The sequence below is a fragment of the Haliotis rubra genome, unplaced genomic scaffold (genome assembly GCF_003918875.1).
Source record: "Haliotis rubra isolate DU_JTF1 unplaced genomic scaffold, ASM391887v1 Scf201, whole genome shotgun sequence".
Taxonomy (NCBI): Eukaryota; Metazoa; Mollusca; class Gastropoda; order Lepetellida; family Haliotidae; genus Haliotis; species Haliotis rubra.
The window spans coordinates 1,322,724-1,383,671 of NW_025766015.1; the positions used below are offsets into that span (position 1 = coordinate 1,322,724).

Here is a 60,948-nt window from a genome sequence, read left to right on the forward strand (position 1 = left end):
TGGGGGCAATTTCCCAGTCTATGTGGGAGAGGTGGGGGCAGTCTCCCATTCTATGTGGGGTGAAGTGGGGGCAGTCTCCCAGACTATGTGAGATGAGGCGGGGGCAGTCTCCCAGTCTGTGTGAGGTGAGGTGGGGGCAGTCTCCCAGTCTATGTGGGGTGAAGTGGGGGCAGTCTCCCAGACTATGTGAGATGAGGTGGGGGCAATCTCCCAGTCTATGTGAGGTGAGGTGGGGGCAGTCTCCCAGTCTATGTGAGGTGAGGTGGGTGGGGGCAATCTCCCAGTCTATGTGAGGTGAGGTGGGGGCAGTCTCCCAGTCTGTGTGGTGAGGTGAGGTGGGGGCAGTCTCCCAGTCTATGTGAGGTGAGGTGGGGGCAATCTCCCAGTCTATGTGAGGTGAGGTGGGGGCAATCTCCCAGTCTATGTGAGGTGAGGTGGGGGCAGTCTCCCAGTCTATGTGAGGTGAGGTGGGGGCAGTCTCCCAGTCTATGTGAGGTGAGGTGGGGGCAGTCTCCCAGTCTATGTGAGGTGAGGTGGGGGCAGTCTCCCAGTCTGTGTGAGGTGAGGTGGGGGCAGTCTCCCAGTCTATGTGAGGTGAGGTGGGGGCAATCTCCCAGTCTATGTGAGGTGAGGTGGGGGCAATCTCCCAGTCTATGTGAGGTGAGGTGGGGGCAGTCTCCCAGTCTATGTGAGGTGAGGTGGGGCAGTCTCCCAGTCTATGTGGGAGGTGAGGTGGGGGCAGTCTCCCAGTCTATGTGAGGTGAGGTGGGGGCAGTCTCCCAGTCTGTGTGAGGTGAGGTGGGGGCAGTCTCCCAGTCTGTGTGAGGTGAGGTGGGGGCAGTCTCCCAGTCTGTGTGAGGTGAGTCGGGGGCAGTCTCCCAGTCCCACATCAATTAAGTCACTCACATATTCAATCATTCCTAGCGTGTTCTCATATTAAACTTAAGTATAAGTACTTGTTAAAGGTCACATAAATGTATTATTTAATGGTGGGATAAAATATAACAGAATACCGCTTTAATTAAATCATCAGAATCGGAGAGATTTATCATTGTGCTGTTCTATAAACAAAGCCGTGTACTGGTTTCCGCGAAGTATAAACACGCCACTCTCCCGCTGTATACAAACACTTGGGGTGCCCTAACACACCTGATGGCGATGCACCTCGCCCGCCGCGCGATGCAGTTGAATCAGGGCGTGTCAGTTTGATGTAGAGCCTCTAGTGATCCAGGTGTTAAACATGTACAACTTTCGTGAACCCACAGTTACGGTGGTAGAGTGAGTGAGTGATTGAGTGGGTGATTGAGTGAGTGAGTGAGGTTTTAGCCCGATTTAGCAATATTCCAGCAATATCACGGCGGGGACACCAAAAATGGACTTTAAACATTGTACCCATGTGGGGAATTGAACCCGGGACTTCGGCGACCTATGAATAGTGCGTAAAACAGCGTAAAACTAAACTCACACACTCACTCTTGACAAAGTAAGTAATTTTGTCTCTATTTATCTATGTTAAGTCCTCTCGACAAGGCGGGACATATTTATCCATATATCCTGCTTTGTGAGTGAGTTTAGTTTTACGCCGCACTCAACAATATTCCAGCTATATGGCGGGAGTCTGTAAATAATCAAATCTGGACCAGACAATCCAGTGATCAACATCATGAGCATCGGTCTACGGAATGTGGATACGACAAATGTCAACCAAGTCAGCGATCCTGACCTCACGATTCCGTTAGTAGCCTCTTACGACTAGCATGGGTTACTGAAGATCAATTCTTGTAACAAGGATCTTCACGGGCTATCCTGCCTTGTAATTAGCATACCGATAAGACTGCATGAAAGGGGACTTCAGGACTAAATCGGTCCTAACTTATAACGACAATTCCCTTTCTCATGTTGAGCAAGTACATCGGAGTGTACACGTTGAACTGAGATTGTACATAGCACACCCGTAGACAAATGTGCGAGACTTGTGATCTGTCTGAAGCATTAACTGATATATTTACACATTGCACCCAAGAACTGAAGCATTGGTGACGAAGTGTTTTGATGAAGCTCACATAGTTTACAATACAATCAGTCGCACCATTGCGGAACATCAGTATGCGTTTTCGCTGCGCATTAAACACACAAATAAATACCTCCCGTGATTAAGTATTAGACTAAACTATATGAGTTAAACAACTAACGGCGAGCTCTTATCTTGTTTGGAATAACAGCTGGATGAGATTATGTGAGCGGGTCCGGGGAGGGGGTAACTCTGAGAGGAGTTTCGGACAAGGGGAGACAACTGCACCTAAGCTATTTGACGACAGTCTGAAAACAATCATGTGGATTTGGATACGCTGACTGACTGAGTTTAGTTTTACGCCGCTTTTAGCAATATTCCAGCAATATCACGGCGGGGGACACCAGAAATGGGCTTCACAAATTGTGTCCATGTGGGGAATCGAACCCGGGTCTTCGGCGTGAGGAGCCAACGCTTTAACCACTAGGCTACCCCGCCGCCCCGGATACGCTGAGAAGCTTGACTATCAGTTCCGTTTAGCACAGGGCCACCTCCGTGTTGTAGTGGCTGGAGCTTCCGGCCGGGTCGTACCACGGGTCGATTTTCTCGTACACCATACTACGGTTACAACGAATTCACCACTAATATCTGTTCGTTTTAATCGTACTTCGTTATAAGCGTGTTCTTTACAAAAGTAGTTTACTTTTTTAAATAAAATACACTGGCCCAAAAACGAAAGGCATAGCTGAATTCTTATCTTCAAAGTTGATTGTTTCGAAAAATATGGCATGGAATGACTGTCAATGTTAATATTAAGTGTGAATATAGCCCATACAATTATCCAACACACGCAAACACAACCTTTGGTGATTATTCGCCAAAACACAGCACCTAGAAAAAATCCCCGTATAATCTTCATGTAGAAAAATCTGAAAGCATGATGCACGTGCAAATACGGGATCTGAATCTTGATACTGATGGGTATAAAAAGCCAGCAGTCCTGTTGCGATTCATTCTCCGAAATTCTGTATATGTGACCCTCAAGATGCCACGACTAAACGAAGAAAGCAGAAACAGAGCCATTGGACACTTGGAAGCTTGAGAAAGCCAGTCATCAGTTGCCAGACATCTAAACGTGAGGCAGAGAACGATTTCCTGTCTCTGGCAGCGCTACACGCAGCACAACTCGACCAGAAATCGTCCTAGGAGTGGGAGACCAAGGGTGACAACTCCAGCGCAAGACCGCTTCATCCGGGTGTTTCATCTGCGAAATCGGACCGTCACTGCAGCGTACACCGCCGACAATGTTCCTGGGCTGCGTCGAGTCACTGCACAAACCATCAGGAATCGCCTAAGAGAGCATGGAATCCGACCGATGCGACCACATATAGGACCTGTTCTGCGACACCACCATCGTCGTGCACGTCTTCAATGGAGCAGGAACGTTCGGCCATGGACCCTCTTGAACTGGAGGAGGATCTGGTTCAGCAACGAGTAGCGGCTTCTGCTGTATCGACATGATGACAGGATGCGGATTTACAGACGTCGAAATGAAAGATATGCTCGACAGTGTGTTCGTGAGGTCGACAGACACGGCGGCGAAGGTGTAGTGATGTGGGCAGGCATATCTGTGAATGGCAGAACAGAGCTGGTGCATGTCCAAGGGAATTTGAATGCTGTGCGCTATCGTGATGAAATCCTGGTACGTCATGTTATTCCCGTAATTGACGCTAGAAGAGAAATTTTCCAGCATGACAACGCAAGACCGCATACAGCACGCATTACAACAGATTTCCTTGCCATCAACAACATTACAGTTCTTCCATGACCTTCAAAATCTCCGGATCTTAACCCAATTGAACATTTGTGGGACCAATTGGATCAACGTGTACGACGCCGACAGACGCAACCACAGACACGTCAACAGCTTGTCGATGCGTTGCAGGATGAGTGGAGAAGAATCCCACAACGGCGGATCCGACGTCTTATACAGTCTAAGCCCAGGCGATGCAGAGCAGTGATTGAGGCTCGTGGTGGTCACACCAGATACTGACTTTGTGACCGTGCCATCAAAAACAGAGACTCTCAATACCACTGTGAATGACTGTATGTTTTTGGATACACATGTCCCAATACCTGTGTGAATTTTTATTGCTCTATTATCATTACTTTTTGTATAATTTAAGTTATTAAAGCATCACTGATAACACTGGATTTTCACCTATGCGTTTCTTTTTTGGGCCAGTGTAGTTGCTGTAGGACAGTTTTTATAGACTCCAGCTCATATCCATGTAACCTTTTGTGTGACGAACATACTTTGTCCATAAGGTGGGGATAGGTGAGGTGAGGTGAAATTGGGTTTAACGTCGTACTTAAGAATATTTCTCTCATATGACGACGTGCATGCGTGTGTATGTGTGGCTGCTTGTACTAGCCCAGACTTAAGCTGGGTTTTATAGTGCTAGACCACTGAGATACCATGTCACAGTTAAGCATGAATACCCCACTCAAATACATTATACTGACTCCGAGCTGACCAGTCCTTGTTGTACCCATTCATGCCGAGCGCCAGGCAGGGAACAACAAGTACCGTATTTTAACGTCTTTTGGTATGACGTGGCCGGGGATCGAACCCGCGACCTTCCGCTCTCCGGGCGGACGCTCTAACCGCTACACTACGGAGGCGGTTTAAGGGAGAGGTGGAGCAGCCCTGTGAGTAAAGTGTTCAGTGGATTCCTGAGTTCGATCCACAGCATGGGCACAATGTATCAATCTGATTCTCATACCGACCGGTATCATATGTGAATATTGCTCAAGGCGGCAAAACAATACCTCCTAAGTAATTTTGCATACCGCTCGAAGAGCAATTTTCTGAAATTTCTTTTTTCATATCTCAGCTTGTTTTAAATGTCACGTGACAGCTTTTATAACTGAAACTAAAGCGTGAATCACAGGGATTGTAATGCAGTCTTTGCGCCCACATCTTAGGCCAAGCCCCTTCTCTCCTGCCATACCCTCACTCTCTCCAGCATCTTCTTGCAAAGCCCACCCCACAACTCATCGCGGCACCGCTCGTCACGCCCTCTAGCGTGACCCAGACAATGAGCTGCACGACCCTCACGTACGCGCATGTTTAGCTTGGGCTTGAAGGGATAGCCAACACGATTCACAGGTAAACAATCAACCCCGAGACCCCCCAAATACGACGGTAGCCCCAACCCAGACCCCAAGACAAATTAGTGTAACCATCCCACACTATCAATTCAAGCAAAGATACCACACCTCCAAAACAGGAAGAACGTGGATTTTTTTGTTTTGAAAAAAAGTTTAATAGCATCGGGTCGTAAAGGGATGACAGTCCCCCGTGACCCTCCGTTAACACAATGTAGCCACCAGGAGGGAATTTAAGTTAAATTGACATTCATGTTAAAGAGTTAAGAGATCTTTTTCTTTGGAGTGAGTGAGTGAGGTTTTACGCCGCTTTTTGCAATATCACGGCGGGGGACAACAGAAATGGGCTTCACACATTGTACCCAAGTGGGGAATCGAACCCGGGTCTTCGTCGTGACGAGCGAACGTTTTAACCACTAGGCTACCCCACCGCCCTGAAGAGATAAGAGATCTTTTTCTTTGCAGTGAGCGAGTGACAGCAATATTACAGCAATATCACGGCGTGTACATCAGAAATGGGCCTCACATAATGTACCCACGTGGGGAATCGAGCCCGGGTCTTCAGCATGTCGAACGGACGCTTTAACCATTAGGCTACCCCACCGCTGTTTCTTTGGAAAAAAACTAATCGCACCCATATGCAAATAGGGCACCTCCTACTATACACATCGTACAAATACATTATCAGCCTTCCCATGATACAGTTAGAACACGAATGCGCACAGATGTTGTAAATGTGTAAATAGTGTGTTGTGAATGTGAAGGACCAAATTCAAGGGACGCAACTCTTGTTGCCACCCATGCCTCTTCAAAATACAGAGTTATATACCTTTCACGAAGTTGGCAACGGACAACGATACATAAATAAAGTTGACATTGAATTGAGTTTGTGTGTTGTGAATGTGAAGGACCAAATTCAAGGGACGCAACTCTTGTTGCCACCCATGCCTCTTCAAAATACAGAGTTATATACCTTTCACGAAGTTGGCAACGGAAAACGATATATAAATAAAGTTGACATTGAATTTAGTTTTCTTATTCTTATTTCAGTAAGTATCGAAACACGAAAGTTAAAGTTCGTTAAAATATATCCATCACCAAGATTTTGTTCTCGTTTCAGTAAGCTTGCTGCTTACTGGTCTTCCAAGTGATTCAAGATGGACAACAGAAATTTCTACAGTATAAACTTGTATTTGTTTAAATTGATATATAATTAAAATATAATAAAAACTAACTTCTAATTATCACAGTTGTTCATTATTGCAGCCCTTTCAGCAAAGATCTCGATAACCAGGATACCACATGAGAAATATAATATAGAATTTCAAAAATAAAATGTAACAGTTTGATATTTTTTATACAAAAATACAAAACAATTCAATGACATGTACTCACATATTTATGAATAAAATTGTTTTCATTATGTGATAACAGAAAACTATGACATATTGCCCACTTGGTTTTAAACTCGTTAATGATCATTTTTACTGGTCACAGAAAATATCTGTATGGAAGAAATCGTGATTTTTAAACAATAAAAGTTCAAACAACTTTCTTCAAAGGAAATCAATTATTGTCTGTGATTATTTGTAATAGGAACGCAACAGGTTCAAATATTTTCTCACCACTAAGATTAACACATTCAAACATTACAATGCTTCCTTAGATAACCTTTGAAACCTTATGAACCGAATCTTTAAATTTGGAATAATTTAAGCCTGAAACATACATAATGTATTGAGCAGAGGTTGAGTCTAACGCACGCGTGAAATAAGTGAGTGAGTGTGAGTGAGTGAGTTGAGTTTTACCGCTTTTAGCAATATTCCAGCAATATCACAGTGGGGGACACCAGAAATGGGCTTCACACATTGTACCCATGTGGGGAATCGAACCCCGGTCTTCGGAGTGACGGAGCGGTTGGATACCCTAGTGGTTAAGGCGTTCGCTCGTCACGCCGAAAACCCGGGTTCTGGTGTCCCCCGCCGTGATATTGCTGGAATATTGATAAAAGTGGCGTAAAATTAAACTCACTCTCTCACTTCGGCGTGACGAGCGAACGCTTTAACCACTAGGCTACCCCACCGCCCCGAGTAAGTGAGTGGCTACGGCTGCCTGTCCAGACCGTGTTTGTTTGAACACATCTCATCATTTTCCAGACATTTGCACAGTAAACTGTCACACGAAGCAGGTTTCGCGAGCCACAGGAATGCTGATCATACTTTTCCTTTCTTTCTGAAACGTATGATAATGTATGGAGATACGATCTGTTAGCCGCGGCGCATAACATAAACATCTCCTATCTACTGTATAATACACTGGGTATAGAGTGTTTTTGTCCTTACCTGAATGCACCGAGAAATGTTGTTTTTTAACCAAGCTATACATCGATGCAGGGATACCGTTAACGTGGAGTGACGTCAGAAGCGTTCGGAGATCGTGTATACAGGGATCGAGTGACGCTACATCGTGTATACAGAGATCGAGTGACGCTACACCGTGTATACAGAGATCGAGTGACGCTACACCGTGTAAACAGGGATCAAGTGCCACTACACCGTGTGTACAGATAGCGAGCGACGCTACACCGTGTATACAGAGATCGAGTGACGCTACAACGTGTATACAAAGATCAAGTGACGCTACACCGTGTATACAGAGATCGAGTGAAGCAACATCGAGTATACAGAGATCGAGTGACACAACATCGTGTATACAGAGATCGAGTGACGCTACAACGTGTATACAAAGATCAAGTGACGCTACACCGTGTATACAGAGATCGAGTTACGCAACATCGAGTATACAGATACGAGTGACGCTACATCGTGTATGCAGGGATCGAGTGATGCTACATCGTGTATACAGAGATCGAGTGACGCAACATCGTGTATACAGAGATCGAGTGACGCTGCACGGTGTATACAGAGATCGAGTGACGCTACACCGTGTATACAGAGATCGAGTGACGCTACACCTTGTATACAGGGATCGTGTGACGCTGCACCGTGTATACAGATCGAGTGACGCTACACCGTGTATACAGAGATCGGGTCATCTTGCACACAGAGGGACAGGGAGAATCTGATATTGATATTGACAGTTTCGGTGAAGAGGTTGAAACGCCGTTAACATTCTGTCGCTGTGGAGAAAAATGGCATTATTTTATTTTATTCATGGAGGCATTGCTACAGTGTCGGAGATGAAAACGTCGGCGATGCCGACGATGCAACAACGGTGACATAAACTGGTATATGATGACGTATGTCGATGATGACGATGAGGAGAATGCATACACGTGTTTTCAACTTCAGCGAATATTTCTCACAGCGTTTATTAGTATCCATGTCAAGGGCTGATAACATAAAAACTCGCTTTTGCTTGAGCATATGTAATAACGCACTGTGTTTTCAGTGGAATAAGATTTATGAGGTATGTTTTGATAGGAAGATATTTTGAGGAGTTGTCACGGCACTAGGTAATAATAGGGTATTACAAACCGTCGCCATTTCGGTATTTCTAATTATCGTTCTGAGATAAGAATACCAAGCTCCCTGGAACAGTTTCTTCATCCATGAACAAAGAATGTTTCAGAACTAATTACATTTTTTGCCTCCATTGTCTACGCTGTTTCTCCAGACATGATCTGAGAAGAGTTTTGTCGTGTTTGTCATAGTCATACAGTGAATGACACAACACAAGTAGTGTGTCGAAACGTGTGCTTTTTTCACCATATCGAAGCAGGGTTTAACGCAACGCGGAAATTAGAGTCCAGTGTGCATACATGTACAAAATGGACGCAGAAAAAATACTATGTATACTGCATCCAAGGGATGCAGAATGGAATTAATTGTACCCAATTATTGATAAAAAAATTAGACGTACCTGTAATTGAAATATCTTTTAAATCTTACAGGATTTACAGGCCCCATTTTTCCTTTAGGAACCATTGTGATTCTGAGTGAGTGAGTGAGTGAGTGAGTGAGTGAGTGAGTGAGTGAGTGAGTGAGTGAGTGAGTGAGTGAGTGAGTGAGTGAGTGAGTGAGTGAGTGAGTGAGTGAGTGAGTGAGTGAGTGAGTGAGTGAGTGAGTGAGTGAGTGAGTGAGTGAGTGAGTGAGTGAGAAATACAGAAATATTTGCTGATAAACCTTGCAAGATAGTCATGGCGGACGGGAATCGAACCCACGTCACAGCGAATTATGACGTATTAGACGACTCGGCCTGCTGTGCCTCCCTGTCATGATGATGGTGGTTGTGGACGACGACGACGACGACGATGACGATGATGAGGAGGATGAGGATGAGGATGAGGATGAGGATGATATCTCCACACACCATATAGCCCTAACCAAGATCACCTCGTCGAATAATAATTTGACAGTTACACAAATGCACTTGGCGGTAACCCATTAGCTATGAGAAGCTATCTGGCAACGAGTACCGGCCGTGGAACCTCATACCTCAAGTACACACACACCTGGGTTATTTCATCCTCCCTGGTGTTGGGATTCTCTTGCATCTCCTCAGAAGATGAGGACACGGATGATTTGGTCACTAATTGCTCCATGAGGATAATGATGGGGGATGATGCACAAACACAATCCAGATTAAATCGAGCTACTTAGCGCGACAAGCGGTGAATGTTCATACACCTGGCCAGAGAGTTTTAACAGATAGCTATTTTCATTTTTTTTCTTAAAGGTGGGGTATTTTTTTACTCTGGGTTGGTGAAAAAATTAGTGGAACTGTCAAAGTTGTTGGAAAACAGACTGATAACGAGCATTCCTTCTCGCTGTGATTGATGAATGAGGGAATGAGTATTGTTTTATGCCGCTTATAACAATATTCCAGCTATGTCACGGCAGGGGACATCGCAGATGGGCTTCACACATTGTACCCTTGTGCGGTGAATCGAACATGGGCCTTTGACGAACGGAACTGAACTGAACTTTTATTCACTCAGGCTGCAAACTGCAGCATAAGAGGTACATAAATAATATTGACATTTATATACAACATAAAAAGTACATACAAACGGTATGATAGGTGCAATGTACATCGAGCTAGTTACATATTAAGTTATTGAAATTATTTCTTAAATAAAGCCATAATTATTTTTTTTTAAATTGAGAATTTTGTTAAAGTTCCTAGTTTCTTGGTGTTAAAAAGGATGTTCATTTTATACATATTTGGTCTAATATAATAATTCTTCTGGATATATTTTTCTCTTTCTAATTCTAATTTGGGACATATAAATAAATAATGAAATTCGTCACCAATTATATCATTTAGGTTACACATAGTACACCTTCTATCATTTACTGGGATTCGTCGCCATCTACCTGTCTCGATTGGAAGAAAATGATTTGAAGTTCGAAATTTTAACAAGTTATTGTAATGCAGAAAATTTAGGTATGGTTCAAAGTTGAGAGATGGATTTTTGAAAATGTTATAAGTGGTTGCTTTGGATGAGGTTTCAATTGTTGAGATCCATGTTTGCTGATAAATATCTATTAATTTACTTTTGATAACAGTTTTAAGCCAAAATATACTTTTAAAATTTTGGGATTTCAAGATAAAACTCAGTCCAAGATTGTCGAAAATTCTCTCAAGATAGATTATCCATTTATGTTCACACTTGCCAAATATATAATCGTTGAATATTAATTTATATATTAAGAGGCATAATTTTGATGATTTTCCGGTTAAAAGTTTAGCCCCAAAACATACCATTCTGCTTTTGATAACATTTACAAGTGGGAATCTACCAAACTCGCCATATAACATAAAGTTAGGTGTACTTTTCCTGAGTGATACTAAATATTTGAGAAAGCGTAGATTGACATTTTCAAAGGAAAAAGTATTTTGAAAACCCCAGACCTCACATCCATATAAAAGAATCGGGGTGACCATACAATCAAACAATTTCAAATGACAATCATTGGAAAGTTTAACTTTTCTGCCTTGGCTTAATACAAAGAACATTGCTTTTGTTGCCTTTTCCACCAGTATACGTTTGGTTTTAGTAAATTTACTATTCTTTTGTAGTGTAATGCCAAGAAAGGGATAATAATCTACATTTTCCAGGATAGTATCTCCAATATATTGAAACTTCTTTTATATTCTTTTGCGGATCCACCGAAAATAAGAATTTTGGATTTGGATGTGTTAATTTTAAGCAGTTTCCATTTTTACAATAATTATGAAAAGAATCTAATATATTTTGCAAATCACAAGGATCAGAGGACGTAAGGACGGTATCATCAGCATATAGCAAGGCAAAAAGTGTAATGAGCGTATCTAAGCGGTTGTGGAAATCACCTGGTTTCAGTTGTAAACCACAACATGAATCTGAAGCTAAAGCATCTTCAAGATCATTAAGAAATAATGAAAACAAAACTGGAGACAAGTTCTCTCCTTGGCGGACACCTAGTTTACATAAATAGAAATTAGAATATCTACCGCCGTTACAATCACATGATTTTATATTTTGACACTTGTTAAAAATGACCTTAAAGCATTTCCCAGATACGTTATTTTGTAAAAGTTTTTTCCTGAGCCCTGATCTCCAGACGGTATCAAACGCTTTTTGGAAATCGATAAATGCGCAATATAATTTCTTTTTGCGACATTTAAATAGTTCCGAAAGGTGAAATAAACTGGAAATATGGTATGTTGCAGAATATCCTTTTCTGAAACCAGCCTGAGCTTCAGAAAGAATTTGGTTTGATTCGATGAATTCATTTAATCGGCTGTTTAAAATAGATGTGAAAAGTTTTCCAAAACAGCTTAGTAGTGTTATTGGTCTATAATTTTCAGAGTTTTTAGGATCGCCTTTATTTTTATAAATTGGTTTGATGATACCAGTTAGCCACTTATCTGGGAAGATACCAGTGTCAAGTACAATGTTAAAAAGTTTAATATAAATATCTAAGAATATATCAATCGTAGTAGAGATATGTTCATTTACCACATAATCAATTCCAGATGCTTTACTATTTCTAAGATTTTTAACACATGATACTATTTCATCATTAGTAATTTCAGAGTTTAGTATGGTACTATTCCCAGTGTCGACATGGGGAAGATTATCATCATAATTATGTTCGACAGGTGGCTCTTCATTTTGCGATTTAAAAAAAGTCACAAAAAATTCAATTTGTGGCGAATGTTCTGAGCCCGTTTCTGCTTTACATTTTTTTTAGTATTTTCCGAAGTTGTGAATGTTTATCCTGAATGGATTTAGTATGTTTATTAGAAAACTCTCGAAGACATTTTTTGTAATGTTTACTGGCATTTTGCAATCGAGATTTATTCTGGGATGATTTACAATTTTGGTATACTAGTATCCTTTTTTTTTAAACACAAACACAGACACATTGTGAAATTGTGCTTCGATCGTGTAGTCAATCAATAGCTAACTGCCCAACCAATCAAACAATCAATCGATCGAACGGTCACCAATGTAACCAACCAGCCAACCAATTAGATCAGCATTTAGTTCTCCCACATATTCAAGTATGTTTCGTCACGCCGAAGACCCGGGTTCGAATCCCCACATGGGTACAATGTGTGAAGCCCATTTCTGGTGTCCCCCGTCGTGATGTTGCTGGAATATTGCTAAAAGCAGCGTAAAACCAAACTCACTCAGTCAGTCTGTCAAGTATGTTTACCTTCACAAACTCTACATAATGAAAGCTTTTACCTTTCACTAGTTTGCAGAAGCCTTCTAAGGCCATTTGTTTTGTTGTTTGATCGTATTCATATATTTTTAGCAAAAAACATTTCTTTGAAATTTCGCGACTAAGAAGAAATGTCAAGAACACGTTGCAATTTCCGAAAAGCACTAATATGTTGTATAATTAAAACGTCATTGTTTGTTTTGTTATTTATTGTTTAAGCAAACTTCCAACTATATGGGCGAAGGGCAAGGAAACATAAAGAAACATCGAGGGTACATCAATGCATGGGCCCCGAGGGACCAGTGAACAACGTACTTATCTTTTCCAACACCTCAATGGTAATTTTGAACTGTTTGAAGCAAGGGTATCGGATCATAGTACCAGAGAAGAAAAGCAAATTTAGAGTTATTTCCCTTCCATCCATTTGCATTCGCAAAACATCGGTAATTTCCGTACATCATACGTGATTCAATAGTATTCGAGATAACGAATTACTACTACGAAGTACCAAATGAGTACGGCATTCCCAGTGGGGTACATAAAAAAATGTTGTAAGCGGGCACATTGAAAAAAATAGAAGAGCGCTCAGCCAATCAGAAAACGACATTTATGTGTGGGGCAAGTTAATCAAAATTAACATGCCCCACATTCTCATATAATACAACATTAATCAACAGTTTGTAGACATGCAGAACATACTAAATGATCTCTGTGCATATTCTCTATTCTCCGTGGTGGACACGTCTTCATATAAAGATCGCTCCCTGGTACTGACGAGTTCATTGGCTACTGAAAACATTGGTTTCTATTTTCTCTCGATAATTGAGGAACATGCGTAAACGAACCGAACAGCTTTGAAAATAATCTCGACTGGGCTCCTGTCTAGTGATACGTCTATAACTACGAAAACACCCACACGAATGTTCTACTCAGATTTACAGTTAAAGATGAAAATTGAAATGTGTTTGGTTTGGCTATAGACTCTTCACCAAGGTGACCAACGGTAGCCAAGGGAATTGTGGGAAGTCATAATGGGAAGATGGTTCTGCTGATTACACTAATATAATAGCAGCGATATAACAGCCTTGGAGTACACCAAGATCTTAATCATTACCCGACGTATTACAAGGCAATTTAAATTATTATGCCCTCGTGATGAAAGCGTATGATTGTGTACAGATATAGTTGTATGAACCGATTAACGGCAGTAAACTGGTATTTACTCCGGCTGTTCTTTTAATCTCAGCCCTGGCAGACATGTTTAGACTTATAGGAAATAAACGCTACAGCGTTTCCGAAAGCAGTATTTGAGTGCATTTCGCACTTACCCTGTCCTAAAAGATAAATATTTCCTCGGATGTTGACACCAGAGACATGCGTCAATCTCTCTCGGTGCACGAACCGAAGCTTATACTTCAACAAACAATCAACGTGTGTTAACGATTATGCTGTCATTGTCGTTTAATCATTACCATATAGTGAAAGTTGGAATAACATTCCGGCTAAAGATGATATCAAAATGTGTTCTCAATGTCGAAATTACAACGTACTGAATTAAGAACATACACCTCGCTGGGGATTACTGTAGAAATAAGTAAAGATTGATTCAGTTCCGATAAAGGTTCATATGGTAGCTTCAGTTAAAACGGCAAAGCAATGGTCTCCATTTGCAAAACTTAATACTCTACAAACACGTGGCGTGAACACTGAGATTGGCGTAGGTATACACGTGGATGTCTCTCTTTCTTCCATGAAGACATGTGTATGGCTTTACGCCGTTTTAGCAATATTCCAGCAAACATCACGGCGGGGACACCAGAAATGGGCTTGAAACATTGTACCCATGTGGGGCATCGAACCCGAGTGGATGGGTGAGTGAGTTAGGTTTACTCCACTTTGAAAACTGCTTCCGTATTATCATTCACGACGTGTCATCATGATATGGGAGAAAAGCGACCTTCACGTGTAGACATTTATTACTTTCGTGAAGCCAAACGTGATTCTGGTACTGAAAGACCAAGAGTTACGATCGGGAATATTTGAGATTCCTGCCACCGCTAAGGGAGACAACTTCCGTGAATGGGTTATTCACTTCTAATGACCACGATAAGATGATGATGATGATGATGGTGGTGGTGGTGGTGGTATATGATCATTATAAAATGACCGACTCAGAAGAAGAAAACCCCATCAACACAGCTGCCAGTTATAATATACAACCGTCGGGGAGAAGTGAGTGAGTTTAGTTTTACGCCGCACTCAGCAATATTCCAGCTATACGGCGACAGTCTGTATGTAATCGAGTCTGGACCAAACAGTCCAGTGATCAACAGCATGAGCATCGATCTACGCAATTAGGATCCATTGTATGCAAATATCAGAAATGAATACATAAAGAAATATTTCTACTTGAATTCCCGAATAGACAAATTCTATACCCTCGTGGCATCCCAAAATCAAACAGCCACAAAATACCTTGCAATGTATATATACCATGCCATGAATATGAGATCCTCTGCATTACAGATGTGATATTATTTACTATATATTCATTTATATTGCACCCTCTGCTACTGTATGTTAAATGAACTATAGGCCTACGGCCTCTTCAGTACTGTAACTAAACATACATTGATTGATGGATGGATGGATGGATGGATGGATGGATGGATGGATGGATGGATGGATGGATGGATGGATGGATGGATGGATGGATGGATGGATGGATGGATGGATGGATGGATGGATGGATGGATGGCATGTGTCAACCAAGTCAGCGAGTCTGACCACCCTATCCCGATCTTACGACAAGCATGGGTTACTGAAGAACAATTCTAACCCGGATCTTCACGGGTCGTCGGGGGAAAAGATTACACACTCTCGAAATCTGAAACCGTCGAGAGAAAAGCATATTGACTCCAACCCAGGTCCGACCAAAAGTCATACTGACTTGAGTTACTAAAAATAGATTTTGACGTCAAGCTATGACGTCATTCTATTGTTTACATGTGACAATATTGTTGACATAGCGTTATTGGTTTGCAGCGAAAATAAAATTACTTTTCTCGACTAAATGTTTTGGTTTTTAAAAGCTTTTTTTCGGTAATTTCATTATAAAACAGTTATGGACTGGTGAATTCGGTCAATACCTGTTTTTATGCAATATTGCTTTTCGCGGGTCCATAAAAACAGGTCATCACCAGTCTATAATTGTATCAAAACGTACCGATAGTTGGTACATCCCTGGAAACCTGAGGATGAAAACACAACACGGACGCCGTTATCAAACACATCGCAATGAACTGCATATTTCTGGTTTGTTATATACTCTCCCAAAAAAGAAATGCATATAGGAATTTCAACTGTATTTTTATGTTTATTTTGAAACATCTTGTAGGCTTTATGAGTCAATGAAATATAGCGAACTTGCACACTGGGAAAGTCAGTTTGAGTGTCACATGGAGACGTGTGGTGGCGCTGAAGTCAATACCTCGTGTGACCACCGTGGGCATCCAGAACTGCACGGCATCGCCTCGGCATCGAACGAATAAGTCTCAGAATCTCGTGTTGCCCAATCGCAGCCCACTCTGCCTGTAGTGCCTGTGCGAGTTGCTGAAGTGTCTGGGGTTGAGGGTTACGGCGTCGCACCCGACTGTCCAGGGCATCCCACATATGTTCGATCGAGTTTAAGTCCGGTGATCTTGAGGGCCAGGGGAGCACATTGATGTTGTGGTTCTGGAGGAAGTCTCTAGTGTGACGTGCTGTGTGGGGCCTGGCATTGTCCTGTTGAAACAACTCCCTCTGGCGATTATTGATTGGAAGGAGGTGTGGGCGTAGGATTTCGTCACAGTACCGTTGAGCTGGCAGGTTGCCCTGGATCATCACCAAATCACTTCTCCTACGGCAGGTAATCGCTCCCCACATCATAACACTGTCCCGGCCGAATCTGTCCACCTGGGGAACGCAAGCGTCGGCGAAACGTTCACGTCGACGTCTGTACACCCGCATTCTTCCATCGCGTCGTTCCAATAGAAATCGTGATTCATCGCTGAACCAGATTCTACGCCAATTCGGTAGGTTCTCTCTCAACCTGTTCCTGACGGTGTGTGCAGAAAACCTCCTCAATCCGGGTATTTGTCGAGCGGTACTGGTCGCCGTAGCTGTTCGATGACGCAGGTGATGTACCCGGATGTAGTGATCCTGCGCCGCAGTGGTCGCTCGAGGCTGCCCACAACGAGGGGCATCTGATACCGCATTCTGCCGGCGATATCTCTCCCAGAGCCGTGTAATGGTGCTTTGGTGAACATTTATGCGTCGGGCAACTGCACGTTGAGACTGGCCAGCTTCAAGCAAACAAATGGCGATATGACGGTTGGCTTCACTTAGACGTGGCATTTTGCGTTCGTCAACAATATTCCAAATACAGTGAATAATCGACAGACAGCGATCAACCTTTTATACCCATCATTGAGACTATCTGATCCCCAACTTTCACGTGCATTGCATGTGAATTGTGTATTCTGTGACACTACACGCTGAAATTGAAAATCATGCTGTTAAATACGGGTATTTTACGGATGGTGCGTTTTGTTGTGATGTTTCAAAACATAAACACCATAGGACTCATAAACAGGGCAAAACCTTTTGTAAAATGAATCACGTTTTAATTCATTGCTACATGAAATTGCTATTTTCATGACGCGTTTCTTTTTTGGGAGAGTATATTTTGTAACACAGATGAATACTTTCTTTTGTCCGGTAGTGTATCGGAGAATTTAGAAAGTGAAAGAGTTTTTCATTTCAGAAAAATTATATCTGGAACCAAATAATAATTTTGTTGTGGCCTTTGTTGTTTATATAAAGTAAATATTACGTTGTTTACTCAAAATGTCCAATACGTATGAATATTTTGATGTCTGAAGTAGTTGCAAGATATTTTAGATTGCATTTCCTGGCGATAAGTGTAATTGCAGGTTGCGAAAAGGTCATCAAAGTGATGACGGGAAATGGTAACAGGAGGTGGCGGAGCAATATGAATTCATATGGAGTGATTTGGCCCCGCCCAAGAAGATATCGCTACACAGACGCGTGCGCGGACGGAACTCCAACTCTCGCGAGAATATAACGTGTTTGTGTCTCTATCATTACTGTAGACACAGTTATTTGTGAAACATGCCTGTATATGACCAAAAAAAACCCGATATCGCAACACTTCCGGAATTCACAAATTAAATCTATATTTAAGTTTCCTTTACGAGGTGAGTTATTGAGGTTTCCATGCACTACAGTTCATTACGTGACAGTATTTTTTAGTGAGTGCGTTGGGTTTAACGCAGCTCTGAACAGTGTTCAGTTATATTGCGGCGTGTCTGCTTAAAATGGGAGCGAATCCCGAAGTGATGATCTCAGGCGTTTACCGCTTAGGCGAATGCCACGAGCGGTGGTACTGAAAAAAACTCCTAGAAACATAATATGTTCGCACATACACATACACACACACACGCATGCACGTCGTCATATGAGCGAAATATTCTCCAGCGCGACGTTAAACCCAATTTCACCTCACCTCAACAGAAAGTTTGTGAACATATAACAAGGTAGCCATTACGAGAATGAAACAGAGCACCAGGTTTTATGAAACTAAGGAATTCATGAAATGTTCTCGTTTTAAACAGGCACGAGCTCCAGTACTGTTCGTCGACCAATGTTTTACTGTAAAATGAACGTGCAAGTTGTTTAATTGCCAATAAGCTTGTCGAATCAGATGACGACACAATTTTATTTCTTTAAGTTAAATAAGTGCATGCATTAATCCATACCAAGGACACTTCCATACACTTGGGTGCATGGCGTACATTACGTACGTATCGTACATTACATCGCAAAATGACCCGGAAGTGCTATACCATACCGAGGCTGCTTGTCTCAGAACGCGTAACCTAACTAATAGCCGAAATTGTCAACATTTTAAACTTAAAAGAAACTCCCAGTTTTTATCGTGATTAAATCTGACGGTCTGAAAACCTTTACGTCGCATACATGGAATGATACGCCGGTGATATCGTGGTTCGATGAGCAAATCATTTTTGAGGAAAACATTCTTTATCTTTATCATGCATACAGCTGTTTAATTATTAGCTGGCGTTTCTTTTCTGCGGAAGTGTGAACTGTAAGCTCCTTTTCTGATCATGCTTGACAAATCTGTTTGTTGAACTTAAAAAAATGATATGATCAGCCGTTTGTGATGCGTCAATCACAATGGGCGGAGATGTGTGAAGTTAACAATGGGAATGCATCATGCACGCACGTTATGCGCGTGCCGACGTCGATGCTAACGTCGTTCACAGTTGCACGCACCTGCCGTGCTGTCAGTCAAAATACCGAGAGCGAGATCATTCAAGTACAAGTTTTTTTTCAGGTTGTTTTCGTTTTGGGTGTCAAGTGAGTTTTCGGAAAGGTTATGAAGTACACTTATTTGATCCAAAATCCCACTTACGAACAGTTAATGTTTGATGAAATATTTGTGTATCGAAGCAACAATTGTTTATAGCAGAAATATCAGGAACAAAATCTAAAACAATCCATCCGGGTTATAATTGACCTCACGAAAACAGAACTTTATGTTTCAACTGAAGCAGTCATGATATGCCCAATCATTCAAGACTTGAGTTGAAATCCATTTTTTGTTTTAATCTCTGGGTCTGTGAGGCAGACTAAGGTGGTAGGTTGGACGACAAATCAAGATGTCGCAGAGTCGTACCGAGGTTGGTACAGGTGTTGTTGCTGATGGCGTGTTTCTATCATTCACAAAACTTGCTTTTAACAAGATTCCTGCAATATCACGGCCGGGAACACCAGAAATTGGCTTCACACATTGTACCCATGTGAGAATCGAATCCGGGTCTTCGGTTTGACGAGCGAACGCTTTAACCACTAGGTTACCCCACCGCCCCTATCACCCAGTATGAATCCCCATTCAACGCTCCCAAACTGACAGAAAGTACCCCTCACTTAAAATACGGACAACGATTGAGTGAATGAGTTGGGTTTAAAGCATAAAGTTCTATAACTCTGTAGTTCTATATGGCCTAGGAATCCCCAAACCCAAAACCTATTGAAATTACCCCTTATTTGAATTATCTACAATGAGTGAGTGAATTGGTGTATTAAAAAATTACACGTGTCCAGTTATATCATGGGATGTGTCCAAAAGTGATGAATGTCTGCGACGTTTACCAATTTGGTGAAAGCCAGGAGCACCGGTATGATGTTGACAAACCTTGGCAGAATCGGGATTCGAACCAACACTATTAGCTTCCTGGCTTATCCAAGGGAAGCAACTCCCAATGTATTTCCCACAATTAGTACCTAACGCTATTACACGCAGTCATAAACGTGTTATGTTGACACATGTCAATGATGCGTAGGTCGATGCCCATGCTGTTGATCACTGGATTGTCTGGCCCAGACTCGATTATTTACAAACCATAGCCATATAACTGGAATATTGCTGAGTGCGGCGTAAAACTAAACCCACTCACTCACTCATTCACTCAGAAAGCGTCAAAGATTTGGAAACGTGCTTAGGATCTGAACAGACTTTTTACTGTTAGTTTTTGGCACAAGGGACGCAACTCTGCACTACTGTGTATCACTCACTCACTCACTCACCTTTGCTGTAACAAATTTATGAATCTTACACGTGTTGTCGATTTCAGATTGTGGGAAATTGCGGCTAATCAGTGCAAACTGATTAACTGGAAATGAAAGGAGTTCATCCGACATGCCGAAACTTTGTCCCTTATCAATGTAAAACGTTAATATTTCACTTACGTGTGTATTAATCAGAATTTATTTATGGGCAAGTTATGTGGTGAGTTCATACAGATTTAAGGCCAATTTCACCTGTTCATATCGGCAGATGGCACAATCCGACTGCCGACTGTATATCAATGTTATAAGTCGTACGCCATCAGTACCTCGATCTGTACAAAGCTGAAGATGGAATCGTGAGCATGGTACACACTCGTTGAGATAAGTACACACCCAATGTGTACAAACACATCTATCTCTTAACTGTTTTATCACTGGCAAGCACTAAACATGTGTTTTTGGAGTAGAAATCAAAATCTCATTCGAAAAGCACATAGCCGTCTTTTCGACCGGGTTCGAGTTAACGGGAGATAAGATTCGGGCAAACTGGTGGTGATAGTTTATTTTTATTATTTTTTGTTGGTTTGTTGTTTAACGCCGAATCAGCAATATTCTAGCTATATGGCGGCTATCTGTAAAATAATACTCTTGATCAGTCAATCCAGTGACTGACAACATGAGCATCGATCTACGCAGTCGGGATACGGTGACATGCATCAACCGCATCAGCGAGTCTGAGCACCAAATGGCGTCAGTCGCTTCTTCCGACAATCATATTCTCCCATACTGAAAGTAACGTCATTCAATCTGGTTTATCTTACCTGACACATAAATGACGTTTTCTGATTGGCTGAACGCTCTATGTACCCCGCTTACGAGCGAGTAACATTTTCTCGTTGGGAATGCCGAGCTGTGGGAATTCATTTGGTACTTCGTGTTAGTAATTCTTTATCTCGAATAATTGAGTCACGTATGATGAACGGAAATGACCGATGTTTTGCGAATGCAAATCGATGAAAGGGAGATAACTCTCAATTCTTGTCTGTCGTCGGTATTGGTTAATTGCCAAACTCTAGTACTCCTTATTATGATCCGATACCTGTACTTCAAACAGTTCAGAATTAACATTGAGGTGCTCGGTAAGATAAATACATAGTTCACTGGTCCCTCTGTGTGCATCAACTCAAGTCCCCCTTGTGACCAGTGAACAACTTACAATAACCATATCAGAAAGGAAAATTAATCTTAGAGTATGGCCCTTCGAAAAATGTGGAAATCATACTTACCATGACAGTTTCGAAAAGTGTAACCATCGACGAAAAAAAGTCTCACCTTTTCTCAGGTCAATGTGAACCGTTGTTCGCTGAGTGGTATGAATTCATTGTAACTTTAAAAAACAATATACCGAAAATTACCATGCTGCCAGTCTTTTATTGTGTTTTGAATCAAGTTCCCCCCGAGATCATTTTCATTCCTAAGCGGTTCCATGTGTGACATACTTTGTTTTTCAAAACAATGTAGTTTAAAACTGAATTGGATGTTTTCCGTACAACTGTTTCCAATTACCAGAATAACGAGACCGCAGATGATGTGTGCAAACGGAGCTAACATCAACAAGCGCTGGCTGTGTTTTAAAAACAAAGTCCGGGCCCAAACAAAACACGTGCCACAGTAAGCAAAGGGAGACAACTATTGTTGCAAATTGAACCAAACATAGACTAGTTTTTCTCCTGGGAAATTGACAATCCGTTGTTTGGGCGTAAAGAATTATATTACAAACCACAGACAAACTGTAGCGAAACAGGGTTGCGCAACAGGGAGAAAAATTGTGCGCGAGCGATCAATGGATATGGGAAGACGGGTATTTTCTCTCTGTTGCGCAACCCTATTTTCGCTACAGTTTGCCTGTGTAAATATCTCTGTCAAATAAGAGCATGATATGTTTGATGTTCAATTGAAAATATCACTAGTCGAGGCAGGGGTAGTAGTTGAGCACTGAAGACATCAGATAACTGAAAATCGAAACCGAAGATGGCCTAACTGAGCTAACGTTGGTTCCGGTCCTGTCGTATGCGCGTTTCCTCTCATCCCATCAACAAGTTACCTTTATGTTCACTTTGTTCGAAAGTCAAAAATATTTCGATATGGAAGATAGTACTGAGTGAGTGAGTTTCAGTTTTGTGCCGAACAATATTCCCGCAATATCACGGCGGAGGACACCAGAAATGGCCTCATGTGGGGAATTGAACAAGGGTCTTCGGCGTGACGAGCGAACGCTTGAACCACTATGCTATCCACCCGCCCACCTCGGGAACAAACACTGAGGCAGACTATGTGTGAAATAAGACACTACGTACGCTATGCACAATGGGAATCAGAAACGTGAATTACGAGAGAGGGGGGAGGGGGGGATAATAATTGCTCACTACGCATTATCTGTTGTTGTCAATGACAATCCGTGCGGAACCCTTGAAAATCCGAGTTAGGTTTGATTTTCAGCAACACATGCTTGTCGTAAGAGGCGACTAACGGCACCGGGTGGTCAGGCTCGCTGACTTGGTTGACACATGTCATCGTATCTCAGTTGCATAGATCGATCCGCGTGATGCTTGTCACTGGGTTGTCTGGTCCAGACTCGATAATTTATCGGCTACCGCCATATAGCTGGAATATTGCTGAGTGCGGCGTTAAACAGTCCGTGTGGACGGATTCAACTGAATTTGGGGCGGCATTTTTCCGTTTCCACTGTGACATGAGCAGCACAGAACAAATTTCAGGTCAATATTGTGAAAGCCATTTTTGTGAGTGAGTGAGTTGTGTTTTACGCCGCTTTTAGCAATATTCCAGCAACATCGCGGCAGTGGACACCAGAAATGGGCTTCACACATTGTACCTATGTTTGGAATCGAACCAGGGTCTTCGGCGTGACGAGCGAACGGCTTAACCACGAAGGGCTACCCAGACCGCCCCTTTGGTGAAAGCGGAATTTAAGTTTAAGGTCATATTGTGAAAACCGTTTTTTTTTATAGTAAGTAGCGACTGACTTGGCGACACATGTCAGAATGATACTGGACTGTTTTGTCCAAAATATTTCCAGACAGCGTTATATAGTTGGACTATTGGTGAGAGCAGGCTAAACACCAAACAATGGAATCTACATAAAGCGACGCATCAGTCGAAATACCACCGAAACACAATATACTGACAATCATAACATGTGTAGCATCGAGACATGTTTCAGTTCTAAACATGTTAAAATAACATATCACTGAACATAATTGTGAAGAAGATTATTATGAATTTATGATGAACAATACGTTTGGGAAAAGTGTTGCAATCAGATTCATCCGATTCACTGATATTTGCATAACTCATATATCACCAGCATGTACCACAGGCTTGGTATATATAATAACAGCATAAATGTATGTACAAATATACCAAGCTGAGATAATGATGAATAGAACAATTGCAACGTCAACAATCTCAATAGAAATGGTGGCAGTCTGAAGAATACAAGTTGACAGGATGCTGGTTCTTATCGAGTCGAGATTTTACAAGTGTTGTGCAGGTGAGTGAGTGAGTTTAGTTTTACGCCGCACTCAGCAATATTCCAGCTGTATGGTGGCGGTCTGTATAAAATAGAGTCTGGGCCAGACAATCCAGTGATCAACAGCATGAGCATCGATCAACGCAATTGGGATACAATAACATGTGTCAACCAAGTCAGCGAGTCTGACCACCCAATCCCCTTGGTCGCCTCTTGCGACAATTCTTTAAGCATGGGTTACTGAAGATCAATTCTAACCTGGATCTTCACGGGTAGGCAAGAAACGCTTGTGATTGTGCATTTAGACTCTTAGTAAGTCAAAACAAATGCAGTTTAATCAGAAGCTGGACAGGTAAGAATTAGGACTTCGTAACCGTTCGATATTCTGGGGGATAGCGATGTTAATGGGTTTAGGTGAGGATATATTTGCTGCATCGGCAAAATTTATTTATTTATTATTTATTTATTCATCAATTGATTTATTGAGATAAATTAGATATGGTTCTTTAATAATTTATCGAAATAAGTTTGTTTATAACTTTTTAAAGATAACACCATCATGGGCATGCCCAGTGACATTCTGCAGGCAGGTAGCAAGCCCGATAGGTTGCAAAGCTTTATATTTAGATATCATTGGGGGTTTGCCTAACCTTTTTAGCAACAATCATGTGTAAGCCCGGGCTTTTTTTAATAATGGTAGCTTCGCCCCTGTTCTGATGTGGATGCAAGCGCAGGGCAGTACAAGTAAATTAGACTGGATTTTTCACATTGAGTGCGAGACTCGCGTGCTCATAACCTCAAAGCTATATTATAAACATTGTATTGAGCTTTCTCTTTTTGGAAGAAATAATATTTTCAAAATATTTGAATTTTATAGTTGACACATCATTTTGAAATGTGACTTCATGCCATCCAGCGTACTTCACTTCGGCATCCGGAATGCCACTTAATAGGGTGTGGTAACCTGTGTACCTAAAAATGGGTTGGTACCGTCACTGATGTATGTCCGCCTTTACTTTAAAATCAGCTGACGAAGTCTATAAGTTTAAATGTTATTTCAAAGACTCTTCGAAACACACACTCCGGCAAAGTGACGTACGACTCAGCATAACATGGCCGCATGGAATTCTGGGTAGAGACGCAGTGATGACTTAGCATAGCATTAGCATGGAACTCTGGACTAGTTGGAGACTGCAAAACAACCACATCTGTAAAACGCGGGAGTATATGATGTATGACGTCATGCACGCGCTGTATATGACGTCATATCATCGCCACTGCGGTTAAGTCAAGCATTTGAAGGTATTCAGCTTTCGCATTCAACAATGAGAGTCATCGTAATTTTCGCAGCTGTGTTGTTGATAATTTCTCTAGCAAAGTGTACGGTGCTAGAAGGCTATGATGATGAGCCACCAAATCTTATAACAAGGGAAGTGATGGAAGGGCCTCCTGGTAATGGAGAGATGGAGTGGGAACGAAGAAAGCGATCTGCTGGCCTAGGTGAGAATGATGAAATCATTCTTTCGCGTCCTAAACGATGGTCGAGGGCTTTTTCACTCAGACGACTCATGAACAGGAGAAATCAACGAAGGAAACATAGATACATGGGCAGACATCGTAAAGTAACGCCAAAATATAGGAGCGGGAAAACTAAAAAAGTTTCATGGTGGGAACGATGCGTAAGAAAGTTCAATAAAAAACCCAAAGCGTTCAATGTTACCTTTATGAAACAGAACCCGGAGTTAAAGAAAGCTAAATCTCGTGGAAATTCAAGACTTCGAAGATATGTTGGTGAAGGTAAGTAAACTTTGATTATCACTGTACTAACGCAAAGTGTTTGAAATAAAAATTGACAGGCTACCATCAGGTTCTAGAAGTTTTAAAAACTGCAGGCCCTGATTAAACGATTCAGTTGCCAACTTGGAGCCAACGTTGGTGCTAAGACGTGAGTTACAATAACCTTGATCGCATTGTACAACGGCACACAGGACTGAGCCAAAGTTCATTGAAACCAAACACGCTAGATTCTTAAATACTATATTGTTCCGATCACTGCATCAGAATTCACCCCGTTATATTATTGGCCAATATTGGGTATGAAGTTATGAACTAAATCACCGGTACCCTAACCCTAAGTAAAGTGCTTTCAAAGATGGCGGAAGGTATCCGGTATTCTGTAGTCTCCACGAATCAAGGTTACACGTAACCTTGATTTGTTGATATAAGGGAAGTGCGGCGAAATTCATATTTTAAGTGCATGATTTCATTTTGTATAGGCACTGATTATTTAATTCATTGATTCAGTAAATTGAAAATGCCTAATATTCCACTCGTGAATGAAACGTTTGTTTACCGAAGCCATTTGCAATCCTCATTCATTTGTGTGCCCACAAAATGTGACGTCACCTTGTTTCGTGGATTACGTAGTCGGTTACTTTATATCACTATGTACGACATCCCACTGCAGTAAGTATTGACACCAAGGAAAGCAGACGAGAAGTGAGAAGGTTCGAGCTAACAGTATCTTTTTTACTGGTCATTTTGTAAAAATAAAATTTGGTAATGGTGGCATTAGTGATCTGGGGCTATTTATCTCTGCTGGACAATTGTCCAGAGATTCGGAACTTTTTTGTCAGCGAGGCGTGGCATTGTATGTAGACCAAAAGTACCGCTTCGTGACGTCATTCGAGACTTAATTTACGAGATAGCACGATAATTACCGCGATCCACGAATCAAGGTTATCCACAAATTTATGTAACTTTCGGTACAGTTACAGAATACCGCATAGAATAGAAACAAAATAATTCCTCTTGAATATTGAAAAGGAGCCCCAGTGAGATGGGAGATAAATTGTAGACTGGCTTTAGGGCTTTAACATTGCAGAAAAGGCTGGGCGGAAGAAAACTAATGAGGTTCAGTGACTCCGAGACAGTCAACTGTCAAACTGTAACTCAAACTCGGTGTTTTCTCAGTAAACAGTAAATCATGATATAGCGTCTGCCGATTACTCTATTACGTGACAAAATTAGTGTGGATGATCTCTGAAATTTGGCACATCGCGACATATTGCTAGTTTTTACATTTCACTCAATCACCAATATTTGCAGCGTTATCTTGTGTTATTATTACCTTGTGTTATTATTTGAGCATAATGCATAATTTTATTCCTAACATATGATATTAATGACACGATACGATGATAATGAACCTCTTTATCATATAATGTCATTAAAATTACCCTTAAAAACAGAAGCAAATCGTACGTGAATTTATATGAAGAGAATCGAGAATTCGGGTAAGAATACTTAGCGGTACACAAGGGTGAAGGTCGTTCATGACGGCATATGGTTGTGACTAATACAGTGGAAACAGAACTCATGCTTAAAATAAGATCTTTCTGTCTGAAAAGAACAACAAAATCGAGCAGGGTTTTCTTGGCACTGTTTCTATTTTCATTGCGGGTAATCACCTCATCAATATCAGTTTCTGATACCTGACGGAATCGATTCGTCGTCTGTATTGTGATCGATAGATTAAATCTCTTGGTTGATACCTTTCCTAGACGGTCGCCTTTCACCCGTGCTTCATAATCCGTACCTTCAATTTGAAGGAAGTACTCTGTTTCATGTTTTCCAAAGTCAATTACTGCAGTAAAGACTCCAGAACCTCTGTCATTAATTCCTACAGAATCACCAATTTTGAGCATATGGGGGCAGCCATGTTTGTTTACAAACTCTTCAAGGCAATGTAAACTCGCGACGACGTCATCAATGAAATGTTAAAACGTTTTAGGATTCGCATGGCGTGTATGGAGGTTTGTAGAAGTAGTTCGTGGATTGACGTAATTTGGATACCAAGTTTATCAGATTGTTTTAAATTATTGCACCGATAACACCCTACATTAGATGATTAAACCCAGATCTGATAGGCGTATTATGACAGTTTAGACATAGTTTAGACAGTTTAGACACCAGTCAATGTTAGCAGATGAACCAGCTAAGATACACAGTAGCGTTCACTAAACGCTATGTATCTTAGCTACATATGAACCTGTCCCAAAAGGACATAGCCTTGAGTCAAGGACAGATGTGCAACAAATCATGTCTCAGAGAGCTGATGGTGATCTTAGATCGGGTGGTCAGGTTCGCTGACTTGGTTGACATATGTTATCGTATCCCAGTTGCGTTGATCGATGCTCATGCTCTTGATCACTTGATTGTCTGGTCCAGACTCGATTATTTACACACCGCCGCCATATAGCTGGAATATTGCTGAGTGCGGCGTTAAATACCAAACAAACAAACACTCAGCATCTCCTTGGCCAAGGTAGACTAACCTCTCTTGCTGCTCCCTCAAACTGAACTGGCCACACACTAAGTACCGAATCACGGTCGTTTTATCACATTTACAGGCATTTCTGGTCAGTCAGCCAGCATCTTGTCTACAGGGCCATGGCATGAGGCTTCAGAGGGCCTACCTTTAGAATACAGCACCACTAACTATAAAAATAGAGAAGTTGTGGTGCTGTATTCTAAAGGTGCTCCTTTCAGAGGTCAGTGGGCCATGACACCCAGCTACTCAGACAACTGCTGACGACCATGTAAATATTTTGCTAACCTGCTGTCCTCGAATTTGTATCAACCATGCTGAAAATGTTTACATGTAAAACCCATACTCTAGTGTGAAATTTACGCTGGTCCTGTGGTCTCTGGCAAGTAGAAGAATATTCATCAGATGAGAACCACTAAATGATAAGTTTGCAGTGGTCCTGGTGGCCAGTGAATTTTGTATTGATTGTTATTAAAGTAAGTCTATGAATGTTATTTTGGATTGTAGCTAAAATGGATAGAATTACCCGAATTACCATTAAAAAGCCCGCACGTTATCAGAAATGAGCGGGGCCACTGTAACTTGATAATGCCCGCAATATGCTTTTGACGACGGGCCATTATCAAGCCCGTTGTTAGATGACGTCATAAGTAGCTCAGCTCTTGATGTTCAATCACCTACGGCTCGTTTAAACTTGGGTTCATTATTGACGAAATTTCTGAGTCACATGTACCTGTGCCTTTATGCACTTTCTTGCCGGTGTCAGCCATAACAATTGTACCATAAATTACAACATACAGCAATGAAAACATCGACTGGAACTATAAAATTGTTGAGCACTGAAAGAAATGGCGGCTGGTAGTATGGGTCAAGGTCGAATGTCGTCACTCTCAATAGTGACGTCACCTGTTTTGTTCTATGACGTTTCCATATTTGTAAAAGGTATGTCAGTGACCTCCGTCGTTTGTTGTTAGCAATAAATGCTTCAAAACCGATGCCGTTGTTTTTATTCTTATGTTATTAGAAATTCTATCCAATTTAGCTATAATAACGGTAACGCTATTTTTCCGGGCATTATCATTTGATGAAAGTTAATGAAAGCAAATAAGAATGCCCTGAAAAAAAAGCGTTACCCTTACATCAATGAAGTACATACAAGGCCACTAATTATTGTCCACTCGCCAGTCCTGTGGTCTAGTAGGAAATTTTGAAAGGTTTCCTTCCCTGTACATGCTATTCCATGCACATGAGCATCAAAAACACGTCAGTTTCTTTTTGAATGGACACAATCCAGCTGGAATCTTATGCCATTGCCTCATCGGCCAATGGCAGATGATTTGAACACAACAAAATAGGTGAGTATAGTGATGGGTAATGTTTAGGCTTTGTTGACAAGAGGCTTTAGAAGGTAATATCAAAGTTGTTCAAACATCTTTTGTCCCGATGTAAAGTTCTTACTTAGAAGGCTGCCTGAATGACTTCAATTTGCATGTGCATAAATGCTGCCTTAAGTATTTCATACTGCCTGTACCTGTACCCCTTAGATCCCGTTTTAAATTGGGTCTTCAGCAACCCATGCTTGTCCTAAGGCCCCCCAAAATATGTCCGTTTCCTATTACATGATTTTTAAAAATAGGGTAGGTGGGTCGGTTTTATCTTTTTTTTATTTTTACTTATATTTTTTACTTTTTTAGTATCACCGGGTGAGCACCAGAGAAGGTCTTCAAGGATACCATATCATGTTGTTACAATGCCTTGTGATAAAACATCGAAAGATTTCTAGATCAAATCATTATTTATCAGGGATAAATCTACCCCCGCGTCTCTGACGCAACAAATTCTGACAGGACTCATATTTATTTTACATGTGCGTCCTCTTGGACGCAAGTTTTTGATGAAACACTAACGTTTATTTTTGTGGAGAGGCAATATCAAAGTATACATGGCTAAATCTCCGTAGATTAACTTCCATTCTCAAATAATTGACATGAGCTAATAAGTACACATTATTTGTAAAACGATCGCAGCTTTCATTCGTCATGATATTAAGTTCATTTCCGCGTTTCCAAAAATAGACATCTAGGTCACACCAAGGGAGGTAAGCGGTATGCAAATGAGATCCCAAGATTCATTGCTCGAGCATGTGCAGAACTACTAACCTAGGTTTTACACTCTATAAATAGACACAAACAGGCTAAGGGAGGTAAGCGATATGCAAATGAGGTTTTTCAAGACAAACTGATTGGTCAATGAACATTGTGACTCTGAATCAACAGTGTGAGCACTCAGTACCAGTTAGAGAAATGCAGGAAGCTTTAGTCAGTAGCTTAACAACTGTTAAATCTATCTGCATGTAATTTTTAAAGTGAAAGTGACATTTGACAGGTTAAATTTCTGCTGAGACAGAATGTCATTCTGTTTAAAGTTCTGCATCTCAAGTCCTGGGAAAGTAATCATATAAATGAATCATTTCATTTATAATTATGATGACATTTATGATATAATTTGTTTAATGTTAACAGTTAAAGTAAGACAGTTACTATTTGTGTTCATACTTGTTAAAGTGGCTTCCAGTTGGCATATTTCTTTTGATGTAATTTGTTTTTTGAATCACTGAACAGAGTGAAGAAATAAAACAAAACTTTGGTTGGAATTGTAGAACTTTATGCACAAAATATTACAGTGAAGTTACATTGGTCTGGCTAGTAACTTTTTTTATTTTTCTAGTAAAAGAAAACATTTGATTGTCAAAGGTCTAGAGCCCTGCTGTTATTTTTATAATATAGCAGGCAACATGCCGCCCAGATAGATACTGTCAGAAAACACAAAGTTAGGACATTTCAGTCAGGTTGGCCTGATACTCATCGGTTATGGCTGACTTATGACAGGGAAGGTGATTTAATATTTTGTACTATTTAATAACTATGTACTGAAAATGGTATGACACAAGATGCTAAATGCAGAAAGTTTTAAAATATAACTTTGACCAGACATCTCATCATAATGATAATAAACTGTCCGTTCAGGCTCCAAAACTTTGTGATGATTTCCAGGTTGCAACTGCTCCTATCTATGAAATACAAGACAAAGCAGCTGTCGCCTTGATGAAATCTGTTCATTGGTTAGCTTGTGAAAACATCCCACTGACAAAGTTTAAACGTTTTGTTGACTTTTTATATGAATTTGAAAACGAAGACACTGAAATTCTCAAGGAAGGTAAAATCAACTATGATTCTCCAACCACTGCCAGTGATCTGTTAACATCTTTGTTTGATGTGATAGGGTATGAACTACAAGTTAAAATGGAAGAGTCTCCATTTGTTACGATTTAGGTACTACCAGCTCCGTTCTGTGAAATATCCCAGACCAGTCAGACTCACTGTGCAACCTATAGTAACAATAAACCAGTTTGAATAATATTGGTGGCATTAAGTTTTGTTAGGGACTCATAAAAGTTCTGAGGGACTCTTAGTTATTCAGCTCAGTGAGTCCCGGGACTCAGGCAGTTGAATTTGTAGATTTATCACTGATTTATGTTATTCATTTGCAGGTTTTGTCAGCGAGAGCCCATTATGCCAATTCAATGCAATCCATTTTAACCCTAGTACACTGAAAAACATGAAAATATCATACTCTATTTTGGATGAGGGGCGGTGGGGTAGCCTAATGGTTAAAGCATTGGCTCGTAACGCCGACCCGGGTTCCAATCCCCACATGGGCACAATGTGTGAAGCCCATTTCTGGTGTCCCCCGCCGTGATGTTGCTGGAATATTGCTAAAAGCAGCGTAAAACCAAACTCAGTCAGTCAGTCAGTATTTTGGATGAAAATGATGAGTTGAAATGCACTCCAGTTATGATTTTGACTTGGTTAAAAAAAGATTTAGGGTAGGGGGGGTTAGGATAGGATCGGTGGGCTACCAGAAACGGACATTTTTTATTTCTATTTTGGCCTAAGAATAGAATAATACTTTAATGCCTTTTCAGGAATTTGAGACAACTAAGGGCATCGGGTGATCAGTCTCGCTGACTTGGTTGGCACAATGTGACATGATCCCAATTTTGGTCTGCTGAGAAACCTTTTGAACTGATAAATGAGATGTTGTTACCATTTTTCTACATTCATGATAAACATAATTTGAATTAATTTTGATGCAAAACTTTGTAAAATTATTGAATTATATTTATTTTATTCATTTCAAAATGGGTATTTCGTTCCGGCAGCACTACAAATTGTATGGAACCTGTACAATCAGGGAAGAGGAACTGTTACTGAAGCATGTTATGTTACTGACAAGAAGAAACCATGATTTAATATTACGCTCTGTTCCGTGGTTTACAGAGATTTCAAAGCCTTGTATTTGTACAGCAGAAGAAATACTTGTTAATAAAAGTATTCAAAGTCATCACAATGTATTTTGTTTGTTGGTTGTGAAATCAAAATCATGTTGGCAAGTTTTTATATGTTCATTAATGCTTATAGAGCTTATGTCTAATGCATAGTATTCTGAATGTCCCCGAAAAGTATTTGGCAGACTAAGGCTAACAACCTAGTTTTAAAGCCTTGAAAAAAGATTAATTTGGCTCCTAGAAGGATATTGGCATGGTCCTACATCTAAGAAATCCCAAAGAATAGTTTCACAAGTATTAACAGGTTTTTCTTAGGTAAGTGTTAAGTTCATAATTTCTTTCTCTCACACTTGTTGAGTCTTTAGGATTGAGTATGTTGCTTTTTTAACCTCTGGAGGAAGACCATCAGTAAAGAAGGCTAACATGTGAGGTTAAAACAATCTCCCACTTGTTTTGGTATTGTGAACATGTGCAAACTTTTTGGGAATGTTTTCTAGAATTATTGAATGATAAATGTCAACATGTTCACAACATGAAATTGGACCTGCAACTTATTGTGTTTGGAATGAGAACAAATGTATATACTGATGATGTGTTTGATTTAATATTGTTGCTAGCTAAATTCTTCATATTTCAAATGTAAGGTATTAAAAACTACTCTTAGTTTTAAACATTTTAGACATTATTTACAAGATAGGTATTTTATTGAAAAAAATATATCCTTCAGTAAAAGTGAACAAGATAAGTTTTATAAAAAGTGGATGTTATATCATGATTTTGCAAATGTTAAATGATTTTCTGAATTCTTTCTTCTTGTTCCCTAATGAAAAATATAGGTTGAATGGACTTGAACTTAAACTTAATGTAAATATTTGAAGCTTGTAAGTGTGATTGGTGAGTGAATGTGTTGTGGTGTCTGGTGTTGTTGTTTTGTGCTTTGTTAGAAAAAAATCCTGTTTTTCCTGTGATCAATTAACCTTCTTGCAAAGGACCTTAGAGTCCCCTAGCTCTTTGGCCCTATCTGTAACAGGGAAAGCAAGAAATAAAAAATATCAATTATCAAAACAAAAAAATCCTTTGACAAGAGCAAATTTTCGCTTGACCTTATGGTGCCTTAAATGTTGGACAGTTTGGCGAGGACAATAGGATTAGTGCCAACTCATGGTCCTATAAACATTGTTGAATATCTCCATGTTACGTTTCCATATTAATCAGTTTTGTATATGTACTTTTCAGGAGGAGGTTGGGCCACCATTGACAAGCGAAGAGGATGAAGATGGGCATAGCTTCAGATTGTCTGATTTGTGATTAAACATCTTCAAAACTAATGTGTGTGTCTTCTTTGAAGGGTTGTAATTCATGTGTTCTTTATATTTGGTGCTATGGTGATTAAACAATCTGTTTCTATTATTGGTGTTTGTTTGGCTGATGTGGCTAGTGAGTATAATGACTACGTCATTGGTTAAAAATGTATAATGGTCACTGGGCAGCTGCATGGGTCCAGTTCTCATTCCTCAACTTCTCGAACCCATGTTTACATCAGCTGTTAGTTCACCTACTACGAATTGAAAGTCATAGTTTCGGCCAAGTCCCATTGGTCTTAGACCAACCTTGCACAATTGTTCGAGAAACAATGGCCATATACTATACTATCTTATTTGATGTTGTAACTGTAGTTTTATCGTATTGAAAATCGATACAACAAAACCAATCGTTTAAACTCAGCACAAAAATAATCGTATACTGAATAATGACATCAACTGGAGGGGGCGGTGGGGTAGCCTAGTGGTTAAAGCGTTGGCTCGTCACGCCGAAGACCCGGGGTTCGAATCCCCACATGGGTACAATGTGTGAAGCCCTTTTCTGGTGTCCCCCGCCGTGATGTTGCTGGAATATTGCTAAGAGTGGCGTAAAACCAAACTCAGTCAGTCAAGCAGGATTTCGGTTTGATGAGCTCAATTCATCAACATTTTAAGTTGTTCACTCTAGCTATGTACCATCGAGGTTACATCAACCCATGGGCCCCGAGGGACCAGTGAACAATGTATTTATCTTACCGAACACCTCAATGGTAATTTTGAACTGTTTGAAAAAACAAAGAAAAACAAATTTAGAGTTATCTCCCTTCCATTGATTTGCCTTCGCAAAACATCGGTAATTTCTGTACATCATACGTGATTCAATGTTATTCAAGATAAAGAGGTACCAAATGAGTTCGGCATTCCCAGCGGGGTACATAGAAAATGTTACTCGCTTGTAAGCTAGGTACATTGAAAATAAAAGAAGAGCGCTCAGCCAATCGGAAAACGACATTTATGTGTCAAGCAAGATAATATTTCTTCTAGCTCATCCTTCCGAAAAGCTGTCATGTTGCTGACACGGCTTAAGAAATATTTATTCATACAATCTTGCCCAATAATGCAATATACCAATACTATTGCTTAGTTTCCTTCTCTCTTTCCCTCTATCTCCTTTTCTTTTCCCTTTCCTTCCTCTCTTCTTTTCTCTCTCTTCTTCTTCTTCTTCTCCCCCCCCCAAAGTAGTACAATTAAAACTAGAAATTTCTCAAGAAACAATAAGAATAACTATAGCGTATTCAGCGATTGGGATAGAGAACTTTGACAATGGGTCATTTTCAGGATTATTAGCCATTTTCTGAATTTAGCCACTGTCTTTGTATCAATAGTAAACTCCATTTTTTATTCTAATGTGCAAAATGGCCCATGGCCCCTGCCTTTCCCAATCCCTGCGTATTTTCGATTCTTAGAAGTATGGTTTGGTTACTCTAGTCTTTGTCAGCTGCTGAACCTTCCCCCATACGACAGAATTCCTGATTTAGATGAAGCTCGTGATCTGAGTGCAGTTCTGTGAAACAACATCCTACCTGTCGTTCAAGGTTCCGTTTCACAAAGCGATCGTAAAATTACGACTGTCGTAACTCCTATCGTTAAATATAGACTTACTGCCGTGGTAGAGTTATGATCGCTTTGTGAAAGGGGTCCATCACTCTTGTGAAAAACAGGACCCATCACTTTGGCAAAGTAGTGAATGTTTTTATAGGACTATGTTTGTGTGTGATCACTATTCTAACGCAAAATATGGCCAGCATACCTGGCATTGATCAAACCTGAAGCCCATTTCTGGTGTCCCCCGCCGTGATATTGCTAAAAGCGGCGTAAAACCATACCCACTCTCTCAAACCTGATCAAAATGTGATCATTGTGACAATAGACCCTAAAACAGTGCCAAGTCATATGTAGTCAACAGAGACATTACATTGTGTTCTGAAGATATGATAAAAGTTTATCAGAATATTTGATGCATCTTTTTATTTCCAGACGAGGACGATTTACTGGAAGAGGAAGACGAAGACCCTCTAGCTGATGGTAAGTAGTATACACGTAAGCTTAATTTAATATTTTGGTCGTTTTTATAGTTGGAGGTAGAATAATGGGATCGGGTGGTCAGGTTGATACATGTTTTCGTATCCCAATTGCTTGAATCCATGATGCCAAATAGCTGGAGTGCAGCGTTAACTCTTTCAACACCAGTCAACCAGAGGCATTTACTGCCATGACACCGAGTTCCCAGAGACTCTGAGGTCATAGATGAAGCCTATGTTTATGAAGGAAATTATAAGCTTGTAAAACGTTATGGCCTACCTTTAGAATACAGCACCACAAACTTTAAAAATACGTCATAATACCATTTTACGTAATGTAATGTGATTTTGTTCGAAAGCACGTTCTCGAAACAATGCCCTATGACGCCTGCATGGCAACACGGTTGTCTGGCTCAGCGAGTGCGTATAAGCTCCGCTCACTGGTGTTTCATCTCTACGAGCTATGCCATTGCATAAGCCCAACGATGTTGAGAGTTTCCAGTAGTTGTATACCGGCGGATGCGCAATATTTTGCAAGCACCAGTTTGAACTATTTTTCTTTTTTCACTAATACGCTCATATTTATTTGTATTACGGGCTGCTGAGGTGTTATGTTTTGTGTATTTTGTATTTTGTAATTTTTTTTAATTTACATATATATTTTTGTCATTCAGTAATTTGAACCATTACATAGAAAAGTGTTTTATTAGTATTTTATTTTTCGAAGCGGTAATAATGCATTACACTAGACAAAAATTTAGTCGTGTTTGTGCCGGATCGGTCAATCTTGGGTCAATGCATTCTGTTTATTAGGATTACTAGTAATTCAAGGGATTGGGGTTAGGGTTAGGGTTTAGGGTTGGGGTTGGGGACCTAATGCAATATAGTAGGTACATCTCCGGTGGTTCGGTCAATGCATTCTATTTATTAGGATTATTTCAAGGGGTTAGGGTTAGGGCTGAGGGTTTAGGGGTTAGGGACCTAATCCAATATAGCAGGTACATGTCCGGTGTGAGTACCATTTGTTGTTTTTCCTTTTTATTTTAATACTTTCTTTTCACACAAAAACGGGAAACCAAACACGTCGAAAGTACATTATGAAATGGTTTAATGTAGAAATTTTGGGCTAATATGGAAATTGGTCTGGAATTTGCACTCAAGCCTCTTTCACACGCAACATATATTTTGTAAAGTAATGATTCGAAGGCTAACTCACCCGAGTGCCGTCACTACACATGCTCATGTCTCCCTCGTTCCTTAGTGCGATCCACATTATCCTTACAGTTTTCCCTACATCACTTTTCTGTCACAAAATCACCGATTTATATAAAAGCGCGTCATTCATGCATGCACCGTGAAATCTACGTCTGACGTCAACAACCCTTTTCAGTTTGAGGCATATCGGCTCATTCCACGCCACACGTTAATTTGTAGATTACGGAATGGGACGAGTGTGCCAAATGGCATCGGATCCATTCGGCAATTGTCCGGAGAATAAAATCACGAGACACCCAGTCTACCCGTAGCATTCGTAATTGTCCGTCACCTATTCGACTCTTTCCGTTCATTTCCGTGACGTCACAGGAATGACTCGATTAATTTGCACATCGTGCAACAGTGTGGACGTAGCTCAGTCGGTTAGCTGTCGAGCTAACAATCCGAAGGTCGCGGGTTCGCGTCCGACGGGTTCTCACAAACTGGTTGCTTGTCTTAATGACACGTGACCTACGGCAGAGATCGTCCTCACGAGAAGTTGTAGTGCTGTATTCTAAAGTTGCTCCCCTTTTTCTTTTATATTTTCATTTTTACGTAATCAGAAAATTATTATAAAAAGATTTCTTAAACAATATGTATGGTCGCCTATTTCCCGACATCTGTGGCTTTCCGCTCGGTAAAATGACATAACAACTGAAAATACCTCCGTTTTCGAAGCTTCGTATGAATAACATGCGCGGCAAATCGTTTGATGTCGGGCATCGTTCGAAAGCTCTGAACATCAACAATATCACAGTCTGTACCCTTGCCAAGAGTATTTTCACAGTTGTAAGAAGCGATTTTATTGGATAAAGATTGGTTTCTAATGACGCTTTTTCGCCACAGTCTGCTATAAGGGTCGTGATTGGTCAAAATCAGACATGTGACCTAAGGTAGCCAATCATATTACGGCAATGGATACCGTCCTCGTAAACGAACTTTTTTAGATTTGGACACAAGTTTTGGGTGAAATAATGCTATTCTGAACATATTAAGCAAGAAATCGCTACCTATACGTAAATTATGGAACTTATTGGACGTATCGTGCTAGGTTATGACCTGTGACAAAAATGCTTCATGTATGTATTTTCGCATTAAACATCGTGTCCGAGCGTGAAGATTGAGGCAGCGAGAGCCGAGATGTCACTTGTCAGTGACTTGACTTGCATTACATGATCGCACAAAAAAGATGGAAATAGTAATTTTATATGTACGTTTGACAACTTTTATGAATGCTGTTGTTGATTTTATTCATTAGTTTATTCAATTTATTTAATAATTTCCTCGAAACATCGTTACTTTGCTCTTTGACAATGTTATTGTGGGTCCGCTGCCGAAGCATGTGTCCGAGAATCGTTGTTTTGAATAACATTGCGAAAAATAGTTTATAATTTTAATTCTGCTGGTAATATATGATAAATTGAAATTTAATAAGTGTTTTCAGACATTGTGAAATGTGATAGATTTGATATATGAATAAAAGTCAGGTAGGTTCCTAAAATTATGTCTCATTTTGACGTGACTACTGCCTGGCCGATTAATCGGCCTCCGGTGTCTGGGGACTCATAACGTTGTGGCCGATTATTCGGCCTGCGGTGTTGAATGGGTTAAACATCGTGTCCGAGCGTGAAGATTGAGGCGGCGAGAGCCGAGATGTCACTTGTCAGTGACTTGACTTGCATTACATGATCCCTCAAAAAGATGGAAATAGTAATTTTATATGTACGTTTGACAACTTTTATGAATGTTGTTGTTGATTTTATTCATTAGTTTATTCAATGTATTTAATGAATTCCTCGAAACATCGTTACTTTGCTCTTTGACAATGTTATAGTGGACCCGCTGCCGAAGCATGTGTCCGAGAATCGTTGTTTTGAATAACATTGCGAAAAATAGTTTATAATTTTAATTCTGCTGGTAATATATGATAAATTGAAATTTAATAAGTGTTTTCAGACATTGTGAAATGTGATAGATTTAATATATGAATCATAAGTCAGGTAGGTTCCTAAAATTATGTCTCATTTTGACGTGACTACTGACTGGCCGATTAAGCGGCCTCTGGTGTCTGGGGACTCATAACGTTGTGGCCGCTTAAGCGGCCTGCGGTGTTGAAAGGGTTAAACGAAAACTCTTTCTCAAACACCCCAAAGTTCTAATAGTGTTTCCGGGGCTTATCATTGGAGAGGCAGCGTAATTTTTATCATTTCTTTTTACTTTTAGTTAGATTATTCCTCCCCAGTATTGCCAATTTTTAATAAATCATTATTTTTTCTCTCCTATGTATTTTTATGTTACCCTGTTTCCATGGAGACAAATTCCACAATTTTCATTCCGACTTGGTGACGTTTATTAACCCATTCAACACCGCAGGCCGCTTAAGCGGCCACAACGTTATGAGTCCCCAGACACCAGAGGCCGCTTAATCGGCCAGGCAGTAGTCACGTCAAAATGAGACATAATTTTAGGAACCTACCTGACTTATGATTCATATATTAAATCTATCACATTTCACAATGTCTGAAAACACTTATTAAATTTCAATTTATCATATATAATATCATAAGCAGAATTAAAATTATAAACTATTTTTCGCAGTGTTATTGAAAACAACAATTCTCGGACACATGCTTCGGCAGCGGGTCCACAATAACATTGTCAAAGAGCAAAGTAACGATGTTTCGAGGAATTCATTAAATAAATTGAATAAACTAATGAATAAAATCAACAACATTCATAAAAGTTGTCAAACGTACATATAAAATTACTATTTCCATCTTTTTGTGCGATCATGTAATGTAAGTCAAGTCACTGACAAGTGACATCTCGGCTCTCGCCGCCTCAAGCTTCACGCTCGGACACGATGTTTAATGCGAAAATATATACTTGAAGCATTTTTGTCACAGGTCATAACCTAGCACGATACGTCCAATAAGTTCCATAATTTACGTATAGGTAGCGATTTCTTGCTTAATATGTTAAAAATTGCGTTATTTTACCCAAAACTTGTGTCTAAATCTAAAGGTTTTCGTTTACGAGGACGGTATCCATTGCCGTAATATGATTGGCTGCCTCATGTCACGTGTCTGATTTTGACCAATCACGACCCTTAAGGCCAGACACTGCACCTCACATATGACAAAATGCTTAACAAGTATTTGTTATGTTTATTTAGTTTCAACTTAGAGGTATACATGTTAACAATCGATAAAGAGTCTTTTCCAGGTGATGTTGCCACCGGTTGCCATGGAAACGTCCAAGATGGACGCTGCAAGCCTGAAAAAAGATGAAATTTAGTGAAAGTTTTTCTCTAAAACTAATAAAGATATCTATATAATTTCAACTTTACAACATACCTTGGGGTGTGTAGGGTGCAATGACAGAGAGATATTTTTTAAAAAAGACTGTTATTTTATTTAAAAATTTGTTTGAAAAACATCACTTTTGGGGGTTGATTTTCACTCATATTTTATTTTTTAAAAAGAAAACAGGCAACAAATTTGAAAAAGTCTCTCTGTTATTGCATAAAGTAATCAATTGGCTATATGTACACAAAATTTCATTGAAATCGGGCCAGTAACAACTGAGAACTATGTTCACTAAGATCGAAAAAGACGTATATGGAGAAAATAAGGAAATAAATTTGGTCATGTTTTTTCCTACTTTAGCACGAGATAAACACATTCAAAGTCTCAGTTTACTGAAGGGATGTGTTCCAAATACATGAAGCAATTCATATACAAAGAAAAAAAGACATAAAACTCCCCTACACCATACAACAACCACTCAGTGGTCAGTTGCTTCAACACAAACTCTATCCCTTCGCATCCATTGAGGTGTAGGTTTGTCATTGACAAGGAAATGAGATCGGAGGTTTTCAAAAAAAATATATTTTGAAAGTTCTATGCGTGAATCTCCATTCAATAAAAACTATTTCTTACCTTCATTGACTCCATTGGGAATGTTTTCCTCAAAGGCGTGGTCCCCAGATGTTTCCGATGCATCGAAAATGTAGAAGCTGTCAGAATCTAAATACATGCTTGATCGCGCTGTCAAAACTTGTCGGATCTTTGACACTGCATTTTAAGCATGCCTGTCGCAACTGCGCCTCTTATTCTTTATGTAGGCGTGCTTTGACTTTGTTCTTCTCATTTTTATAGAATACAACAACTGTTAGTCAAGAATATATCAAATACGATGTTTATCGGTCGATGTTTTCGCGAAGCAGCCGCCATTTTGAATGCTTACCGGGAAAGGACGATGTTTTGTTGATATGCCGAATGGTGCATTGTGGGATACGTTTACCATATAAGGATGTAACGAAGATTACCGAATGTTGCATTGTGGGATATTTCGCCTTGCCGAATGCTGCATTGTGGGATATTTCGCCTTACAAGGATGTTTTCGTACAGAATACCTATCGCGGGAAAGTAGAGATATCCTCACGTGGAATATCTATTTTTAGAATGTTTTTGACCAACAACATGGCGGACACGATGAGCTTTCTAGCGATGTATAACATGAATGGGTTCGTCCCTGCTGGGAGGGCGTTGTTAGGGGTGAAAGTTCGGCGTTTTCAGGGTTTGATTTCACACATTTTTAAATATTATCACATATACGATTATGTTTGTAGGGGTTTATATCAATAAATAAGACTCTTTATCGAAAACAACGTGTTGTATCGTGAAGTACATGTGTTAATTATACGAAAAAATCAAAATCTCGATTTTGACGTATTAAATCTATCACATTTCACAATGTCTGAAAACACTTATTAAATTTCAATTTATCATATATAATATCATAAGCAGAATTAAAATTATAAACTATTTTTCGCAGTGTTATTGAAAACAACAATTCTCGGACACATGCTTCGGCAGCGGGTCCACAATAACATTGTCAAAGTGCAAAGTAACGATGTTTCGAGGAAATTATTAAATAAATTGAATAAACTAATGAATAAAATCAACAACAGCATTCATAAAAGTTGTCAAACGTACATATAAAATTACTATTTCCATCTTTTTGTGCGATCATGTAATGTAAGTCAAGTCACTGACAAGTGACATCTCGGCTCTCGCTGCCTCAAGCTTCACGCTCGGACACGATGTTTAATGCGAAAATACATACATGAAGCATTTTTGTCACGGGTCATAACCTAGCACGATACGTCCAATAAGTTCCATAATTTACGTATAGGTAGCGATTTCTTGCTTAATATGTTAAAAATTGCGTTATTTTACCCAAAACTTGTGTCTAAATCTAAAGGTTTTCGTTTACGAGGACGGTATCCATTGCCGTAATATGATTGGCTGCCTCATGTCACGTGTCTGATTTTGACCAATCACGACCCTTAAGCAGGCTGTAGCGAAAAAAGCGTCATTAGAAACCAATTTTTATCCAATAAAATCGCTTCTTACAACTGTGAAAATACTCTCGGCAAGGGTTCAGTGATGTTGTTGATGTTCAGAGCTTTCGAACGATACCCGACATCAAACGATTCGCCTCCCATGTTTTTCATACGAAGCTTCGAAAACGGAGGTATTTTCCGTTGTTATGTCATGTTACCGAGCGGAAAGCCACAGATATCGGGACAGGCGACCATACATATTATTTAAGAAATCTTTTTATAATAATTTTCTGATTACGTAAAAAATGAAAATATAAAAGAAAAAGGCACGGGCATGTTATGAGATGTCACAAATGGAAAAAAATCGCCATAGTTTTTGCTTCTTTCGTGGTTTATCTGGACGTTATAAATGTAAGCTTGCATTTTCATTCAAAAATTATTATATTTAAGTTGTAGTTGTATTTTTTGAATAATATTATAAAAATAAACTTCATATTTATCAACAGTAGGATTAGATCTTTCAAATGGTGTATGGGATGTAGTAGCAATAACGTTTTTCAAGCTTATAATTTCCTTCATAAACATAGGCTTCATCTGTGACCTCAGAGTCTCTGGGAACTCGGTGTCATGGCAGTAAATGCCCCTGGTTGACTGGTGTTGAAAGAGTTAATCAGGGGCAGAGGTGGCAGGTGACGTTTGCACACACAGGTCATATTGTCAGCTGGTTCATTTTTTCTATGTAGCGAATTTCAACCGTTTGCTTGGCAGTACGTTTGATTGTAAAGCTACTGACTGGTTCCTTTGGCTATTTAGAGAGAAAAATCCCGTTTCCTTTGAAGCTGCTGATAGTAGTGCGTTTGTCGGAAACATATAGCTAAAACCTATTTTTTTTAAACTATTTTTTGTGACACTTTGCTCACTCAAAGATCGGGTTGTCAAATGGCCCCTTTTACTTTTTAAGAATTTTTAGAAATTATAATTTTTTCTCTTTCCTTGTCAGCAAGTTTGACTTCTTGGAGTGGCATTTTTAGAAACGATTTCTTTATTCAGGTGATCGACGTTACACACTGATTATTGTATGTTATACTTGCTTGACAACAAAACAAGACTTTATTTGAAACATCGCATCACCTGAATATTTGAATAATGAAATTGTTATCCATAAAGTTTGTCCTTGTCTTGCAAGTTTGACTTCAGCACATGTTGTTATGTACCTGATAGACAATGTTTTGCATCCGAAATTCCATGGTATTGTTTTGTAAGTTAATTATTTTGTATTGGGACAAAAATATTCGATTTTTTCACATCTAGTTAGACTTAAAGCAACAGTCAGATGACTTCTTTTTGAATATACAGGGGCTTGGCCCGCGGGAATTGTCATCTTCTGGTGACTCTTGTTAAAAAAAGTCGGTGAAAGTCTCGTCTCTTAGATGATGCTATGTCAGATCACCCATGGTAAACTTTAAACTGTTAAATTGTGTTGATGGTGATTTATTTTTTTCCTGTATTTCAGAGTGAGGACAAAACACTCTCGGATTGACGGAACGGGTCAGCTTCAGAAGACAAGAGGACATCATCAACTGTCCATAGCACCAATCCAGCCCTACAAAACCAAGACTTTCATGTCCTTCATGAACAAAACTTTTACGACCTTCATGAACAAACTTTCACGTCCGTCTTGACTGTATTTGTACACTAAATTTCAGTTTATCCCAGAAAACGTGTTGATTTGTTATTGTTAATGTAACTATAGAAAACGGCTAGCCCGAAGCCCGAGCCTTGTAACATTCTGTTCGGTCTTGTCAGCTGAGCAAGTAATAGTATACTGTAAACATCAAAATATGATGCGTATAGCCAGGTTCAGTGTATTATACTTGGACTCGACTTACAATTTTGAAAGTCTGTAGGGTATATAAAGGTGTCCACGTGATTCGTTAATCCAGGCATGCTTTAATCCGGACGATTGACAAAACTGATATTGTATAGATTAAGGGGAACCAGGTGGAGTAAGGGCAACCTACAGCTCACCTTTCACCTTTCGGTTTTAGTTTTACTCCGCTTTTAGCAATATTCCAGCAGTATCATGGCGGGGACACCAGAAATGGGCTTCACACATTGTACCCATGTGGGGATCGAACCCGGGTCTTCGGTGTGACAAGCGAACGCTTTAACCACTAGGCTACCCCACTTTTCAGACAAAATCGGTAACAGAAGTAAAGGATGTTATTTGGAAGTGTTGTTCACAGAAAGCACACTGTCGCTTAGTATTAGTCTTGGATTAACGGATTAGTGACCGATGACTATATATCTGCAATATTTCTATAATCGACAGTGGTTAGAAACGTCGATTATGAGTCAACTGGATTATTGCTCATGATATCGATCACTAGATTGACTGTTTACAGGCCGCGGTCATAGATGCATAGCTGGAATAAACCTATATTTATCCCTCAAGTGATGAATATGAACCGAGACTTTAGAGATGCTAATTAGCGTCAAATGTCACGTTTCTAACCTCAAAATACACATCCTTTTTCTTATCATCAGATTTACTGTTTACAGGCCGCGGCCATAGATGCATTGCTCAATAAAACCGATATTCATCTCACAAGTGATGAATACTAACCGAGACTTTAGGGATACTAATTAGCGTCAAATGTCACGTTGTTTCTAACCTCAAAATACACATCCTTTTTTTATCATGCATAGCTGGAATATTGCTGAATGAGACCGATTTCGTCTCTCAAGTGATACATATTAACCGAGAAATTAGAGATACTATTTAGCATCAAATGTCACACTGTTTTAACCTCAAAACACATTTCGTTTGTAGACCCTTAATGTGTTTACTGGACAAAGTGCATTGCCACGTATCGTTCCGAGAACCGACCAATGAGTGTTAAGTAATTTTCAAATTTAGCGCAGTTAACTCTAAACGTCACCATCACGTCTCCAATCGTAATTTTTATTTTAAATTGAAACACGTCGGATATTATCTGAGAGAATCCATATACAAAAGCATGTCTCATTAGTAACATATCGCTTATCTCACATTCATTTACGAACGTCACAAACACGATCGCAGATGTGAACATTCTGCCATTCATGAGCAGTCTCATAGCTCATAAATATTTTCACATTAAACTGAGACTAATGTTCCAGAATACATCTTACAATTTGTAGAATCTCAAACAATATGTCTGTGGCACGACTTCAAATCCGGATGAAAACTATGTCTGTGTAAGTAAAGGGGCGATAACTCTGCTATTCTTTTAACTAAGCCATTGTGAGTCACCTCCCCTGTTCTGAATTTTCTATGGATCACAACAAGATATTCTTTTTGCAATTAGTTTCCTCACGAGTCAGCAAACTGTTGTTGTACGGAAACTAATTATAACCGTGACAGGTCATAAGAATAAAAATGAAATCGTACTAAGTGACACAGAAATAGATGGCCTTAGTGCGAAGTTTAATTTGTCTTAAAACAAACACCTTAAATTCCAACGTCCCCTTAACTGCGTTAATGTATTTTGACCCATGTTGCCTAATATTTAAAGGAGAACGATTCTTATCGTGAAATGTAACGGACTTCAGAAACATTTATCATTTTTATGCTTTACGTCATTTCTTGTTATATATCTTTGACGACATAGGAGAAAGACGTTCATACATTGATAGATATCCCATGTCTACGAATTATATTTCACTTTCACACATACAATGACGTGCTCCTTGCCCAGTAAAAGCAGTGGAGTGAGTGAGTAAAGTTTAACCTATTGTCGGAATATCAAGGCGGAGGACTTTAATGGACTTTAACCGCAAGGCTACACACACACACACGCACACACGCACACGCGCACACACACACACACACAACTAAAGAGGACCACTGATTCAGATGTGACAACCTTGGTAGTCGTGACAAGCACTCTAGTATATGTGACCAATTCTGCAGATGTAACGAAAAAAACTACTAGGCTAACCAACCGACCGCTAAGGACAGTGGACAGTAGATCACATATGCACACAGCCTGAAAGTTTAGTAGTTAGTTGGCTTCTATTGGATAATCAAGTAACTCCCCAATAACTGTACGTCTGCGAGATGTCGCAAGTTTTACCTTATCCAGTTACTCTTTAAAAACAGGCTTGATTTGAACATAGAAAACACATACCAGGGGTCTGTACGTATTGTTTATGGATTTTTACGTAACGATATCTTGAAACTTGAGATTGTAAAAGCTGCTTCAAACACGTAATAAAATACCGTTTCCGATGTGATCCCAAGAATATTCTCTGAAACGTGTTCTTCAAATTAAAGTAGTCGACATCTCCAAAATAACCTCCTCAGAAACAGCCACTTTACGGTCCAAGGGAAGTAACTCTTCATCGCTACATGGTACACGTTTGCTTGCATGTGTTCAAAACTCCAAGGAGTTCTTCGTTCAAACCAAATGTTGATAACTTACGTATTTATTCGTTGTATTAACTGTGAAGGTTACCACCCTCCCCGCCCCATTTACCGTTATATTTTTTTCACTTTAATTCTCATTAGCTCGCTGCTGAAGCCAAAAGCACGGAATCAGAATTCGCTCCAAGTCACTTACGAAATCCTCTATAGCGCCCGTTCCTTTCTCAAAAAAGGGGACCCGTGAAGGTCCGGGATTCAATATTGATCTTCAGTAACCCTTGCTTGTCGTAAGAGGCGACTAACGGGACCGGGTGGTCGGGCTCCCTGACTTGGTTGACACATGTCATCGGTTCCCAGTTGTGTAGATCGATGCTCATGCTGTTCATCACTGGACTTAAAACTAAACTCACTCAAAAAAGGGTGAGATCTAAAGTGAACTGTTAAATTACATATCGAAAAGATAAAACATGTAACGGAATTTTATGTACACATAAGTCCCAATTAAAGACTGAATATGGGTAACATGTACAGTTTCATTTGAGTCACAAAAACCTCAAAAGAGACCCCCGAACTCTCGTTTCCAAGAGTTTTGGCTTCCTATATACATGCGCATGCTGTCAGCATAGGCGGTGGAGTAGCCTAGTGGTTAAAGCGTCCGCCCGTCACGCCGAAGACCCGGGTTCGATTCCCCACATGGGTACAATGTATGAAGCCCATTTGTGCTGTCTCCCGCCGTGATATTGCTAGAATATTGCTAAAAGCGGCGTAAAACCCAACTCCTCACTCACTATACGTGTCGGTTCCAAATTCAGTTTAGGACTGTTAATCTTCGGCTTACGACTATCTGCAGGTAACAGCTCCATACTGAAAAGAACACGAATTCACGCTCTCCCAAATTTCAGTTTTCTGAACTTCGATATACGATATGGGAAGAGTGGTCACATTGACATAGCGGTTATTTGTCCTTCATAGAAGTCAGGCCTGAATGTTATGAAAACGTGACGCGAAGAGACAGAGAAAGAACTGGGTTGTAAACCATCCCTTATAGATGTACCCGGAGCAAGTGGTTGAAGTTAGCTAACCCTAACTCAGTGCTATTGATGGCGACACCCGCTTGTTGACCCACCCGGTCGAATATCTCTCAAACCCAGAACGTTTTCTATAGCATATTTTGACTTCCAGTGACATTCCAGTCCAAAGTTAAATATAAGTCGCTCTTCACCATTTGTACATATATCCTCAAGATGAATACTTTGTACTTTGAGACATTTTAAACAACCTCGTCTCGGGCCGATCTAAGGTATTGCCGCGCCCTAAACATGATTTGTTTATCAAGTTGATGCGTGTCGTCTGCTTCTTAGAAGCGACGGCATAGTTCGTCTGTTCTGTGGAGACCGGAGTTCTGAGGACGCGTCTCCTCAAAGCTGTATCTCATCACGGCCATGCACCATTACGTCTTAACAGGTTCAATCAGACCCTTCAGATGACAAAACCTCTTTTGAAGCGCGTATGCTAGCAATGCCATCTGATTTCACAATTATTTTAAACTTCTGTGTGTACGACCCTGGATGCGTCTGCGATCGTGCCTGCTTGTGAAGACTCAAACGCTGGGCGGCTTGACTAATGAGCGAGGGGTGTGAGGGGGTAGGAAGGGGTGGGGTAATGAGGTTCCCACACCCGGGTGTAAACACTCAGACTCCAGGAATAGACCTTGCATCACGTGTGCCTGGTACCTAGTGCATATGTAACCACAAACGCGTTGAAGGGTTCTGAACATTGAGGGGCGGTGGGTAGCTTTGTGGTTAAAGCGTTCGCTAGTCACACCAAAGACTTGGGTTTGATTCTCCACATGGGTACCATTTCTCATGTCCCCCGCCGTGATGTTGCTGGAATATTGCTAAAAGCGGCGTAAAACTAACTCACTCACTCTTCTGATAATTTGACTTCCTTTGGTCGGTTGATGGTTGGCAACAGTATTAACCAGTTTAGAATATATGAAATTATGTTTATATCGAACATGTTTATAACGAACTGACGGATATAACGAACTGTAACGAGCTACAATTAGAGGTCGCTTGAGTTCGACACAACCGTAGTTTACTGTAACTGATTTGTACAATAGGTCCCTCAGCATAAACACAGGTGCCCCGTGTACCAAACACATTTTGCATCTGTAAGTTTTAAAAGGTGTAGATCTTTTTAACCGAAACGATACATTTCAACCAAGTTGCCATGCAATTGATATTAAAACCTAAGAGAGTCGGGTAGGTTTGATATTGTTATTTGTCTCGAGTACAGCATAACGTTGACCAGGTCTACCCCGTCAGTTATCACGTGCACGGTGTCACGGTGGTCACAACTACCTCCAAGGGTGTCACATCTAAAGCAGTGTTCCGTACGCGTCCAATTAATAAGAGGAGGGGTACCCTAGCGGTTAAAGCGTTCGATCGTCACGCCGAAGGCCAGGGTTCGATTCCCCACACGGGCACAATGTGTGAAGCCCATTCCTGGTGTCTCACGTGATATTGCTGGAATATTGCAAAAAACGACGTCTTTTCAATCAGTGGTTGTCTACTTCAGTTTAGATCAAACCTGCCTCAAATGCTGTAACGTGATCTACAAAGGTGGTTGGCTACCCCAATGGTGTTAGCCAAGTGGTTCAACCGTTCACTTGTCTCGACCGGTTCGATTGCCCATAAAGGTACAAAACGCTGTTAACCCACCGCGATATGATAGAACACTGCCAAAAATGCCAAACTCACTCAGTTATGGCTAAGGACGTTTCTTATACAGTCAAATGCAAGTTTGTCAGGCTGAACTGAACTGAAATTTATTTACATCCCGGCTGCGTTCTGTGGCATTAGGGGTACAAGTTTACATTATCATTATGTAAGCGAGTGAGTTTAGTTTTGCGCCGCTCTTAGAAATATTCCAGCAACAACACGAAGGGGGACACCAGAATGGGCTTCACACATTGTACCCATGTGGGGAATCGAACCCGGGCCTTCGGCGTGACGAGCGAACGCTTTAACCACAAGGCTACCCCTCCGGATCTCATCATTATGTAAAACGCATACACGTGTATATGTTACATACATGTATGACACAACTACATGGTAATATATACATATCGGTTCTATACGGCTATGCCCAGACAAGACTATTTAGACACCGGTTTCACAGACGGACTATTCATATTGCTGACTACAACGTAAAACAACACTCATCCCACTATAGTTACAAGTTGGCTGTAGTTCAATCTGTGTGATACGAGCAACTCTGGAGGGCGTCAGTCTTCTAGTCAGAGGTAACATGGTTGTGTTGTTTATGAGAGTCGCAGCTTATCCAGGGGGAACGTCACGCCGCTAGCGACCCAACACCGCCAGATAAGTGAACATACGTAATGGTCTCGTAATGGTCTCATTACTTGACCCGACCGCGTCATACCAAAAGACGTTAAAACATGGTACTTGTTGGTCCCTGACTGGTGCTCGGCATTAATGGGTACAACAAGGACTGGTCGGCTCGGAGTCAGTATAATGTGTCTGAGTGGGGTATTCATGCTTCACTGCGGCATGGTATCTCAGTGGTCTATCACTATAAAGCCAGCTTCAGTCTGGGCTAGTACAAGCAGCCGCACATACACATACACACGCATGCACGTCGTCATATGAGCGAAATATTCTCAAGCACGACGTCGACGTTAAGCCCAATTTCACTTCACCTCATTACTTGAGGGGACATTGGGGTGGGTAGCCTTGTGGTAAAACCGTTCGTCACGCCGAAGACCCGGGTTCGATTCCCCACATGGGTACAAGTGTGAAGTCCATATCTGGTGTCCCCCGCGGTGATATTGCTGGAATATTGCTAAAAGCGGCGTATTTAAACCACACTCACTCACGCACTCGTTACTGTAGGACGGGTTCTTGGGACGTTATACTGACCACTGTTGTTTGGAGGGGCGGTTGTTTGGTTGTTTGGTTGTTTTAACGCCGCTCTCATCAGTATTCCAGCTACATGGCGGCGGTCTGTAAATAATTGAGTCTGGGCCATACAATCCAGTGATCAACAGCATGAACATCGATGATTCCGTTAGTCGCCCCTTACGACAAGCATATGCATGTGTTTCTGAAGACCAATTCTAACCTGGATCTTCACGGGTTCGAAGTACTGAGGGGGCAGGGGAATGAAAAAGGCACACGGGTTAATATATAGAAAACGTTTACATCACAGTTATTACCATTTAGTTTGTGTTTAACGACGCATTCAACAATTTTCCAGCTATATGACAGCTGTCTGTTAGTAATCGCGTAAAAGATTCTAATCTAATCTTCACGGGTCTGTGTGAAGCCCATTTCTGGTGTATCCCGCCGTTATATTGGTCCAATATTGCTAAAAGCGCTGTACAACCATACTCACTCACTCACTCACTCACTCACTCACTCACTCACTCACTCACTCACTCACTCACTCACTCACTCACTCACTCACTCACTCACTCACTCACTCACTCACTCACTCACTCACTCACTCACTCACTCACTCACTCACTCACTCACTCACTCACTGTAAAGTAAACTTACTCAGCCACTGCAGCTTCTACAGATTGTGTCCTGACAAATTAGGTGCCTCACGGCGAGAAAGGGGTTGCGAATCCCATATGGGACTCAATCGAGAAAAGTTACTAGAATCCAAGTAAGTATAATCCCGAATATAGCATCGTTACCTACCTCGTTAGGATGAGAGAGCCACAATAACTCGGTGCGCCTAGTGGCTGCAAGAGTTGTATACTCCTCAGGGAGTGGAGATTGATAATACGATGTGCCGTTGAGATTGACATCCAATGATCGAGGGTAAAAAATACCAGCGCCTTGAGCATGTACTATAGTTGCGTGGATATGTGCGCTATATAAATATCCTATAATAATAAAAATAAATGATAATATCTTACCACTATGGAAATGCCATTGTGTATTCACAAAAAAATATTTCGTCACTGGCAGCTAAACTACAAATTTCGTTACTGTCACTCTTTTACTTTTGACAGTAGCCTCCCGATGACTTATCAGCAAATTCGACCAGCTCATTCACTGCAAGAGTGAGCGACTTGAGTTTTAGGCTGCTTTTAGCAATATTCCAGCAATATCAAAGCGGGGGACTCCAGAAATAGGCTTAACACATTGTACCCATGTGGGGAAACGAACCCGGTCTTCGGCGTGACGAGCGAACGCTCACCGCCCCTTTACTATAAGGAAAACCCCTCTACAATAACTCAACACCAAGACCCTGAAAAGAACCAGCATTGCCAATCAACCCCTGAGCCTAAACCTCTTCTCACGCAGAATACGATGACGCGAACGCAAACAGATATTGATGGCTTCAATTATGTATATCTAAGAGGGTGGACACCCATCGCGCCAAAAGTCGTATCAGGTATGTTGGTCTAATTGCGATACCTAGTCTCAATTCGTTGTTGTACTGTCCACAAAAGATTAACCCCTGTCAGTAACCCGCATTTCACCCCTTTCATCAGACCGTGCTTCGAGCGACCCGGTTTTTCACGCCATCATTGATACCCGGATTTGAATTGACCCGTTATATATCCAATACCGCCATTCCGGCGTGCCACTGTAGACTTAAAGGTTCCACATGTACAGTTGTCGCCTTAAATATTTCCCTTAAAGTGAGGAAGTTTCTTTTCACACCGCTTTAAGCAATACTCTAGAAATATCACATCGGGCTTCCCTAAAGACATTTTCAAAAATAAATTGCGAATGTGCTGATCGACCTAATTATGAGCAACAAACAATCGAGTACACAAATTAAATCTACATATATACTGTACAGTTATTTTATTAGCACCATTTTCTGTTTCAGTAATTATGAAACTATGTCAAGAGAGAGAGAGAGAGAGGAGAGAGAGAGAGAGAGGGAGAGTTTATATGGTTTACAAAAAATGTACCGGTTTAAAGAGGTTTTGTTGTTCATTTGTCTTTGAGCAGTATGGTCTGGAACTTACTGCCACTGTTTGCACTTGTTTCTGGGTCTCCGTCTGCGAGGACTCACTCACTCACTCCAGCATACCACGGAATTAGTCTCAGCATCCAAATTTAAAAACTCTTGAAGGCCCGGTTAGAATTGGTCTTCAACAACCCATGTTTGTCGTATAGCTGGAATATTGCTGAGAGCCGCGTTAGACATCAACCAACCAACCCAAACTACAAAACTATCAAGTGAATTAGTCTAGGAGTGACTAGTGAACGCTTCAACCACAACTCCAACGCCCAAACTAAGATGGTGCAGTGATCAATGAAAAATAAATAAATACATAAACACGAAAAAAAGGGCGAGAGAGAGAGAGAGAGAGAGAGAGAGAGAGAGAGAGGAGAGGAGAGAGAGAGGAGAGAGAGAGAGAGAGAGGAGAGAGTGAGAGAGAGAGGGGGGGTTGAAGGAGTAAGAGAGAAAGACACAAAAGAGGGGGAGAGGGAAGGACACAAGAAGGGGGGGGGGGTGTTGTGGAAGAAAACTGACATCTTCTGAAGTACTGAAGTAAAGAAAAAACGTTCATTCACTCCTACTATGTACGTCTAAATACTGATCTCAATACCACCTGAGGTTATTTTCATCGTTTGCAGAAAATTCGTATTTTTTCACTCTTTGGCCATTACAGTTCCACATATCGCGTTAATAGTTTCAGCATTGCAAGGGGTCAGCCATGTGACATTCGCTCTGACCTTTCGTCAGCACGCAGTGTGTTATAACGCCGCATGTTTGTACGGGTAGGTCGGATCAGGCAGCAGGAGGTAACAGCAAGGCACAGATTAATTTGCAAATAATGATATTTGTTGCAAAATATTTTGAGTCTTGTATATCAACAAGCGCAAACGGTGTGATACTGACTTGAAATGCCACACCAGTCACCAGGGTGACCGGCACTTCCGCGAAGCGTTGCTGAAAAGCTGAACTAATTTTATTTTTTTGTAGACAGGAACGGACACAATTCGACTGGGAGACGTGCCTCCCCGTTACGACTAAACTGGCATTTTAACATGCAACCAAGCGACTTTAATATTTTCGTTTCTGGGTTGTGACGTATAACCTGTGTACCAGTCGTCTTTTGTATCTAACCTTGCTATTTTTTCTGTTAAGTCAAGCCTGTCTGCAACAGTTTGAAAAGAAAACTTTGGTGTATACAAAGACCGGCTTTTGACATAAAAAGGTTCCGATAAAAAAAATGCACTTTCAGCGTCCCAGTTGATCATTGGTGGTTCCGTGAAGACACCGTAAATGTACGTTTATCATCCTTTATACATATACCTGTGTGTGTCAGTGAGTGAGCGAGTGAGTTTAGTTTTACGCCGTTTTAGCAATATTCGAGCAATATCACGGCGGGGGTCGAACCCGGGTCTGTGGCGTGACGGACGACCGCTTTAACCACTAGGTTGCCCTACCGCCCCTTTTTCTAAGGTGGGGCAACCTAGTGGTTAATGCGTTCACTCGTCACGGTGAAGACTCGAGTTCGATTCCACACATGGGTACAATGTGTGAAGCCCATTTCTGGCGTCCCTGGCGTGATATTGCTGAAATATTGCTGAAGCGACGTAAATTGAACTCAGCGAAATCTGTTTAACGCCACTTTTGAAGATAAATTTACGTCATGCCAATATTTATCATGTTGGTTAACCAATTAGCATGGTTGGTGCCGGCATACTGAGGATCAGAATTGGGACGAATCCGGGATTCGAACCCATGCACTGCCACAGGATCCTGGTACTGACAATAGTCGAGGCTACAAGATTACTGCATCTCGTGTCCCGGAATATTTATAGGGTAACTCACAGAAGAACAATACCAAATCTGTTTTCTTGACTAATACCCTTCTAAACATTTAAACCGTTCTAACCATTTAAACCCTTCTAAACATTTAAATCCCCCATCATCTACTTTACAGACTTCCCCCGGCTATAGCTGAAAACAGTGGCACGGAAAAGAGAAGACTCCTGTGTTGAATCTATCGTCGAGTTGTTAAAACGAAATGTTAACTCGTCTCACTTAAGAAAATCAGAACGGCAAATGCCATCGGTTATAGGACATCGGGGTCACTGTGAAACTGATGCGTATTTTTTGGAACACAAGTTACAGACCGTCCTTCGTTACGCCACGATTTTTCCTTTAACAAGTAAGTAACAGACCGCCCTTCGTTACACCACGATTTTACCTTTACCAAGTAAGTTACAAACGGTCCTTCTTTATACCACGATTTTACCTTTACCAAGTAAGTTACAGACCGTCCTTCGTTGGGCCATGATTTTACCTTTACCAAGTAAGCTACAAACGGTCCTTCTCTATACCACGATTTTACCTTTACCAAGTAAGTTACAGACCGTCCTTCGTTGGGCCATGATTTTACCTTTACCAAGTAAGCTACAAACGGTCCTTCTCTATACCACGATTTTACCTTTACCAAGTAAGTTACAGACCGCCCTTCGTTACACCACGATTTTACCTTTAACAAGTAAGTTACAGACAGCCCTTCGTTACACCATGATTTTACCTTTACCAAGTAAGTTACAGACAGCCCTTCGTTACACCACGATTTTACCTTTACCAAGTAAGTTACAAACGGTCCTTCTCTATACCACGATTTTACCTTTACCAAGTAAGTTACAGACCGCCCTTCGTTACACCACGATTTTACCTTTACCAAGTAAGTTACAAACGGTCCTTCTCTATACCACGATTTTACCTTTACCAAGTAAGTTACAGACCGCCCTTCGTTACATAGACAGGAACGGACACAATTCGACTGGGAGACGATGCCTCCCGTTACGACTAAACTGGCATTTTAACATGCAACCAAGCGACTTTAATATTTTCGTTTCTGGGTTGTGACGTATAACCTGTGTACCAGTCGTCTTTTGTATCTAACCTTGCTATTTTTTTTCTGTTAAGTCAAGCCTGATTTTTGAAAAGAAAACTTTGTTGTATACAAAAAGACCGGCTTTTGACATAAAAAGGGTTCCGATAAAAAATGCACTTTCCAGCGTCGTTGATCATTAGTTCAGTGAGAACACACCGTAAATGTACGTTTATCATCCGATTTATACATTTACCTGTACGTGTCAGTGAGTGAGCAGAGTGAGTTTAGTTTTACGCCGTTTTAGTAATATTCGAGCAATATCACGGCGGGGTCGAACCCGGTCTGTGGCGTGACGGACGACCACTTTAACCACTAGGTTGCCCTACCGCCCCTTTTCCCGCACCACAAGGTGGGGGGACAGCCTATTAACGCCACTTTGAAGATAAATTTACGTCATGCCAATATTTATCATGTTGGTTAACCAATTAGCATGGTTGAATTATGCCGGCATACTGAGGATCAGAATTGGGACGAATCCGGGATTCGAACTCATGCGCCACAGGATCCTGGTACTGACAATGAGTCCGCTACAGATTACTTGCGTCTCGTGTCCCGGAATATTTATAGGGTACCTCACAGAAGAACAATACCAAATCTGTTTTCTACCTTTACCCTACTAAACATTTAAACCGTTCTAAATCCATTTACAGCCCTTCTAAACATTTATATCCCCACGATTTTACCTTTACCAAGTATTGTTACAGAGAGACTCCTTCTTTAATCTACCACGATTTTACCTTCTCACCAAGTAAAATCAGACCGGCAAATGCCCTTCGTTACACCACGATTTTGAAACTGACGTATTTTTTGAACAGTAAGTTACAAACGGTCCTTCTATACCACGATTTTACCTTTACCAAGTAAGTTACAGACCGCCCTTCGTTACACCACGATTTTACCTTTACCAAGTAAGTTACAGACGAGCCCTTCTTTATACCACGATTTTACCTTTACCAAGTAAGTTACAGACCGCCCTTCGTTACACCACGATTTTACCTTTACCAAGTAAGTTACAAACGGTCCTTCTTTATACCACGATTTTACCTTTACCAAGTAAGTTACAGACCGTCCTTCGTTGGGCCATGATTTTACCTTTACCAAGTAAGCTACAAACGGTCCTTCTCTATACCACGATTTTACCTTTACCAAGTAAGTTACAGACCGCCCTTCGTTACACCACGATTTTACCTTTAACAAGTAAGTTACAGACAGCCCTTCGTTACACCATGATTTTACCTTTAACAAGTAAGTTACAGACAGCCCTTCGTTACACCACGATTTTACCTTTAACAAGTAAGTTACAAACGGTCCTTCTCTATACCACGATTTTACCTTTACCAAGTAAGTTACAGACAGCCCTTCTTTATACCACGATTTTACCTTTACCAAGTAAGTTACAGACAGCCCTTCTTTATACCACGATTTTACCTTTACCAAGTAAGTTACAGACCGCCCTTCGTTACACCACGATTTTACCTTTACCAAGTAAGTTACAAACGGTCCTTCTTTATACCACGATTTTACCTTTACCAAGTAAGTTACAGACCGCCCTTCGTTACACCACGATTTTACCTTTAACAAGTAAGTTACAAACGGTCCTTCTCTATACCACGATTTTACCTTTACCAAGTAAGTTACAGACCGCCCTTCGTTACACCACGATTTTACCTTTACCAAGTAAGTTACAGACAGCCCTTCTTTATACCACGATTTTACCTTTACCAAGTAAGTTACAGACCGCCCTTCGTTACACCACGATTTTACCTTTACCAAGTAAGTTACAAACGGTCCTTCTTTATACAACGATTTTACCTTTACCAAGTAAGTTACAGACCGTCCTTCGTTGGGCCATGATTTTACCTTTACCAAGTAAGCTACAAACGGTCCTTCTCTATACCACGATTTTACCTTTACCAAGTAAGTTACAGACCGCCCTTCGTTACACCACGATTTTACCTTTAACAAGTAAGTTACAGACAGCCCTTCGTTACACCATGATTTTACCTTTAACAAGTAAGTTACAGACAGCCCTTCGTTACACCACGATTTTACCTTTAACAAGTAAGTTACAAACGGTCCTTCTCTATACCACGATTTTACCTTTACCAAGTAAGTTACAGACAGCCCTTCTTTATACCACGATTTTACCTTTACCAAGTAAGTTACAGACCGCCCTTCGTTACACCACGATTTTACCTTTACCAAGTAAGTTACAAACGGTCCTTCTCTATACCACGATTTTACCTTTACCAAGTAAGTTACAGACCGCCCTTCGTTACACCACGATTTTACCTTTACCAAGTAAATTACAGACAGCCCTTCTTTATACCACGATTTTACCTTTACCAAGTAAGTTACAGACCGCCCTTCGTTACACCACGATTTTACCTTTAAATGCACAATGTCACACATTTTCTAAAATATTTTGTCCTATATAATATATATTGGGGCATATGCACTCACTTTAGCTTCCGAGTGATGCAATAAAAGACCCTTACGACTTGCCTGAAATCGATAATCGATAATTAATACTTCGAGGCGAACAGCTTACAAACAGAGAACAGTTGCCATATATGGAATGAAAACACTTGCTCCATACATCGAAAACTGTCGCACGCGGTGTTGTCGGTGTTTGCCGAACTGGTGTCAATCAAAAGTTGTACGTGGATATTCGTAAAGAGCGCAACAAGGGACATATGTCTATAGGGTTCGCTTGAAATAATGCTCGGCCGGTAGACTGACTGACTGACTGAGTTTGGTTTTACGCCGCTTTTAGCAATATTCCAGCAACATCACGGCGGGGGAAACCAGAAATAGGCTTCACACATTGTGCCCATGTGGGGATTCGAACCCGGGTCTTCGGCGTGACGAGCCAACGCTTTAACCATTTGGCTACCCCACCGCCCCTCGGCCGGTAGAAGGTGCGAGAGTCGATTAAATGCAACGTTGCATTATTCATTCGAACTATTTAATTTAATGTATTGTAATCTAAAGACGTACTTTTTCGGAAATGAATTATATGGTAGCTTCCATGAGGGCTGATTGTTAGTATTATTGAGAGAAATTCATTATTTATTTTGAGAGATGTGAGATAGTGCCTTTAACAAGTAGCATGTGAACTACAAATGAAGACTGAAATGACGACGAGAAGTGAGAAAACCAAGTGTCGGACCGAATGCTTGATTGGAGGTTTATCGTGGGCCACTGCTGTGTGTGTGGTCTCTCTAATTATACACTGCACTTCTAATTATTTACGTAACAATCAGTGATAAAGCTGCATCGATGAACTGTTTAATTGGCTTGTGTTGTAGGCCAGCATAGATCGCATGGGAACGCAACATATAAATTTGGTGCATCGCAGAATGGTTTTCATTCATCAATTTGAGGCTTCGCCCTGATACGCTTTGAATAAAGGCACAATGTCACACCACACTTCTCTAAAAATGCATAATGCATTTCTCTCAATAATACTAACTATCAGCCTTTAGGGAAGCTACCATATGATTTATTTATAAGTCTTTTACTGAATCAATAGGAGTGAGTGAGTGAATATGGTATTCTAGCAATATTCCAGCAATACCACGACGGGGACACCAGAAATGGGCTTCACACATTGTACCCAGATGGGGAATCGAACCCGGGCCTTCGGCGTGACGAGCGAACGCTTTAACCACAAGGCTACTCAACCGCCCCCGAATCAGTAGGAAGCTAAAGTGAGTGCATATACCCAAATAGATATAAATATAGGCCAAAATATTGTCGAAAATGTGTGAAATTGTGCCTTTAAGGATCGTATTGTGACCCTCTTGTATATCATGACCATGTGAAAGCAGGATGAAGACAGCTGATGTGGTGCTGAAGTTTGAGCTGAATTTGACCTATATTTTATCCTCACGCTTCCCGAAATTGTACCTTGGTACAGGAGTGATGAGAATCTGGCAACACCTGGCAATTCAGTGGACGGATTGCACTATATCTTGTAGCACTGTCTGACATATGTCGAATAATACAGCTGAAATCGAGAGATGCAGTCTCTCGACCTACACAATCAAGACGAAATAGCTTCTCGACACGATGGCCAGGCGACACGTGTAGCCCTTGATAAAATAGTGAGTGAGTTGGTTTTACGCCGCTTTTAGCAATATTCCAACGATATCACGACAGGGGACACAGAAATGGACTTCACATATTGTACCCATGTGGGTTATCGAACCCAGGCATTCGGCGTGACGAGCAAACGCCCCTTAGCCCTTGATAAAATAGTGAGTGAGTGAGTTGGGTTTTACGCCGTTTATATAGCAATATTCTAGCAATACCACGGCGAGGAACACCAGAAATTGGCTTCACTCATTGTACCCATGTGGGGAATCGAACCCAGGCCTTCGATGTGGCGTGGTTGGATACATTCCTTTGCTATGGTTAATGGTAACATATTGGCACAATGACAATTTGAGTGTGTTGCGATACTTTTGTACATGTGTATACAAGACAAATATAAAGCAATTCGTGCTCGATAAGGAACAGGAATAATTGAGACCAGACAAGAGAGTTGCTTCTTTCACACGGGAAGGGAGATAGTTCCATAAAAACTAAAAGCACTGAAAGCAAATGACGAACGATGCACGAGGACGACAACAGCATGCCTCCCGCTCCGTGTGTTCACGTCGGGTCAACGTAAGTCACATGTCAAACATAACGTACACAACCACCGTCACAGCCAGACCACTTAGTGCCTTTCCTACTACTAATTGCGAGTTAATGTGTGATAAACCCGCGTACAATCGATGCTATCTCTAAACGTAGGCTTAAGCTATAGGTTCAATTGTTGTGCTACACTCATAATTAAAACGTTGATAAGCTGGCGCCTGGCGTCTTGTGTTGACGGCAGTCTT

General features: G+C 40.7%; 1 protein-coding gene and 1 long non-coding RNA gene across 3 annotated transcripts; one reads left to right on the plus strand and one right to left on the minus strand.

Annotated features, from left to right (window-relative positions):
* Positions 1 to 25,315: 25,315 nt before the first annotated feature.
* Positions 25,316 to 44,448, plus strand: LOC124275703. Of its 2 annotated transcripts, none has more exons than XM_046711343.1 (3): positions 25,316 to 25,564; positions 36,081 to 36,128; positions 44,242 to 44,448. In XM_046711343.1, the coding sequence occupies exons 1-3, from the start codon at positions 25,390 to 25,392 to the stop codon at positions 44,244 to 44,246; spliced, it is 228 nt and encodes a 75-aa protein (XP_046567299.1). In that variant the 5' UTR covers positions 25,316 to 25,389; the 3' UTR covers positions 44,247 to 44,448. The 2 variants fall into 2 exon arrangements, with proteins under 2 accessions (XP_046567299.1, XP_046567297.1); XM_046711341.1 differs by lacking the exon at positions 25,316 to 25,564 and adding an exon at positions 25,571 to 25,861.
* Positions 37,760 to 56,854, minus strand: LOC124275704. The gene is made up of 4 exons (XR_006898339.1): positions 56,842 to 56,854; positions 50,355 to 50,358; positions 38,445 to 38,451; positions 37,760 to 37,906 (listed from the first exon to the last, which is right to left on the minus strand). It is a non-coding gene; the product is annotated as an uncharacterized LOC124275704 (long non-coding RNA).
* Between the last annotated feature and the right edge of the window lie 4,094 nt (positions 56,855 to 60,948).

Bases quoted from the DNA above. Each gene is read 5' to 3' on its own strand.
- LOC124275703 (XM_046711341.1), top strand. From the start codon at position 25,633: ATGAACAGGAGAAATCAACGAAGGAAACATAGATACATGGGCAGACAT. The intron at 25,862-36,080 runs GTAAGTAAACTT...TTTTATTTCCAG, and splicing joins TCGAAGATATGTTGGTGAAG to ACGAGGACGATTTACTGGAA.